This window comes from Myotis nattereri (assembly GCF_964212035.1).
Source record: "Myotis nattereri genome assembly, chromosome: 6".
NCBI classification, from domain to species: Eukaryota; Metazoa; Chordata; class Mammalia; order Chiroptera; family Vespertilionidae; genus Myotis; species Myotis nattereri.
Genome location: NC_138081.1, coordinates 14,819,393 through 14,891,481, shown reverse-complemented (window position 1 = coordinate 14,891,481; position 72,089 = coordinate 14,819,393).

Here is a 72,089-nt window from a genome sequence, read left to right as displayed (position 1 = left end):
TCTATGATGAACACTATATCAAATAAAATTTGAAATAAAGACAGCATTGGTAACGGCACTATGCTGAGTCATATTGAATTATACAGTAATTTTTATTTTAAAATATTATATTAAAATATAATTGATTACTGACTTTTTGTTTCTCTCTTAAATTTTGCACAGAGATGAGTGCCTCATGTGCCTCACACTATGTCTAAATTCTGGCTGCCACCTTACCCAGATGGCATGATGTCCATCTGGTGCTTCATTGACAAGGTGGCTCTCACGCTTGCCCTGAAAGGGAAGAGCCCCTCCAGGCATGGGGTCCTAGCACACCCATCCAGGGACAAGTGGGCTGATAGACATCACGGGCCTTTTCTTGTTGACCTTGGCCTTTCTTCCTTAAAGCCTATTCTTTGACCCACGCCTTGGGTGGCCTGTGGAATTTCTGTTGAATCCTGTCACACAACAAGAGTTATGTTCGCTGTTCTTCCTGGAACTCCTGTTATTTGGGTATTGGATTTCCTGGACCAGGCTTCTCCCTTTTTCTTTCCTATTTCCCATCTCCTTGTGCTCTACGCTCTGGGAGATGTTCTCAACACCATCTTCCAAACCCTCTGTAGGTTAAAAACAAGTCTCTGATGTCATTCCTTTAAATTGCAAGAGTGTGCACACTGTCTGTTCTCTGAATATTTTTTCTTTATAGGATTCTATTCTTATTTTATGGATGCAATATCACAGTATCTTTTTCTGTTTCTAAAGATAGCAATGATTGTTTCTTTTTTGTTTTCTTCTCGGCAGAACTGTTTAGTCCACTTCCTCCAGGTTCCCTTTTCTGTTGGCACATTTTGGTTTCTATGCTTCCTGTTAGAAGTTTTCCTCGGATGCCTGGGGATCTCGGGTCATCTGCTCCTGTTTAAGCTGATTGTGAGCTTTGACAGTGTAGGAAAGGGTTGTAGGGTATTCTGCCTGGATGGTATCAGTGGGGGAACCCAGATATCTTTATGTCTTTCCTTGGGAGCCGGCCAGATTCCCCAGATAAGTCTTTTCCAATCTCCTTGTGGAAGATGAAAGCCAGGCTGCCATCTTCCAGCGGAGAGGTAGGCATTTCAGCATCTAACACCGGTGTTTGTGTCTGGCTCCTCAGCCCTCAAGTGTGTGTAGTGTCCTCCAGACCACAGATGCCCTGGGTCTCCCTTTTTCAGAGAATAAACTGTGGTGGGGCAGAGAATAGGGAGGGTATTTAGGGCTCCAATTGCCTTATTATTAATTTTTAATTAAAAATTTAAGAGAGGGGGAGAGAGAGAGAGAGAAACATCAGTTTGTTGCTCCACCCGTGTATGCACCCATTGGTTGATTCTTGTACTGTATGTGCCCTGACCGGGGATGGAGTTCACAACCTCGGCATGTCAGGATGACACTCTAACAAACTGAACTACCCGGCCAGGGCTCCAACGGCCTTCTGAACAATATTGCAAGCAGTTCTTTTTGTTTATCCCTCTTTTATTTTCAAAGGTCACTGGTTCCACCAGTTCCTAGCATTGGATTTTGTAGTATAAATGGGGTTGATTCTTACCTTTCCCACTGCCGTCTTAGTCTGTTTTCTCAGGTCTGCGTCATTTACGTATAGGGCAGCTGTTCATTTTTGTATATTTATTTTGCAATTGTCTTATTAGGTTTTCAAAGTATACACTCATAACATCTGCAATCAATGAAAATTTTCTTTTCTTTACTAATTTTTATACTTCCCGTTTCCTTCCCCTCTGTAATTGCATTGGCTTATACCTTTAGTACAACAGAAAATAATAGTGGCAATGTGGGCATCTTTGTCTTTTTATTAGATTTTCTGGGTGTCTTTTTAGTGTTCCTTATGCGTGATGCTGCTTTTGGTTTGAATGTATACATTTATTATGTCAAGGAAATATTTATTTTTTTAATTAAGTAATTTTATCAGAAATTAATGTTGAGTCTTTCTGATTTTTAAAAGCTATTATTCGTGACTGAAATTGGCCTGTAGTTTTCTTTGGCTACTATATTTTTCAGGTTTTGGTATCAATACAGTAACGGTTTTGTAAAAAGGAGTCTGAAAGCTTGCTTTCTCTCTTATGCTTTTGCATAGTGTAATAATATTGGAACTAGCTGCTGACTAAATGTTAAAAATGATAGTGTCCAGTCCTTGGACAGATTACCCCCTACTGTCCTTTACATCAAATCGCAGCTGTGGGCCTGCCTCTAAGCAGACCTCCACTGTAATCTCAGCAGGCTGAGAAGGAATAGTGAATGAAAGATGAAAAATTTACTTTCTGAGGCTTAGGGGAGCCGGAAAAGGAGGAGAAGGAAAAGGAAAAGGAGGAGGAGGAAGTTAATTGTATTGTTTGGACAAGAATTTAGTTCAACAGACCGTGTTTCTCTTTAGCAGGCCTGATAAACCAGGACAAAGTAAAAGGACTTTCTACTGCTCCTTTCTCCACAGTCCTCAGACTTGGCCCCACAACCCTGTGGTTGCCCCAGTTGCCTTATAGAAGCTTCCCGAGGAAATAGGCGGCCTCTCTGTGCCACGGGAACAGGTTGGGGGTTGTCAATTGCCCTGTGTTGGTTCAGTGACTTGCTGATCCCTTTCTCTGTCGAGACAGGTGATCGATTCATCATACCCACTTTGATTTGCCTGTCTAATTCAAGACCTAATGGCTTTTCAAAGTTTCTCTACCACCTGGAGAAGCTGAGGGAGAAGATTGTAGAGAGAGTTTAATATGCTGTAAGTGAGAAACTTCTGGCTGTGTTTGCAAATGGTAGTTGTTGCCTCTGGAGGCTTGATTTCACCATCAGGGGCTGAACAGGAAGATTGGGTGACCCTTAATTTTCCAAGTCTACTGCTCTGTGAAACAGGGAGATTTTTGTTTTTGTTAAACTTTTTTTGCTTAATCCTGAGCATTTCCTCCCGATTTATTTATTTATTTATTTATTTATTTATTTATTTATTTATTTACTAGGGGCCCAGTGCACGAATCTGTGCACCTTGAAAGGAACTGTGGGCCGCAAGGCTGCAGTGGGCACAGGGACAGGTTTTGGCCCATCCTCCACCCTGGCCTGGCCCCTTCCACTGTGGCAACCCTCCTCCCCCCCCCCCCCCCCCCGGTCCCCTGTCTGCCAGCAGCCCCAGCACTGCTGCTCCCATGTGCTGACGGTGCCGGCCCCGCTCGCATCCACTGACGGCATGGAGCAATTGGGGCGGGCGCTAGCAGCAGGTGTGAGCAGGGCTGGCACCATCAGCGGGTGTGAGAGGTGGCTGCTGGCCCGATCGCCCCTCAGGAGCAGGGGGAAGTGGAGAAGCCCTCAGGGGCAATCGGGGCCCTCAGCAGCTGCCACTCACGTCCTCTGACGGCGCCAAGTGATCGGGACCAGCCCCAGGTGCCAGCAGCAGGTGCGAGCGCCGGGCGGGACCTCAGCGCACGGGAGCAAACTATTTTCAGTAACCACCAGGGGCTCGCCCCGATGACAGCAACTGGCGCCCCGCCTTGGTCTGGCGGCCCCGCTCACCTGCTTCACCATCCTGCCGCAACCAATGTCTGCCATGTTCCACACTCTGCTGCCTGCTGCCAATGCCCGCCATGTTCTGCGTGCGCTGCCTGGTGGTCAGCACATGTCATAGTGACTGGTTGTTCAGTTGTTCCGCTGTTTGGTCTATTTGCATATTAGCCTTTTATTATATAGGATTGTTAATCCTCACCTGAGGATATTTTTCCATGGATTGTTAGAGAGAGCGGAAGGGAGAGGAGAGACAGAGAGAAACATCGGTGTGAGAGAGATACATCGATTGGTTGCCTCCTGCACCCACCAGGGCCAAGGAACCTGCAACCAAGGTATGCGCCCTTGACTAGAATCGAACCTGGGACCCTTCAGTCTGTGACTGATGCTCTATCCACTGAGCCAAACTGGTGAGGATGAAACAGAGATTCTGAAGATGTTTTCATATTTTATTTTTTATTTATCTTTTGAAAATGTGTTTTTGGTTCATGGGTTGACGTTCAACCACTGAGCCACACTGGCCAGGCAGAAGGTGTCTTCATATTTTAGATGGGGCTTTGAATTGAGATAATCTCTACACTCCCTTATAACTGTCATAATTGATGAGAGAGGCAGTATAGCTCAAGTGACCAAAAGCATAGACTGTGGATTCATACTGACACAGTATGAATTCCATTTCTGCTCTAATTAGCTATATGACATTGGTCAAATTAATGAGCCTCTCTGGGGACAAGTATAGTACCTATGTCATAAGGCTGATATGAAAATGAAATGAGATTTTGGGTATAAGGCTTCTGACATGGCATTTGGGCCATATCAAAGACTTATTACATATTAGCTATTGTTATTGTTCTTTTTTTAAAAATATATTTTATTGATTTTTTACAGAGAGGAAGGGAGAGAGATAGAGAGTTAGAAACATCGATGAAAGAGAAACATCGATCAGCTGCCTCCTGCACATCTCCTACTGGGGATGTGCCCGCAACCCAGGTACATGCCGTTGACCGGAATCGAACCTGGGACCTTTCAGTCCGCAGGCTGACGCTCTATCCACTGAGCCAAACTGGTTTCGGCTGTTCTTACTATTTTTCAACAATACTAAGAATAATACTTATTTTTATTTTATAATAAGAAGTATAGTACCTCTCAGACTGATATTCATGTCATTAAATTGGAGCTTTTGGAAAGATACTGATAAAATCCAGTCCTATTTGGGAGTTAGATGGTAGTTGAGGACTTATATAAACCAGTGGGCCTTCTGGTCAACAGGAAGACACTGACCCCTGACTCTAGTTCTTGCTTTTGTGTTTCTTTCTTAGAGGAAATGGTGGAAACTTTTTGAAAGTAGGTCAGAATCTTTATTTTGGTTCTGGAGGGAGAGACTGGACTCCAGGTTGGCAAATTTGGTTGCTACTTCTGATTGGTCATCAACAGAGCTAAGGGCACCTCGGGGGAGGCACGCGCTCCCTGCACCATCTGAGCCTTCCCTGGTCATCACACCATCCTTCACAGGACCTTCTGGACAACACCGTGTGCCGGGAGCCGGTCCATCCTTGCTGTTTCAAGGAATCTGGCATATATGGCATACTGTTCTTAATATGTTTGCTCACCTTCTTGGCACTATGTGTTTTAACCAAGGTCACCTCTCTGAGAAAGGTTGTTTCCCCAGGTAGGGATTTTCCCCTGAAGTTAGGGAGGGAATGAAACCCCTTAACTAAGTGCCAGGCGGGTAATTAATCACTTTAACTACAAACAATCATGCTTAAGCTACATAATCTTTACTCCCTGGAATGGAGATAAGAAACGCCCTAACCTTTGGAATAGAGATTGATAGGATTGGAATCAACTGGTATAAATACAGATGTAACAAGACAACAGGACACAGAACCTAGACACAGAACCTAGACAGAACCGAGAGACAGAAGAACTTCGCTGGAGAGAACATGGCAAAAGATCCTGGACAGAAACTGGCCACAGAACCTAGAGACAGAACCTAGCGAGAGAACCTGGCTGAAGAACCTAGAGACAGAACCTGGCTACAGAACCTGGATAGAATATGGCAAGAGAACCTGACTAGAACCTGGTGACTGAACCTGGCTGAAGAACCTAGACAGAACATGGCAGGAGAACCTGGATAGAACCTGGCAGAAGAACCCGGCTACAGAACCTGGAGAACCTGGCTGGAGAACCTAGCAAGAGAACATGGACACAGAACCTGGCTGGAGATCCTAACCAGAACTTTGCTGGAGATCCTGACCAGAACTTGGCTAGAGATCCTGGCTAGGCTGCTGATCAACTGAATGCTGTCTCCGTGTCATTCCTTCTTCGCCGACTCCGTCCACACCTTTGGGGACCCCCGGACCTGCTGGAGTTGGACCCCAGCAACACTGCAGCTCAGCTTCCTCCCTCTGACTGCAGCCACCAGTTGGGTCCTCTTTCTGACTACTTAGTCCAGCTTCCCAGGAGTAGTCTAGAGTCGGACTAGGTACCAAATGAAGAAGTTTGCCCCCTTCTTGCCACACTCTACCCTCTCTCTTGCTTCGCCAGAGACTCACCAGTCTCTACCTCCACCAGTTACTCTGTTTCTATCCTTCTTCCCATTAAAGTCACTATTTTATATCTTTTATTCACACAATTAAATAAATTAATCAAATTACTCGGAGTGTGTGTTGGGTTCTGTTGCTTGTAGTAAACAGCCTTCCTCAGATCAGCACCGAGAGAGGCTTCCCAGCTGGGCTTCATTGGAACTAGAACCCGGCTCAGAAACCAGGAGGCGGCCAGGACCCTGAGCTCTAAGCACAATGACTTGTCCCCACCTTGGCAGATTGCCCACTCCACGCTTTCAGCTCCCCTCTGCCTCTGCTTCTCACACTTCTATTGCTGCCGGCCCACCTCTCACTTTTTCCCTCTACCTCATGGCTTTCCCTCTCTCCAAGCTTCTGCTTATCAAGAGTTCTGGGCCTTGCCCATTTGGCATGGCTGAGTTGGTTGAGCATCGTCCCATGCACCAAAAGGTCACTGGTTCAGGCACATGTCCAAGTTGTGGGTTTGGTTCCTAGTAGGGGGCATGCAGGAGGCAGCCAATGGTGTTTCTCTCATAGATGTTTCTATCTCTCCTCCCTTCCTCCCTTCCGCCTTTTCCTCTCTCTCAAATCAATAAAAACATTAAAAAAAAAAAAAAGAGGGAGTTCCAGGCCTCTATGGCTTCTACTGCCTCCATCTGATGAGCAGGTGTTTCTATAGCAGAGCCCCTCTTAGGCTGCTGCCTGGGCCACTCACGGGCTGACCTTGCATTGTTTTCCTACCCTTGGTCCCTTCACCTGTGGCCATGGGAGAAAGACAGGCAGCTCTTATGGAGCTTCGCCTCAGCACAAGGATACGGCAGGGCTGTGTGTGTGCCCAGAACGCTGAGCTTGGCTTTATCCAGGGATCTATCAGTCCTAACAGATCACAGATAACACTATTATCGCTCCCCAAAGCACAAAAGGGTTAAATTGGACTTTCAATGATTCCCAAGTCAGGTGAAGAGTAGAATCTCATGGACAAATTGTCATACATGCAGATTTCTAGGAGCCACTTAGCGATAAAATGGGGCAAGAATAGCACCTCATAAGGTTGCTGTGATCTTTTTTTTTTTTAGATTTATGTATTTATTTTGCTAAGCTTGCTATGTAAAGCATTGGAAACCTCATGACCCTGATTAGGAACTTGGTAAGTCAGTGGTTCTCAAGGTCTGGGAGGAGGAGAGAGGGACCACATATCTGAATTGCTTGGGGAATCCCATCCTATGTCAGCAGAATGAATGGAGGCAGAGGTTGAATTTCCCAGGTGATATGATATACCAGCTGCAACCCGACCCGCAGAAGCCCTGCACGGAGTGATCTACACTTGTATGTCCTGAAATTGGGATCTCGTGGGGCCAATCGAAATGATCTTGCAGAGTGTTTTTTTTTGACATGCAAAGGAGGTCATGATAAATCATTGAATAAAAAAGATTATCAACAGGACTATGGTAGGAATTTTTTAAATCCTCACCCAAGAATATATTTTTATTAATTTTAGAGAGAGAGAAAGGGAAAGAGAGAGAGACATTGATAGGTTGCTTCCTGTAGGTGCCCCAACTGGGGATCAAACCCACAATCGTTTGGTGTAGGGGACGATGTTCCAATCACCTGAGCAACCTGCCTAGGGATATGATAGAACTTTTTAGAGAAAAAATACATATAGCTGTCTATAAATAGCTAAGGCTCTGGAATATTGAAAGTATGGGTGGCAGACTTGCTACACCAGCTGCCTTGTGAGAGAAATGTAGAAACGGGGGGCCTTACTCCAGACTTAGAATCTGCCCTTGGACGAGATTGCCACGTGACCGGTGTGCACACTGACCCCTGAGACCCACTGCTCTGAAACACTGGTTCTTATCCTGGGTGTTCATTAGAATTCACACAGGGAGCATTAAAAAAATCTCGATGCCCAGGGGACACCCAGACCTATTAAATCACAGCCTCTCGGGGTGCAGCTGGGCATCGTATGGCGTCCAACTCCCAGGTGATCCTGATGAGCAGCCAGGGTTGGAAACAGCTGCTATTTGGCTTGTGGATCGTGGGAGCCTGGTGGTTCCGATCTACTTCTTTCTGCTTCACTATATTTTCTGACTTTTTAAAAAGGAAGCATGTGTTGTTTTTGTAATGATAAAGAGATTATTTTTCACTTGAAAACCCTAAATGGATGCCAGGCTCATGTGAAGTTTAGACAGCAACCTTGAAATGAGGAAGTTGTTCCAGGACAGGATTCACAACAGAAAGCGGGGTGGGGGGCACACGCGCCCAGGGTAGCGGAGGGAGAGTGAGAACAACACCACCTTTGTGCTATTTCTTTGGTTTTCAGTCATGGTATCACATTGTTATTGTATTTTGAAGTGAAAAGCATCACAGAAAGAAAGCATGAGCTTTTCAGGTTCAGCAAAAGGGAACATGGGTGAAACGTGCTGAAAAACCCTGTTTTAGAGGAAAAAGAAGAGTCATCCCACCCAGCACAGGACCTGGCACATCCCTCCTCCTTAAGACAAAAGAAACCAAACAGTGTTGAGAGCTCACTAATCACCCAGCATTGTAATGGGCATTTCATCGATCCTTGTAATAACGCCAAGGAGCAGCACTACTGCACCCCCTTTGTAGGGGAGACTGAGCCCTAATTACTTAATTTGCATTTCACCCCTCCTCCCGGGCTGTCCCAATGGTAGCCACAGACTAGCCTCATATGGCTACTGAGCGCTTAAACTGTGGCTGTCCTGAATTGATATGTGCTGTGAGTGTAAAATTCGCACCAGATTGCAAAGACCTACTGTGGGGGGAAACAGAATGCAGACTAGCTCGTTAATAATGTTGCATATTAATTACACATGGAAATGATATTGTTTTGGATATATCTGGGTTAAATAAAATGTATCATCAAAATTGTTTCACCTGTCTCTTTCCCCCTTTCTGAATGTGGCTACTAGAAAGTACCGATGCGGCTTGACTTGTGGCTCAGACTTTACTTCCAGCGGCGCAGTGGCACCAAGAGGTTAGATCCAGAGGGAGTATTCATATTTGCCGCTTATTCTCTTTGGAACCCTCCTCAGAACAGAGGAAGTGGTGAGAGAGGAAGCAGCGTCTCCCTGGCCTGTCTGATTGATGTTTGGACTGAAACGAGGTTAAAATGAGTTTGAAGGCATCCCTGCCTGCCTTCCTCAGCCGAGTGGTTCGCAGCCTCCGCTGAACATGGGAATTTCCTGGAGAGCTTTTTAAATCCTGTTGCTCAGCCACCCTGCTGTCTGATTAAATCAGAATCTGGAGAATCCTTATTTTTCCACTGACAACTTTTAGAAAGCGGAGACCGAAGATGATCTTAAGGGGTGTTACTTGGGTCATTTATAATATATATTTTTTGAATTGAGGTTGCTTTATTTCCCTTTTGTGAATTAACCTTGAAAGAATAGGGTTAGTCATCTTGAAAATTCTGTCTCTTGGCCACCAGGGGGACTGGATTAAAACTCTTGCCGAGGGATAAACTGTGTCATTGGGAAAACAGCTCCGAGTAGAGGTAAGTTGGCCCTGTCATCCTGGCGGGCTAAGGATCAGTGTACTATGCTACTTTTTAGCTTTTATTTGAGTCCTAACTCCCTAAAAGGACTTGACCTTTGTATGAATGACAATTAGTACAATCTTTTTGGAGATCACTTTAGCAATATAATTATAGAAAATGTTTATTGAGTGTTCAGCCTGTGTCAGCCTCCATGCTAAGTGCTTCACATCCTCTATCTCATTTAAATCCTCACAACAAGTCTATGAAGCAGGTGCAATTATTATGTTGATTTCAGTTGAAAAACTAGGCCTTGGCCGGGTGGCTCAGTAGGTTGGAGCATTGTTCTGTACACCAAAAGGCTGTGGGTTTGATTCCCCGTTAGGGCCCATACTAGGTGGCAGATCTGATTCTTGGTCGGGGCACATACTGGAGGCAACCGATCTCTCTCTCTAAAAAAACAAACAAACAAAAAACACACAAACAAATAAAAAATAAGGACTGGAGGGATTAAAGAACAGATCCATGGCCACAGAACTGGAAAATACGGGATTTGTATTTTCTGTTCCCAGAACCTGCCCCTTAACCTCCAAATGATCATATAGAGTAGACTTTGCTCAGTGACTTTAGTTCTAGGACTTTACTCAAAAAAGCAATCAGACAAGTGGATAATCCAGAACCAAATGATACCTAAAAAAATCTCAATGCTCCTATTCTTTAGGAGACTAGTTAAGTAAATTAGTCTATTACCATAAAATAAAGTAATATGTAACAGCTAAGAGTGCTGATGGAGAAGCCATTTATTGAAAAGGGAAAACCTTCATGAAGTATTATTAAGTTAAAGAAGCAAGTGAGAAAACATATTCAGTATAATATCCAGAAAGAAAAATCTGGGTGTGGGAGGGAACACTAAAAACATTCACAGTGACTATATTTAGAGGGAATAGCAGGAACTTTAACTTACATCTTTACATTTTCCTGTATAAGATACATGAAGTATCTTTCAAGCAGTATTTTTTTTTTAAAGCGATGCAAGCTAAGATATTTCAGGATATGAAAGAACAATGCCCGATTAAAGGAAGTGGAAGAAGCAAATGGGAACTGGTTCTTGAAGTTGTCCTGGGCACTAAATTTAGCACTAAAACTCTGGCAGCCGAAGGAAAAAGAGAAACATATTGGTTGTATAAATTTCATATTATTCATTTAGTGTTTTACTTATTTATTTTTTATTTCGACAGTATTACAGATGTCTCCCCATTCCCCCCTCCGCCAAACCTCTACCAATTCCCCCAGGTTTTCACCACCCTATTTCCCGTGTCCGTGGGCTATGCATAAAGTATATAAGTTCTTTGGCTTATCTCTCCTTGCCCCCCACCCCCACATGCCTCCATGCTTTTGATCTTATTCTTGTTGGTCAATTTATTTTGTTCATTAGATTCCATAAATAAATGAGATCATGTGATATTTGTCTTTCTCAGATTGGCTTATTTCACTTAGCAAAGAAGTCTCCAGATCCATCCATGCTGTCCCGAAGAGTAAGAGATCCCTCTTTTTTACTGCTGCATAGTATTCCATAGTGTAAATGTACCACAGCTTTTTAATCCACTCATCTACTGATGGGCACTTGGGCTGTTTCCAAATCTTAGCTATTGTAAATAATGCTGTATGAACATAGGGGTACATAATTCTCTCTGATTGGTGTTTCGGGGTTTTTAGGATATATTCTCAGAAGGGGAATTGCTGGGTCAAACAGCAGTTCCATTTTTAATTTTTTGAGGAAACTCCATACTGTTTTCCATAGTGGCTGCACCAGTCTGCATTCCTACCAGCAGTGAACTAGTGTTCCCTTTTCTCCACATCCTGGCCAGCACTTGTTGATTTATTGATGATAGCCATTCTGACAGGTGTGAGGTGATATCTCATTGTGGTTTTAATTTGCATTTCTCTGATGATTAGTGACTTTGACCATTTTCTCATATGTCTCTTGGCCATTTGTATGTCCTCTTTGGAGAAGTGACTATTCAGGTCCCCTGGATTGTTTGTCTTCCTTTTGGTGAGTTGTATGAGTACTTTATATATTTTGGAGAGTAACCCCTTCTCAGATGTATCATTGGCAAATATGTTCTCTCGGACAGTGGGTTTCCTTTTAATTTTGATGGTGGTTCATTTAATGTTTTAGGGGACAGCCTCTTAGGTGATTTTCTGCATTTCTGATTGTTTATTCTTGGGAACTTAGAGTGTACGACACAAAATAGATGCTCTATGCAAATCCCAGTTCTGTGTTACCAGGTGTGTTGAACTCCACTGCACCTGTGTTCATTGAGTACCTCCCTGGTGCCAGGCTGGGGGCCAACAACACTTGCAGCAACACTCTGACTCCTACCCCCTGCTCAGCCCCCATCTGGAAGCCCATCCTACTCAAATGCTTCTGGTTCCTAAGTCTAGTTCAAGTACCTCACAGGAGTCTGTGGTCCAAACCAATCTTCCCCTTTTGAGAGTTCGTACACATTCCTTCATCATTTCATAGGCATCCACTATGTCTCCACTGTTAGACTGGAACACCTTTCGAACATGGGTCTGTTTTCTCTTCTGTACAGAATCCTGAAGTTACAGCCTTTTTGAGTTTGAAGGGGGTGCCTGACAGCTAGGAGAGCCAATGCATCTCGGTTTGTCTGGGACTTCCTTGGTTTTAGCCCTGAAGGCACCACATCTGGAAAAACCACAGACTCCTGGCAAGACAGCTGGGAACTTTATGAGTTCTCACTAATTATTTCTTGATTGGTTAGATTGCTTTATATGGTAAAACTCCTACTGGGCACATTCCCATTTTTAGCTATATACTGACAAAAAACAACTCCTGTATTGGCATGGGTGCTTGTGTGATCCTCAGGCAAACTCTGAGAAAAGGAAAAGGCGGGGTTATTAGTCTAGTTGAGAAAATTGAGGCTGGGATGAGTTTTATGAACTTTTCTAGGTACTAAGTGATGAACCAAAATAGTGAGTTAGGTCTTTGATTCCTAATTGGGGTTCCCTGGAATTTGAAAATATCCACCATGGAACTTCAAGACATGTCTTCCGTGATTTAAAATAAATGCACAAGAGTTTTGTAAAGAAAAACATAAATTGTACTTTGAGATCCAAAGGGCTTACCTGTATGGAACATGGAATATAATAATCCTGAATGGAACAAGTCAATATTGCAAAGACGATTTCCCCCAAATTAGTTAATAAATTGAATGCAGTTTTAACAACAATCTCAACAAGATTTTTCTTGGATTGTGACAAATGAGTCTAAAGTTGATCTTCTAGAATACCTACTGAAGAAAAGTTAAAAATTTTTTTGAAAAAGAACAATTATGAACGTGGGGGGATTGTACTATGAGGTATTAAGAGTTATGAAACCACAGTACTTTAAACAGTGAGGTATTGGAACGGAATTGATTAATCAATGCAACCAAATAAAAAGCCCAGAAAGTGAACCCCAAGCATGTAAGACATCTGGTGTAGGATAAAGGTGGCTCAGGCCACCTGGGGAATAATGGTTTACAGAGTAAAGGATGTTGGGCAAGTAGCCTGGTTATTTGAATGCAAATAAAATTAGTCCCCAAGCTCTCCCAAAATACCAAAATAAATTTCAGATGGCTTACAACTTTTAAGGTTAAAAAGTAAAGATTTCAAAGAATCAGAAGAAGAACCAGTGAGTGTTTATGTAATCTTTGGGTGAAGAAAACCTTTCTAAATATAACATGAAGGGCAGTTACCAGAAAGGTAAAAACATATTAAATTTGACTACAGGGGAAATATGTTTTAAAAAGTAGACTAGAAATGACAACGTGGGAAAAACTTTTACTGCATATGTGATGATTTAAAAGAGTTCTTACAAAGCATTTAAAAAGACCAGCATACTACTAATACAAAAATGGCAAAGTACACAATTTACTATGGAAGTAAAATTGACAACAAAATTATTAAAAGTTCTGTCTTCTTAGTAAGCAAATGAAAGTAAATACAAACCAAAAAGATATCACCTTCCTTTTTTTTTTAGCATAAAATTAAACAATAATAACCTTTGCTGATGGGAGAAGAAGTCAGCAGTCATTCTATAAGGCCTATAGTAATAAGAATCAAAAACCTTATCAATGTGCATTCATTTTGATCCAGCAATTTCACATTTCCATATATTTTAAAGTAATAATCAGAAATATGTGCCAATATCCCCTGATAATTATGTGCATGGGAATTTTATTTATTGTAATTAAAAGAAAGGAACAACTTAAATGTCTAGTTCTCCAGAGTTGGTTGCATAACTGATAGTATATTTATTGCTTCAGTAAAATTTGAGGCAGTTATAGAAATACTAGAGGTCCAGTGCATGAAACTCATCTACTCAGTGGGTGGGGTCCCTCAGCCTGGATTGTGAAAGGGCGCAAGCTAGGCCGAGGGATTCCACCAGTGCACAATTGGGGTAGGGGAGGGACGCAGGAGGTTGGCCAGCTGGGGAGGGACCACAGGAGGGCTCCAGGGCTCAGTCCCAATTGGCCAGACCCCAGCAGCAAGCTAACCTATCGTTTGGAGCATCTGCCCCCTGGTGGTCAGTGCACATCATAGCAAGCAGTTGAGCGGCCTTGGCATAACATTAGCATATTACACTTTGATTGGTTGAATGGCCGACCTGATGACTGGACACTTAGCATATGAGGCTTTTATTATATAGGATACATACCATGCAGTTAATTTTGTGGAAAAATGTTTAATGACATGAAAAATATTCATGACCATGTATATTGCTAAATGAAGAAAGCATGTGTTACCAGGCTGTGTTCAGAGTATGATCCTATGTTTATACACACACACAGAGCATAACTTGTGCATTACAAATGATTTTTTATTTTTTAATTTTTACTTGTCTGCTTTTGTACAGTACATGTTAATTGGTTTTATAATAAGAAAAATAAATAATTACTATTAATTGTTATTAAAGAGCACTTAGATGCTGGTTTTTTGAAGGTATGGAATTACAGGGATGTTCATGTTTTATGATATATATTTCTGTAATGCTTGAATTTTATTTATTGAATCTGATCATGTTAATAGTCAAAAGGAAACAATTTTAAAATTAAAAAAAAAGGGTTAGGGGACAGAGAAGTTCATACTCTTTAATTCAACAATTTTATTTTTAGAAATGTTCTTAACCCTGAATATAAGCAAATATTTATCCAGAGACTGCCCATCACAACATTATTTATAATAGAAACAAAACAAACATCCTATAAATAATGTGTAAACACCATTTAAATGTTTAACTATTGGGAGCATTGTGAAGTCAGCATGAGTCCAGCCTGCCTGGATTCAAATCTCAGCTCTGCCACTTACTTACTGTGTGACCTCGTACAAATTATTTGACCTAAGTTTCAATTTCCTCATTAGTCAAACGGGGATAACAGTAGTACCTACATCAGAGAATGGTGATGAGAATTTTTAAGTTAGAGTCCATGCAGGAAACAGGCGACACACTCCAATTGGGTATTTTGAGGAGAGTTTAATAAAGGCGCCCCCCCCCCCTTTTTTTTTTTTTGCAAAGACAAATTTTATTTATTTAGTTTTTCAATTACAGTTTGCATTCAATATTATTTTGTATGCATTTCAGCTGTACAGCATGATGGCTAGACAATCATACTTCCAGTACCCACCTGGCACCATATCTATATATATAAAAGCCAAAGCGACCAAACAACTGGTTGACTGGTCGCTATGATGCACACTCACCACCAGGGGGCAGTCGCTCAACACAGGTTCTGCCCCCTGGTGGTGAGTGCACTTCCACAGTGGGAGCACTGCTCAGCTGACTAACCCATCCTGGTGGCCCACCAGCCTGATGGCAGCCATTCACTCCCTCAGTGGTCATGTAGGTCCAATCTCCGGAGAACAGGCCAGGCACCGATGGACCAGCACCACTTCTCCTCCCGAGATGCCCCACAAGGAAGAAATGATGTAAAAGCAGCTGCCAGGTGGCTTCCGACAACCGGCACAAATGTAAGTGGGGCAGGCCCGCCCGGAGGGCTGATAGCATCCCGCCCCACCCCCCTGGGGACCCCACCCATGCACAAATTCGTATTATTGACTCTATTCCCTATGCTGTACTTTACAGCCCCATGACTATTTTGTAACTCCTAATCTGTACTTCTCAATCCCTTCACCTTTTCACCTCCTCCTTCCCCCTCCCTGAAGGCACTTTTTTCAGGGTTGTGAGCAGGGTGTAGGGAAATCACCAAGGGGAGCGCAGCACTCTGGGCTAGTAGCAGCAGGAAGTCATAGGGAGAAGTTGAGCAGTTATTGGAAGCTGGAGAGGGGGACAGAGAGCCTAGAAGGAGCTGTGCCCTTTAGGAGAGCCCAGCGACCCTTCATAAACACCCTGATCTCACTCTCCAGGCCCCTTCTGAACACCTGTGATCAGCCTCCCACTGTTGCGACGATGGTGCAGAGAAGCCACCTCAAACCTCAGTAGCTACCACCTGTGAACATTTGGTTTTTCTCGCTCCCCATTTGACTGGGGTGGCTCTGCTTCAGGCTTTGCGTTGGTTGGGTTCAGGTCAGCTTCGTGGGCCTCTTATTTTGTTACCACCAGCCAAGAGGGCAAATCAAACAGGGAAGTCCATTTCAGGCCTCTGTTCATGCCAAGTCTGCAAACATTCCATTGGCCAGAACATGTCACGTGACTGAGCCGAAACTAAATGAAGTAGATATATTACATATACTCTCGTAAAAGGCAAACTCCCATGGCAAATCCTAAGACAGGGAGGGAGGGGAGCATGCAGTCAGGAACGATAGTCCAATCTACCACATCTTGTCACGGCCCAAACCCAGGAGAAGTGAGGGCACACAAGCTTATTGGAGGAGTCCATACAGGTGAGTGTTCTGGGGCACAGGGCAGGGTGGAGCAGGGCAGAGGTATCTGGAGAACAAACAGGAATATCTGTGCAGGATTACACGAGTTAATATTCTTAATGACTTTAGGATTGAGACTGGCACATAAAAAATACTACATAAGCGGCCTCTCTGGCTCAGTTATTGAGCTTGGGCACATGAACCAGGAGGTCACGGTTGGATGCCCAGTCAGGGCACATGTCTGGGTTGTGGGCTTGATCCCCAGGAGGGGGTAGGCAGGAAGCAGCCAATCAATCTTTCTCTCATTGATGTTTCTATCTTGCTATCCCTCTCTTTTCCTCTCTCTAAAATCAATAAAAAATATATTTAAAACATATTATATAAGAATTTGTTAAATGAATTATAAAATATATTGCCATTGAGAATGATGTTTTCAAGGATATTTTTAATGAAATATTTTAATTGTTCATAATTCATTATTAAGTAAAAGAGGTTTAAAGCAGGTGTACATTATAACATCACTTAAAAATACAATATACCTAGAAGGAAGACTGGAAGGAAACTTAGCGAAATGTGAATGTTGTTGCTGGGAGGCAGGATTATGGGGGATCTTTCCACCTCTTGCTCTGTGTCCAGAATAAGGTTGCCACATGCGGTCTCCGAGGCTGCGGACTGCACAGCTCCAGCAGGCTCACTTGTCTCCTTCACACCTTCCGCTCATGCAGACTCCTTTATGGCCCAGAGCTTCTAAGACGCATGTGTATTACTCTTGTGTAATCAAACAAATAAATGCAGTTTTTAAAACTGCAACCTTGCTGCTTCTTTCTAAAACATTTCAAATACATTTGAAGTTGATCTGGTTTGGCATTTTTATTAGAACGGGAGAGAAATTATCTCTGTACTCTAACACAGTTGTTTTACAGGCTCAATCGCCAACGCTGGAGACAATCAGGGTACACAGTCACCACTGCAGAGCCGGAAGGCATCACTTCATGCGTGTGGCATAAATAAAGGAAACATTTTTGGCCTGAGTGAGTTATTAAAATTAAAAACGTAATATATTTTATTCACTGGAGAAATCCAGAACTAATGGATCAGAAATGATGAATATAAAAGTGGGGCATCCTATATAATAAAAGTGTAGTATGCAAATTGTCCCCTCCACCAGGAGTTCGTCTGGGAGTTCGACCAGGGGGCGGGGCCAGCCGGGGGAAGGGAGGGAGGCCCCCGGCTGGCAGCTGGCAGCCACTAGGGACCCTACCAGTGCATGAAATTCATGCACTAGGCCTCTAGTTCATAATAAATCCACGACGGAGAAGACTTAAAGTAAAATGAAGGCTTCTCTCCCCATGTCAAGGATGAGAGGAGTCTGGTTCTTTTTTTTTTTTTAAATCCTACCCAAGGATATGTTTTTATTGATTTTTAGAGAGAGGGGAAGAGAGAGAGAAACATTGATGTGAGAAATATTGATCAGTTTGCCTCCTGTACATGTCCCGACTCCAGAGCAAACCCGCAACCAAGGTATGTGTCCTGACTCAGAGTCGGATCTGCACCCTCTGATCAACTGAGCCACCCAGCCTGGCAGGAGCCTCATTCTTAATGGCATCCAGACCAAACCTGTACTTCCTGCCTTCATACTTCTTGTTATATGAGATAATAAATATCTCTACTTCTTAGGCCACTGTAATTGCATATTCTATTACTTGCAGCCAAAGATTACATATGCTCTTTGAAGCCTTCCCTTCCCATTTCCTCATCTCCTGCCCACAGTCTCTGTAAGCACCGCTGTTCTAGCATATCGTGGGATAGTCATTGCCGTGACTTGTTTATGGGATCGTCCAAACAATTCATGGATTTTCTTTCATTTTGTAACCTCAGTATTCTTCTTGGTACTTAACACAGAAGCATTGGTTTCACAGTGGTCAAGACGTCATATATTCCCTGATCTGGGGGGTGTGGAGGGCACTCTTCCTTGAGAAAACTGGTGGACCCAGCCCGTATGTACACACACACACACACACACACACACACACACACACACACGATCTCAGAGCCCCGTGCGGCTGTCAGCAAAGGCTGAGTCAGAAACGAACTCTCCCTAAGCCCTGAGCCCTGGCAGTGCACTCCTAAGACCTGGTAAATGGAACCCAAAGTCACTCTAGATACAGGGTGGGGCAACCCAGAAGAGTATGTCTCTTCTCCCATTCGGATTCTTATTAGCTACTATTTTAATTTTATTTTTAAAAATTATTTTTGGAGCCGAAACCGGTTTGGCTCAGTGGATAGAGCGTTGGCCTGCGGACTGAAGGGTCCCGGGTTCGATTCCGGTCAAGGGCATGTGCCTGGGTTGCGGGCACATCCCCGGTGGGGGACGTGCAGGAGGCGGCTGATCAATGTTTCTCTCTCATCGATGTTTCTAGCTCTCTGTCTCTCTCCCTTCCTCTCTTTAAAAAATCAATAAAATATTTAAAAATAATTATTTTTGGAGATTAAAATGTTGGCTTTATGACAGCGCTAGATTGGAGGATGTGGTATGGTTGTGAAGTCAAATAGGCTTACTAATCCTCTCCTATTCAGAACTTACCCTCCAAAATGCCATGCTCCACCCCTGCTGGGCCAGAGCTGTCCTTTTTGACGTCCCCACGTGCTGGAGAAAGAGAACAGAACACACCTGCATCCCCAGACCAGGCTGCCAACCACTGACTCAAGCAAAAGTGTGTTCAGAAAACGAGGCCTCAAGTGAGTTCCGAAAGCCAGGCCCGCTATAGGGGGAGGGTGGGGAGTGAGTGTGAACTTCTACTGGATCATCCGCTACTTTGAACTTTTAAAAATCTTTCTCACTTTCCTCTCCTGGTTTGAATCACGGAGAGGTCACAGTATTTAAACATTTCCCCCCCCAATGTTGGTTTGGCTTTTGCTTTCTTACAATGTGAAGAATATAGCTTCTGAGCGGAAGAATGTGGGCTGTGAAGCGTGGACTATTTTTTGTTTCTCCTCATCTTATTTTGATGCTTTATACACAAAGTTTCAATGTGACGGCTGGAATTATCATTGGCAGAGTTATGCAGGAATCTGAATTTGACAATTTGGGCCCCAGGCTGCAGTAACAGTAACCAGTCCAGCCCTGGCTGGGTGGTTCAGTCGGTTGGCACATCGTCCCTTACATCAAAAGGTTGTGGGTTTGAGTCTCATCCAGGCCACATATTTAGGTTGTGGGTTTGATCCCCAGTCAGGGCTCGTTTGGGAGGCAACTGATCTAGGTTTCCCTTTCACATCAATGCTTCTCACTTTCTCTCCCTCTCCCTAAAGATCAATAAAACATATCCTCAGGTGAGGATTAAAAAAAAAAGTAGCCCTAGCCAGTTTGACTCGGTGGTTGGAATTCAGCCAGGGGACTGAAGGGTCCAGGTTCAATTCCAGTCGAGGGCACATATCTCGGTTGCAGGCTCCATCCCCGGCCCTGGTCAGAGTGTTTGCGGGAGGCAACCAATTGATGTGTCTGTCTCACACTGATGTTTCTCTCTGTCTGTCTCTCCCCCTCTCTTCTACTCTGTCTAAAAATCAATGGGAAAATTATCCTCAGGTGAGGATACACACACACACACACACACACACACACACACACACACACACACGTAAGCAGTAGTCCAGGGTGCTATTTTCAGAGTTCACCTGTCCCAGTGGTCAAATCTGATCAACCTACCTGATTAACGTGTTCATAGCAGAGGAGAGGTTTATATGTGAGGCCACCCAACCCTCATTTGCTTTGTCACAGCCCTTTTAATGCCTTGACTCAAAGGTGGGTGTCCTGTAGGAGTGTTAAGCCATGTGGCAGGCCTCCTCAGCGAGGGGTGCTTCATTTGGCACCCCCAAATCATGGCATATAGGGAGCTCCTGCTTTATTCTCCCACACACAGGCTGGCAATTGTAAGAATGTGGTGGGGAAGGGGTGGGGGGTGCTTATCCAGATTTGATTCTGAAGGAGCAAAGCACAGGTCCAACCAGAGCAGCCCCGCCCCGTCGAGATACACTTCACCAGCTTGGCAGAAACAGGAAGTAGGTGCAGGCAACCAGGAGCCCTGGGAACGTGACTAGGGCGCCATTCCTAGGGTCTGTAGAATAAGGTGATCTGATCAGGCTCCCTCCAACCACTCTGAGAGGCAGGCTGTCCTTGCAGCCTCCTCAGCCTGATACTGCCATGGGCCCCAAAGGCCAGCTGCCCCGGCCCCATCCACAGCCACAGGCCTCGTATTGCTAACACTGGTGATTCTCAAGTAAATGACTCTTCTGGGTCCTCAGGGGACTGGGCAAGAGGGTGGATGACTCAGTGGGGCCCATCCCCACTGTTAGAGAAACAGCTCAAAGCAAACAGCCTGTGACAGTGAGTGAGCACCGTCCGCTTTCCGGGAGAATACTTTATGGAAGGTGCAGCAGCGAAGAGCATTTGCAAACCTTTTAAGACTGATTTTTGTGCCATGAAAGGGGAAGTTAAATAGACTGAGACGGAGATGATTTATTTCTCAGTTTAGACTTGTGTGCTTCGTTCACTTCTGGGACGCTGCTTCTCGTCTCTCTGCCGTTGGGGACCAGCATTGAGAGAGGAGTGAGTCATCGTTTGGCCTCGTCTTATTTTCTGGTTTAATCCCTTAATGTAAAAGAGAATTAGGCAAGAGGATTAAAACAGATTAAACAAGATTCATTGCTGAATTATTAAAAAATTAAGCTCTGGCTTAAGACAACCTAAGAGGAAACATGTACAACAAGGTGAGGGACAATCCCCGCCCCCCACACACACACATACAAAAGAACTCCTTACTTAAGCATGAGAGATGTTATCCATTTGATTCTTGGTAAAAAGAAATAATAATTAATAATAATATGCTCAAAAGATGTCATAATGGTTCCTCATCCACAAAGAGACCCTCTGACCCACCCTAGACCTAGAGGGTAGCTCTAGTCCTGAGATGGGTTAACCTGGCTTCTCCTCGTCGTCCGGAGGACCAGCCTTCTCACCCAGGGCACTCAGCTTCAGCTGCTCCGCCGGCAGGCAGATAAATGCTCGTTGGATGAAGCTCTGCCCTGGAGACACCCCAAACAGGCAAAGCCCCCTTCCTCCTTGCCAGCGACAGACCTGGCTTTCAAGGTCAGCGTCTTCATTTATTTGTGCCCTCCAGGCTCTCTGTGGGAGAACAGAGAGTGACGATGGGGGAAAAATTCTGGGGAAAAAAATAAAATTAGGTTTTCCTCAGAGAACTGCAAAAACTAAAAATTTTCGGATATAGAAAGTGAATAAAATGTTTAAAAGATAAGAGGGTCATATGTTGCTTATTCAGTTTCGTTCCCCCGAAGGTATTTCTTCAAAACCACAAAATAAGGCAAGTTTCTGTAGATCCAGCTCACTCTCAGATTACACTTCCGGGCGTCAGAGATGGGCTGAGGATCTCCATACACAAAGGGTGTGTCTGCCTTCAGAGCTGCCAGGGTTTTTATGAGAGGGAGGTCCCTGCCTTTTCTTTGTGGGCTCGTTGCTGTTGTATTCAGTTTAGAGCCAAGGTTTGTAACCTCCTAGGAGGACCCTGGATGGGCAACTGGGGTCTGTGGACCCCATGAACTTGTAGCAACATTTTCATTATAGTCACATGGGTTGAGGAATGTGGAGGATCCAAATCTCTCATTAGATTCTCAGAGAAGTCCATGGTCCCTAGTTGAAGAATGCTGGTTTCAAGAATGGAGCATCTGCATGCTTTCTAGTTCAGCTGCAGAACCCATACTTTACATGAAGGTAATATATTGTTTTCCCCGTGGTACAGATGAGGAAACTGGCTGACAGAGTTTAAATAACCTGTCCAAGGTCATACAGCTGGTAAATGGGAAAGCCACGTTGTAACCCAAGTCTGTGCGACTTCAGAACCCAAGCAGCTCATTAGTAGGCAATGCTTTGTCTACATTTTACAGGTCTACAGTAATAAGACCTAGAATTGTTAGGGTTTTTCCAATTTACCCAGATCCTTATAGCGGCACCCCTTGACAGGTGACCCAGTTCTGCCTGAACCCCTCTGGAGGTGGGAGCTTCCTGCCTCCCCACAGGTTGGCTCTATTGTTCAGCTGAGTGAGTGCTTTAAAAACATCAAGCCCCAATTGACCTTAGGATTGGATGCTGGCGAGATGCGTTCATATGTTGTAAAATGCAGAACATCTTCAGGTGTGCTGTCCAGGGCTGAAGTTCTGCATCATGGACACCTCTACTGCTCTCCCTCTTCGGCATAGAGCAGATGGGGGAAAGCGGCCTGTGTTGGCAAATACAAGCAGGCACATAAAGAAATAATCTCACATGCGGAGTGGTGGATAAAGCCATCTTCCAGAAGCATTAGAAGGAGGTGAGCTTTGAAAATGAGAACGACCTGACAATTTCCATATATGGCAAAATCTTTATTTGCTGACATTGGTTTTTTGTTTGTTTGTTTGTTTGTTTTTAGTGTCTTTTGTAAGAATGATCCTTTTTGTATCTAGAGAATAAGAAATATGGGAGAGGGAGGATGTTTACTTACAGTATTGATGGCTTCTTGTGAGCTTAAGTTTTTTCTACTTCTCAAAAGTCCTGAATGATAGAAGCCTTAAAAATGGAAAGCACTTAACAGTAATGTTAGTAAATTAGAAAATTTATTATTATTGACTGAGTAAACTCTTCTCTTTTTAAAATCCTCACTAGAGGATATGTTTTTATTGATTTTAGAGAGAAGAAGGGGGGAGGAGAGAAGGGGGGATATGAGAGAGAAACCGATCAGTTGCCCCAACTAGGGATCAAACCTCAACCTGGGTATGTGCCCTGACTGGGAATTGAACCCACAACCTTTTGGTGTAAGGGACAATGCTCTAACCAACCATCTGGCCAGGGCTAAACTATTCCTTTTGTGTAGCTAGTCTCCAAATATGGTCCCCAAGGGTCCAGACCTCCCAGGATTCATGTCCTTGTGTATGATTCCTTCGTGCAGAATTTAGACAGGTCCAGAATGACTTTAACCAAAAGAATGTGGTAGAGGTGATATCATTCATGCCAGTTCCAGGCCTAAGCTTTATAAAAGGCTCAAAGCTTCCACTTTTACACTTTTGAGGGCTCTGTGCTCCATGTATGAAGTTCAACTACGCTGCTGGAAAGAGAGAAAGAGGCCACGAGACTATGGAGAGAGAGAGTCCCAGCTGCCCAAGCATCCCAGCCTTCCAGCCATCTCTGAGAAGGTGCCAGTCATGTAGGTGTTTCTGTACAGCTGAGCTCACAGGTGACTGCAGCCCCAGCTGATCTCATCACATAGAGCAGAAGAACCACCCCGCTGAGCCTAGTCCACCTACAGAATTGTGGGAGATAATAAAAATGGTTGTTATTTTAAGCCTCTAAGTTATGGGGTGGTTTGTTACATAATAATAGATAACCAAACACTTTTCATATATCAAACCTTACTATTTTTATGAGTAAACAAAGTTAGTAAAAATTAATATGATAGCAAAGTGATTAAAAACATTTATTTATCTTGCAGAGCACCCAATCAGAAATAAGCCTCAGTAAAGCAATATTTGGACCACAATCAAATAACAGTTTACACCTACTAGGATGGTTATAATAAAAAAGACAGACAATGACAAGTATTGGTAGGCAGGCAGTAGAATTGTGACCCTCATACAGTGCTGGTGGAATGTAAAATGGTGCGGCTATTTTGGAAAATGGTCTGGTAGTTCCTCATAGAGCTAGTATTCAGCCTAGCAATTCTACTACCAGGTATATACCCAAGAGGAATCCAAATCTATGTCCCCACAAAAACCTGTACAGGATTGTTCATAACATTATTTATAATAACTGAAAAGCAGAAGCAACACAAATGTCTATCATCTGATCGATGGATGAATAACATGTGGTACTATCTATACATTATCTATATATATAAAAGCCTAAGCGACCATTTGACCATTCAACTGGTAGCTATGATGCGCACTGACTAACGGGGCAAATGCTCAACGCACAGGCATGGAAACATGGAACAGACTGATGAATCTCAGAGGGAAGGGGGAGGGGGAGGGCGGGAAGAGATTAACCAAAGATCTTATATGCATATTAGAGGCCTGGTGCACAGATTTGTGCACCAGTGGGGTCCCTTGGCCTGGCCTGTAGTGATTGGGCCGAAACCGGTGGGGTCCCTCCACCTGGCCTGTGGGGATCAGGCTGAAACCAGCAGTCTGACATCCCCTGAGGGGTCCCAGATTGCTAGAGGATGCAGGCCAGGCCAAGGGACCCCACCGGTGCATGAATCCGTGCACTGGTCCTCTAGTTTGGCAATAAAAAGGAATGCAGTAAAGCCCTAGCTAGTTGCTCAGTGGTTACAGTCTTGGCCTGCGGACTGAGGGTCCCAGGTTTGATTCCAGTCAAGGGCACATGACTGGGTTGCAGTCTCGATCCCCAAGGGGGTGTGCAGGAGGCAGCCAATCAATGATTCTCTCTAATCATTGATGTTTTTCTTGCTCTCTTCCTCTCTCTTCCTCTCTGAAATCAATTTAAAAAAAGGAATGCAGTACTGATAATTATTTTGGGGGAAAAAAGGAATGAAGTACTGATACATGCTATAACATGAATGAACATTGAAAATGTTTTAAGTGAAAGAAGCCAGTCACAAGAAGCCACATACTGTATGATTCTATTTATATGAAATGTCCAGAATAAGAAAATCTACAGAGACAGAGAGTAGATTAGTGGTTGCCTAGGACTGGAGAGCAATGGCGAGTGACTGCTAATTATTACAGAATTTCTTTTGGGGGTAATGAAAATATTCTAAAATTGATTGTGTTCATATTTCAAATTGTGAATATATCAAAAACATTGAATTGTGCTTTTTTAAAAAGAATCCTCACCCGAGGACATGCTGAGTGGGAGGGAGGGAGAGAGAGAGAGGAAGAGAGAGAGAGAGAGAGAGAGAGAGAGAGAGATCTATGTGAGATTGCCTTCCATATGTGCCTCAACCAGAGATCGAACCCGCAACCAAGGTATGTGCCCTGACTGGGAATCGAACCGGCAGCCCTTCAGTGCACAGGATGAAACTCAACCAACTGAGCCACTCTGGCGGGGCTGAACTGTGAACTTTAAATGGGTGAATTGCATGGTATGTAAATTGTATCTTAATAAAGGTATTTTTAAAAAGGCAATCTATAATAATAAAACCATAATATGCTAATTAGACCAGACGTCCTTCCAGACGACCTTCCAGAAAAAGCCGGGGCTGCAAGGGAAGCCCGGGTCCCGAGTGCCAGAGGGAAGCCAGTGCCGGCAGTCAGGGGAAGGAAGGCCTACTCTTGCACAAATTTTGTGCATTGGTCCTCTAGTCTATATATGTAAAACCCTAATATGCAAATAGACCAAACGGCAGAACAACCGAACAACCGGTCGCTATGATGTGTGCTGACCACCAGGGTGTGCGCGCAGAACATGGTGAGCGTCAGCAGCAGATGGCAAAGTGCGGAACATGGCAGGAGTTGGCCATGGAGGGATGGTGGAGCAGGCGAGTGGGGGCGCTAGACCAAGGCAGGGCTCCGGTCGCTGTCATCAGGGCAAGCCTCTGGTGGTTACTGAAAATTCTTTGCTCCCACATGCTGCAGTCCTTCCTGGCACTCGCACCTGCTGCTGGTGCCAGAGCTGCCACTCACACCCACTGCCGGCGCCCAGTGCCAGCCCCAATTGCTTGGTGCCGTCAGCGGGTGCAAGGGTGGCTGCCAGCCCCAATTGCTCCTGAGGACTTCTCTGCTTACTCCTGCTTCTGAGGGGTGATCGGGGCAGCAGCTGCCACTCATACCCACTGACAGCGCCAGCCCCACTTGCACCCGCTGCTGGTGCAGGCTCCAATCGCTCCACGCTGTCAGCGGGTGCGAGCAGGGCTGGTGCCATCAGCATGTGGGAGCAGCGGCGCCAGCGAGAGCAGGGCTGCTGGCACTGGAGGCCATGGTGGGAGGGGCTGGGCAGGGGCACAGAGGATGGGTCGAGACCTGCCCCTGTGCTCACCACAGCCTCACGGCCCACAGTTCCTTTAAAGGTGCACGAATTTGTGCACTGGTTATCCTATATAATAAAAGGCTAATAAGCAAGTCGACTGAACGGCGGAACGACTAGTCGCTATGACGTACACTGACCACCAGGGTGCAGACACTCAACCGGGAGCGCTAAGGATGTCTGACTGCGAGAGGGCGCACTGGGCCTCAGATAAGGTCACTCAACCCAGATAGCTAACTATAACAACACTTGGATGGGCTTTTTGGTGGGGGAGTTAATGGAAACAACATATAAAATGAGAATTGAGTGTCAGTTTATTATGCAGTTAAGATAGTGTAATATTACAGTTAATCTTCTTATCTTCCTCTTACCAACAAGGTGAAGATCAGTCCAGAGATTTGGTCTGAGTCCTTACATTCTCTGACTGTGAGGTTTGTTACACCACCCTTGGGACCTGCTGTGTTCTGATTGTGATATTAGCATGTCAGCATGAAGGAAAGGAAGAGGGAAGTATTGCCCCCCTCCTCCACTTCTCAGAAAACAAAACAATGCTCATAACACTTGCAAGAACCATGAAAAGTCTCTTGCATAGCAAGGAAACCTAAGTTACAGTTCACTGTCCTACAGCAGCCTGGTAGCATGATTCTCATTGTCTAATGGTAACTACATGGCTGACTTTTAGAGGTATTTTATATGTGTTTAAATTAAATATGTTTGCTCTGTTTATAGTGAGGTACAGTTCTATGCATACCCCTTTAAAGCAAGCTTATTAATTGTGCATTTATGTCCTCAGTTGCCTTATTAATATTTAGCAACTTTGTTTAAAATTAAAATAATAAATACTTTTTTTAATAAACTAGGATGTGTCAGGGTTCTGATGATTCAATCCTGATAGGACACAATTCCTGCCCCCAGGGAGCTCACAATAGATGACAAGAGCCTCAATAATGTCTCAATCCATGAGGATGTAAGACCTGCAACACCAGTTTGTCTTTACTTTGAATTTATATTATGCATAACAATGTCCCACTATGGTCATGAAGTCACCAAACCTCGCCAAATTCTCCGTTAGGCCTGCCAAGTTTTGCAGTATATTAATATACTTTGAGGCTCCAGTGTTAGGTGCACAGTGGTTCAGGATTGTTATAACTTTCTGGTGAACTTTCTTTTTAAAAAATACATTTCAGAGAGGAAGAGAAAGATAGAAACATCAATGATGAGAGAGACTCATTGATCGGCTGCCTCCTGCATGCTCCACCCTGGGGATGGAGCCCTCAACCTGGGCATGTGCTCTGACTGGGAGTCAAACCGTGACCTCCTGGCTCATAGGTCTATGCTCAACCACTGAGCCATGCGGGCCAGACGTGAATCTTCTTTTATTTCCTGAGGTGTCTAATCTGCTGTTCACGCCATCTGGTGAAATTTTATCCCAGACATTGTGGCTTTCATCTGTAGAGTTGCAATTTAAGTCTTTTTGATCTCATCTATGTTTCCACGTAACATGCTCAATCTTTCCACATTCTTCTTTTTTGTTGTTGTTAATCCTCACCTGATGATATTTTTCCATTGATTTTTAGAGAGGGTAGAAGGTGTGAAGGGAGGGAGGAAAGGTGAGAAAGAGAGAGATCAACATGAAAGAGACACATCGATTGGTTGTCTCTATACGCTGGGGATTGAGCCTGCAACCCAGGTATGTGCCCTTAACTGGGAATCGAACCTATGGCCCTTCAGTGCATGGGTCGAAGTTCTAACCATGGAGAAACACCAGCCAGGGCATCCTCTCTACATTCTTAAAGTGATGGAATATACAGACAATAACTTTTAATGTTCTTGTCCACTAATTCTTTTGTCTGTGCTGTTTCTGGCTGTATTTTTATGGATTGATTTTCCTCTTTTCCTATGGGTCATAGTTTCCTGCTTCTTTGCCTGGTAAGTTTTGATGGGTTGCTAGACATTGTATATTTTACCCTGTTCAATGCTGACTGTTAAGTATGCCTGTAAATATTCTCGGGCTTTGTTCTGGGACACAGTTAAATGACATGGAAACAGTTTGATCCCTTTAAGGCGTTTGTTATTTTCAAACTTTGTGCGGTGGGACCCGAGTAGTCTTCAGCCTATGGCTGATTTTTCCCTACTACAGAGGCAATAGCCTTGTGATGACTCAACGTACCACAAATTACAAGGTTTTCTACTTTGTCTGATTGGAGTCCAGCTACTCCCAGCCGGCGTCATCTCCTTGGATGGCTCTGAGCTCCTTTTGGGTCAGCCCTTCTCTGGCTTCTGTAGGCTCCTCACACTCACGTGCCAATGGGCACTGAAGACAGGCGGGGAGCCTGTGGCGCTCTCTGGAGCTGTCTGTCTCTGAGCACCTCCCTCCTCTCCTGCACTGTGCCTGCCATCTAGCAGCGGTGGCCCTCAGACCCCCACCTCTATCTCTTCAACTCGGAGACCACAGGCTAGCCTGGGCTCCTCCGCTGTTGCTAGGACTCTCCAGGTGCTAAGCTGGAACAACTACAGGGTTTGTATTTATTCTGCTCAAGACTCACTTGCTACTTCAATTAAAGAGACTCATATGGCCCTGGCCGGTGTGGTTCAGTGTTGGGCATCCTCCTGTGCACCAGAGGTTGCTGGTTCAGTTCCCAGTCAGGGCACATTCCTAGTTTGGGGCTCAATCCCCAGTCGGGGGCCTATAGAACATTCTGAGATATTTTCTCTCTAAATATTAGCTTTCACATGCTCCATTATTTTCTTCAGGAACAGGTATGAAACGCATGTTGAATCTCTTCCTTCTATCCTCCACTTCTTTTATCAATCTCCCCTCCCCCGCCCCCCATCTTTGTCTCTCTCTCTTTGAATGTGCTAATTTCAGCTCCATGTGGCTCTAATTTGCAGTTTATCCTATCTATTGGCTTTTACATTTTAATAACTTCCTTCATTTGGCTTTGAAGACACACAGTCATCTGGTTTTCTTCCTGTATTTCTGCTTGCTTTGTTCCGGCCTCGTTAGCTGGCTCCTCTTCACCATCCCTGCTTCTAAGTGATGGAGTCCTAGGACCCGGCTCTCGGGCCTCTTCTCTTGTTCACAATCTAAACCACTTTCCAGATGAAGTCAGCAATCTTGGGACTTCAAATGCCACAGACAGGCTGAGATCCCCCAAACTTCCATCTCCAGGTCAGATGTCTCCTCTGAACGCCGGACCCACGTATCCAGCTGGCTCTGAGACATGCCCACCTGAAGCTTTAAAACTGAGCTGCTGGCCCTCATTCCCAAACGCTGCGGTTTTCCCGTCTCAGTTAGTGGTGACTAATATTATAGATGTTCAGGCTAAAATCCTTGGAGTCATCTCTCTTTTTTTTTTTTTAAATTAAAAAAATATTTGTTTATTGATTTCAGAGAGGAAGGGAGAGAGAGAAACATCAATGATGAGGGAATCATTTCCCACAACGCGGGCATGAGCCCTTGACCGGAACTGAACCTGGGACCCTTTAGTCCGCAGGCCACAGCTCTGTATCCACTGAGCCAAACCGGCTAGGGCTGGAGTCTTGTTGTTCTCCTCTCTTTGTCTCACATGGCAAATACAGCAAATCTTTTGGGTTTTACCTAAAGAATGGATTGAACTTGACCACTTCTTACAGTCCTCACTGCTGCCTCCCCTGGTCCAAGTCACTATCATTTCTTGACTGGATTACCGTGATGGCCTCCTGACGGGTCGGCCTGTAGTCTATTCTCAGCACAACAGCCAGAGTGATCCTGGTAAAATGCTAGCTGAAATCCTCACTACCCTCTGCTCAGAACGCACCAGTGACTCCTTCGTCACATGGAGTAAAACCAAAGTCATTGCTGTGACTCCCAAGTCCCTGCATGATCCAGCTCCCTCTTACCGACTGGACTCATCTCCCACTGCCTGCTTTCTCGTTCTCTCTCTCTCCCTCTCTCTCTCTCTCTCTCTCTCTCTCTCTCTCTCTCCTTCCACCCACCCACACTGGGGTCCCTGTGTTACTGAAAAACACCAGGCATGCCCCCACTCAGGGCCTTTGCTCTGGCCGTTTCCCTGCCCAGAAAGCCCTAACCCACCCTGCCCTGTGGTTTGTTCTCCCACCTCTTCAGGTGCTAAATACAAAGCACTGTTAGTTTGGTTTTGCCAGAGGCCTTATCTAAAATTTCAGCTACTCCCTCTTGATGTGTCATACCCCTCTCTCCGCTTTATGTTTTCTCCTTAGCACTTACCCCCACCGCATATGCTATAGATTGTATTTATTATCCATCGTCATCATTAAAATGTGAACTCTATTAGTACAAGCTTTTTTTTTTTTTGTCTATTTTATTCACTGCAGCATCTCCAGAGCATTGAACTATGTCTGACACATAATATGATCTCGATAAATATTTGGTGAATGAATGAACGGGTGACTCTATTTTTCATTTCTAGAAATTTGATTTCATTCTTTCTTCAGATCTGCCTGTTTTTATTCAATAGTATCCTGTTGCTTTTAATTTATAGTGATGAATAGCATGTGCTCAGAACTCAACGGCTTGGGGTCAAATCCCAGCTCTGCTACTCTGATAGCTGTGTGACCATGGACAAATTTCCTGACATCTCATCGTAAAATGGAGAAAGTAATATTTGTACCTACTTCACAAGGATATAGTGATGATTGAATGAGTTAATATCCCTTAGAACAATGTTATGTGTTTGCTATCTTCATTATTTTTATCATATTTAAAATCTACTTCTTATTTGTAACTAGAGGCCTGGTGCATGACTTTTGTGCACGGGAGGGGGGGGGGGACGGCGTCCCTCAGCCTGGCCTGTGCCCTCTCGCAGTCTGGCACTCCTCGGGGGATGTCTGACTGCCAGCTTAGGCCTGCTCCACCCCCGCTGTGTTCCCCAGCCGTGAGCCTGGCTTCTGTCTGAGCAGCACTCCCCTTGTGGGAGCACAATGACCACTAGGGGGCAGCTCCTCATTGAGTGTCTGCCCCCTGGTGGTCAGCGTGTGTCATAGCGACCGGTCGTTCCACTGGTCGATTTGGATGTTAGTGTTTTATTATATAGGATATCTTTCCGATTTTATATTAGTCTGACTTTTGAGGAGGAGCTAATTTTTCTCTTACTTGCATATGCAAACTCTACTGATAAAGCCTTGTCAGCCACCGACAACTAAAAGCAAGTGTCTAGCCTGACCAGTCACAGTTACTGACTCAGGGAACTGTGGCTCCACAGAGGGAGGAGGCCACCACCTTGGTAAGGTTCGGGTCCTGCTGAAGGGTTCTGAGGGCTCTAAGGGAAGTGGACATCAATTCTGGATTACTGAAGGGGATTAGGCAAAGTGGGGATTAACCAGAGATTGGGTCATGAACCGAAGGTGGCTTAGCAGCAATTGGGTACCCCAGAAATAGAAAGGTATGGCAAAGCGGTCTGGGGATTTGGTAGGAAAACAGTAGTCACGGAAAGAGGGCTCATTATGGCATTCTTCATCTGCTGCCTGACCTTGGGAGGAACAAATGTTCCTTATTAACTTTAACGTTGCAGCTGGCTTTACTGGTGCCTGTCCTCCCAGCTTCATTTGGCAAGGCTGCCTTTTTTTTTTTTTTTTTTGTCTAAGCTGATTTTTACTCTTTAAATCCCAGGTAGGATTTTACTCTTTCGCCAGCACAGCAGGATATCTGTAATTTTTTATTGTGAACTTATCTTCAGCAGGAGTTGTTTCTTCCTGTGAGAGGCCCTGAAGTTCTGGACACTGACATATCTTCATGGGGCAGATGCACATTTGCTTCGACTAGAATGCTAAGTGTCTCAATGGCCCTAAGCCATTTTTTTTTAATGTCAAATTTTCATCTTGGAATTTGCGCCCCGTCGGCAGCTTAATTAAGATCCCCACCCCCTCCCACGCCTGCACATGGCATAGGCCTAGGGTTTAAATTTCTCATGGGTGACATTTTCCCTCCACATCTAAGAACCTAGATCAGTGATGGCGAACCTATGACACGTGTCAGAGGTGACACACGAACTCATATTTTTGGTTGATTTTTCTTTGTTAAATGGCATTTAAATATATAAAATAAATATCAGAAATATAAGTCTTTGTTTTACTATGGTTTCAAAAATAAAAAAAATTTCTATATGTGACACGGCACCAGAGTTAAGTTAGGGTTTTTCAAAATGCTGACACGCCATGCTCAAAAGGTTCGCATCACTGACCTAGATAAATGGTGAACTTCCTGACCAATTCCTAGGGCCTATGTGCAGTTTTTCTGCCCCCATTTCAGAGGGGAGAGTTCTTCAAGGCCTCGGGTTTTATGTAGAGAATGTAACCACAGCTCAGTGCCTCCCTCCTGTCTCCTCATGAACTTTACCTTCTGACCCTAAGTCCAGATCCAAATTCTGTGGGCTGCTGTGACATCAGCTCACCTACTGCTCTGTCTGCTATGATTCCCTCCATTCACAGTATTTGGAGATGTCCCTTTACTTTTTTCAAGCTTAGTTGTTCCTTAAACATATTATGGGTTGTACTTTATTCAGCATCTTCTCGGTATTTGTGATGGAATTGGGCTTCCATCCACAGCAGCTCAGGTCACTGAGTCTTGATGCTTGGACTTTAATGGTTATTAAAGGATTAGGCTCTGAGGTCAGATTTGGCTTTAAATCCCAGAGTCTATTCTTAATTTTTTGTATGACTTGGGTAAACTCTTTAAGCCTCCATCTCCATCTATAAAATGGGAATAATAAGACTTAATTAAATGAGGTAAGGGACACAAAAATCCTATATAATAAAAGGCTAATATGCAAATAGACTGAAAGGCAGAGCAACTGGAAAAACCTAACAACCAGTCGCTATGATGTGCACTGACCACCAGGGGGCATGTGCAAAATGGTGGGTGCTGGCCATAGTGGGATGGTGGAGCAGGTGAGTGGGGGCACCAGACCAAGGCAGGGTGCTGGTCGCTGTCATTGGGGTGAGCCTCTGGTGGTTACTGAAAATCTGTTGCTCCTGCACGCTGTGGTCCTGCCCGGTGCTTACACCCGCTGTCAGTGCCAGAGCTGCCACTTGCACTTGCTGCCAGCTCTGATCGCTTGGCACCATCAGCGGGTGCGAGCAGTGGCTGCCAGCCCTGATGGTCACTGAGGGCTTCTCTACCTCCCCCTGCTCCTGAGGGGTGATCAGGGCAGCAGCTGCAGCTTGCACCCACTGCTGGCACCAGCCCTAATTGCTCCGCACCATCAGTGGGTGCAAGTGCGGCCAGCACTGTCAGCACATGGGAATGGTGATGGTGGGAGTGGGGCTGCTGGCAGACCAGGAACTGGGGGGCCATGGTGGGAGGGCCTGGGTGGGGGCATGGAGGATGGGCCAAGACCCACCCCTGTGCCTACTGCAGCCTCTTGGCCCACAGTTCCTTTCAAGGTGCATGAATTCGTGCACTGGGCCCCTAGTACATATATACGAACTCAATAGACACAACTATTAGTATTATTATCAACTAGAGGCCTGATGCATGAAATTCGTGCAAGAGTAGGCTTTCCTTCCTCTGGCTGCCTGCACCGGCTTCCCTCTGGCACCAGCTTCGTCTGGAATGACGTCCAGAAGGACGTCCGCTCTAATTATCACATTACCCTTTTATTATTATAGATGTAGAAAGTGAAAGAAGTAGAAAAGAGCAAGAAAGAAAATGATGTGTTCCTTTTGGTAGCAAGAACTCCCTCCTAAAACCAAGAAGCCCTCTATTCACTTCAGACATATTCTGCTTGTGAACATAGAACCCTTACCTATCTTATTGCCAAAAAGTCTTTGATTTCCTCAAGGGGGTTCTGAAAAACCTTTTGATTATGCTACCCAAGCCATCCATGGATTATGTCTTTGGTGATAGGTGGTGGCAGATTTGTTTTTTAACATGAGACTTCTGACCAGCTATCTCTGTTATCTGTGTTTTGTGACTTGTTGTGCCCACGGTTTAGCAATTTTCTGTTTCCTCTTCAGTGAAAGAAAAATTTTCTCTTTGGTGTCCTCTGAAATAGAACCCTTCCACTTCCAACACACACACAGACACACACACAGACACACACACAGACACACACAGACACACACAGACACACACACAGACAGACACACACAGACATACACACACTCACAGATACACACACAGACACACACAGAGACACACACTCACAGACATACACACACTCACAGATACACACACAGACACACACAGACACACACACAGACAGACACACACAGACATACACAGACACACACTCACAGATACACACACAGACACACACAGACACACACACAGACACAGACACACACACAGACACACACTCACAGACATACACACACTCACAGATACACACACAGATACACACTCATAGACACACACACACATACAGACAGACACACACAGACATACACAGACACACACACAGATACACACTCATAGACACACACACACTCACAGGTACACACATATAGACACACACACAGACACACACACATACATACACACACAGATACACACTCATAGACACACACACACTCACAGGTACACACATATAGACACACACACAGACAGACACACACATATAGACACACACACAGACAGACACACACACACAGACAGACACACACACACAGACACACACAGACAGACACACACAGACACACACACAGATACACACTCATAGACACACACACACTCACAGGTACACACATATAGACACACACACAGACACACACACACATACACAGACACACACAGACATACACAGACACACACACAGATACACACTCATAGACACACACACACTCACAGGTACACACATATAGACACACACACAGACACACACACACACACATACACAGACAGACACACACAGACATACACAGACACACACACAGATACACACTCATAGACACACACACACTCACAGACACACACATATAGACACACACACAGACAGACAGACACACACACACACTCACAGACACACACAGACAGACAGACAGACACACACACACAGATACACAGAACACACATAGACACACACAGAGACACACACTCACAGACACACACACACACACACACTGCCCAGCTAGGCCTTTCATTCCCCGGCTGCCTGCACCGGCGTCCCTCTGGCACCTGGGACCCGGTCAGAGCACCTCTTTTGCAGCACCATGAAAATACAGTGAAGGCGGCCTCAGCAGTCCCATGCCATGCAGCAGTAGATGTATATTTAAATTTCCTCACATGTTCTGATTTTGGAAATCTGACATCTTTTCTAAACACTTGTACCTCTCTTTCAACTCTCACTTTCTCCAGTAAAGATAAATGAGTCACCACACATACCAAATTTCTGCCCTACCTTGCCCCCTCAGGGAAGTCCAAACACACACACACACACACACACACACACACACACACACACAGCTACATATATAGTCTCATACCCCAGGACTTCTGAGTTCATATGTTATGAAGATTAAATGAGGAGGCACATATGAAAGCATTCCTTGGTATTCTGTAGGCTCATAACAAATAGATATGGTGAACTGGACACAACTCTAGTCTCTACATACTGATGGCATCTAAGGTAGATGTTTTTAATTTTAATTTTTCATCCTCACCTGAGGATATGTTTTATTTATCTTAGAGAGAGAGGATGGGAGAGACATAGATTGGTTGCCTCCTGTAGACGCCCCAGCTGGGGATGGAACCAGAAACCTAGGGGTGTGCCCTGATGGGTTATTGAACCTGCCACCTTTTGGAGTACTGGCTGATGCTCCAACCACCGAGACACCCGGCCAGGGCTAAGGTAGGTTTTTTTAAAAGAGTAACTTTATTGGTTTTAGAGAAAGGAAGAGAGGAAAAGAGGAAGAGGAGGAAGAGGAGGAGGAGAAGGAGGAGGAGGGGGAGGAAGAGGAGGAGGGGGGGAGGAGGGGAAGGAGGAAGAGGAGAGAAACCTGGATAGGCCACATGCCCCTGCATACCCCTGCAGGCCCCCTACCAGGGATGAGCCGGAAATCCAGGCATGCGCCCCAACCAGGAATCCAACTGCCAACCTTTTGGTGCAGGAATGCTCAATCAACTGAGCCACATGGGTCAGGGCTAAGTGGAAGGGAGGGAGAGATGGAAGGAGAGAGAGAGAGAGAGAGAGAGAGAGAGAGAAACATTGATGTGAAAGAGACACATAGACTGGTTGCCTCCTGTACACGCTCCAGCCGGGGTCAGGGAGCAAGCCCCAAACCCAGGTAGGTGCCCTTGACTGGGAATGGAACCTAAGACCCTTTGGTTCCTGGGCCAACATTCTAACTACTGAGCAACACCAGCCAGGGCTAAGGTAGATTTTTAAAAATATGTACTTTTATTGGTTTCAGAGAGGAAGGGAGATGGAAAGAGAGATAGAAACATCAATGATGAGAGAGAATTGTGCTCATTTTTTTTTAATGTCAAAAGCCACACAGCCAGGAAAGATCTGGGTAAAATAATGCATTTGTTTACGAAGTTTGTCATATATGTAGTATTGGCCTGCCAGTCTGTGAGTCTGTGCTTCTAGTTCTCAGATGAGACAGTGTAAGCTTCCTAGAGCTTTATACTCACTCTGAGTCTACCCCACCAGATGGCCTTGTGGGCTGCATGACTTCTCCTTGTATGTAGGATACTCATGGCTGGCCTTGGTGGATGAGCGTGAACCTCCAAATGCCTCTTTACCTTTCTTCCTTCCATGTCAAACATTGCAAATAGGCTCACTCAGCTCCCTTCCAACTCCCTGGTAATTTGCCTTGCTAAATGCTTCAGATAAAAACACATTTCCCGCACTCCTTGACAGCTTAAGTTCTCAGTCCATCGAGGAAACACACTTGGGGATTTGGGAAGCAGGAGTCAGGAGGAGGCCGTGCTTCTGCTGTTTTCTGTCATTTCCGCTGACAGGCGCTCAAGTAGAGATAGGAGTCATGCGGTCCTAGAGCGTCCGATTCCTCAATTTACCGGAGTGGACAGAGTGGTGGTTCCCTTGGGGGGCACTTCTACCATCTTGTGCTGGGGAGTCATCCTTGGACAGGCGCATCCCAGGGCTCTTCCGACAGCCCTTCAATCAGTTCTCTCATGAAAGGGCTGTTTAACCCAGCCAGCGTGGTTTCTGATTCCCTGCAGGCCGACCCTGAGAGATGGAACGTACCAAGGCCCCTTCCGCTCACACCCACACATCCCCTCCAAGGCCGGTGACTGTAATTCTAGTGTAAAAATACACTCCATTTGCTTGAGACTTTGAATCCTATAAAAGCTTACCAACCCGGGGAATACATGACCCACTGTGGGATATTCTCAACCAATTACAGCTCATAATACAATTAGATTTCTCTGGGTAAAAGATTTTTAATGTGTAGAGAAAAAGGAATGAAAGAAGGAAGGGAGGAGGGAAGACTGGCTACAGGTAACAAGGCATCTTTGGAGAGGAGTTGCCACTGATGGGGAGAACCAGATGCTGAGCCAGGAGGTAAATACTGCTACCCTCAAACTTTTACCCCACAGCTTCCCCTGATGATGATGAGTTTGGTTTTAGGTCAGAGTCCAAGTAACTGAGAAAGTGGCTGTAAGGCATAGTTGGTTTGGTTCAGTGGATAGAGCATTGGCCTGTGGAACAAAGGGTCCCAGGTTCAATTCCGGTCAAGGGCACTTAACTTGTTTGCAGGCTCCTCCCTGGCCCTGGCCCTGATTGGGGCACGTGCAGGAGGCAACCAATCAATGTGTTTCTCTCACATTGATATTTCTCTCTGTGTTTCCCTCTCTCTAAAACTCCATGGAAAAGTATCCTCTGGTGAGGATACAAAAAAAAGCCCTAGCCAGTTTGGCTCAGTGGACAGAGCGTCGGCCTGCAGACCAAAGGGACCCGGGTTCAACTGTGGTCAAGGGCACATACCTAGGTTGCAGGCTCCTCCCTGGCCCAAGTCCTCCCCAGGGTAAGGAAAGAAGAAGAAGAAGAAGAAGAAGAAGAAGAAGAAGAAGGAGGAGGAGGAGGAGGAGGAGGAGGAGGAGGAGGAGGAGGAGGAGGAAAGAGAGAAAGTGGCTGTAGAAGTCTCAACTGTCCTCCTTGCCTGGGTCTGCATTCATGATGCAAATCTTCCAAAATGCTGTCTAGCAAATAAAGAGTTGGCGATGGGATTAAGAAAAATCCCTGACACTCTGTACCCACCCCGAGTACTCTTTCAGGAGGAAAAAAAATTTAAATTTAAAAGTAAAATGTAGTTATTTTTAAAGACTGTTCCCCATCTTGAACACATTTACATATTTTTCTTCCCTCATTTACAGCCTATTTCCTGAAAAACGCTGAGAGGATTTAAGTGCCTAATATTTTCCACGGCCATCTCATGATTCATCAGTTTTTTGTTTGTTAATGTCAGCCTCAAGAAACTGGCTGAAGTGGGTATGTCCATCTGGGTTTTCTCTTCTGATTTACTTCATGGCTGACATGAGAATGAATTAAAAGATTAAGAAGTCAACATTGTGCTGTGTCCCTTGAATAACAGAGGCCCTGTGAGAACCGAGTGAAGCTTCATCAGGCACCCCTCTTCTACCATACAGAATCGCATATTAATAGGATTTGTAACCGGAAGGAGCCTTAGACCTGTCACCTCAATTCACAGAGGAAGGAGCTGGGCCCTGCAGAAGGGAAATGACTAACTCAGGATCACACCCGTAGCCAGGAGCAGAGCGAGGCCTAGAATTCAGGTCTCCTGAGATTCACCCTCCAGTGCTCTCCCCTGTCTTGTTATTCTCGAGTGTACCCATTTTGATTACTCTCCTTTCCTGCTCTCCAGCTGTTTCCACTTTGGTAGGAGTCAGACATCTTTCTGAGTATTTCAGCTTATGAGGAATCAGAGGTCCTTTAAGAATTTTCTTCTCACTTAGAGCGCCATAAAAGTCAGGACTGCCACCCTCCCACCCCCTTGTGCAGATGAAGACGATGAAGTTCAGAGACAGAGTTGGACTTGCCCAAAGCCACACAGCCAGGAAGGCTCAAACTCAGGCCTCCTGACACCCAAGCCAATGTCTTTCCCAGCACATTACAATAGGTGGCCTGGTACTTCACATGAATGACTGTGCTTTTGTTTTAGGAAGTATACAGTAAGCGGAATTTGGTCTCATTAAAGGCCATTCAGGGGGGAGTAATGAAGTACAAAAAGGACCTCATTAAAAGGAGCCGTCCTCTAAAAAGCAAGCCAGTGGACATTAGTGGACATTAGAAAGGAGTTTCTATGTAATTTCCTAATTAACTCCAAGATTTTTATACAGAGAGTACCCATAGGTCTGAATGTCCTTTTATTATCAGAGAGTTGCTAAGGTCAATGATCATGAGCTAGTACCTCTCTTCATGTATAATTACTTAAATTATGAAAGTAGTCCGGCTGGTGTGGCTCAGTGGTTGAGTGTTGACCCAGGAACCAAGAGGTCATTGGTTTCATTCCTGATCAAGCACATGCCCGGGTTGCAGGCTTGACCCCCAGTAGGGGACGTGCAGAAGGCAGCCGATCAATGATGTTTCACTCTCATCAATGTTTCTGTCTCTCTATTCCTCTCCCTTCGTCTCTCCCTCAAAATCAATAAAGAAGAAAATTTTTAAAAAATTATGAAAGTAATATAAGCAACATTACAGATCTTTGGAAAATTTAGGAAAGGAAAAATATACCCATAAGTCTGTCATCCATCATGTTATTGCTATTATTTTGTATATTTCCTTTCTGTCTTTTTTTCTAGAAGTGTTTTTGCATAGTTTTAAGTGGTCTTCCTCTCACTTCTGTAACATACTTACCACCTTGTATCTTACTTTCCCCTGTGGCATTATGTTATAAGTATTTTTCATGTAATATGTTGTCTTCATGAACATTGACTTCAATACCTGCAAAACATCCCACTTCATGAGGTCCTATGAAGTGTCTGTAACCCTCTGCAAGATCCATGAACATTATTCCAGAAAATTCCAAGGAATATAGAACATTATTCCACATTCAGAGACAGCAATGGCATTTAGTTGAGTTTCGAAAAGTAAAGGGTAGTTCAATTAGTCATTCAAATATTTCCGCTTCAAAGCAGAGCAGTGAGAGAGCCTCTGGGTGTGTGTGCTGAGGGAACATGCAAAACAGGATTAGTGGAGATCACAAACCAGTCCCTCAGGCTTTACTCCTCCTTTTTATTTATTTTTTAATCCTCACCAGAGGATAGGTTTTTATTGAGTTTCAAGAGAGAAGAAGGGGGCAAGAGAGAGAGAAACATGGGTATGAGAGAAAAACCTCTATTGGTTGCCTCCCATACTCGCCCCTACCAGGGATGGAACCTGCAACCTAGGTATGTGTCTCAACCAGGAATTGAACCCACAACCCTTTGGTGTACGGGAGGATGCTCCAACCAACTGAGCCACCCAGCCAGGGCAAGCTTCACCCCTCTTAACACAACAGCATGGGAATACATAACCAACCCTGAGAGAATGTTACATTGTCTTTATTCCTTATTACATTATTCAGTCTATACTCATAATGGATTATAAGTTAATGAGAAGAATTAAAATTATAATTCTGAACAGATACACACCAACATGGAGGAACCTTGAAAATATTATACTAAATAAAAGAGGCCAGGCTCGCCGAAACCGGTTTGGCTCAGTGGATAGAGCGTCGGCCTGCGGACTGAAAGGTCCCAGGTTCGATTCCGGTCAAGGGCATGTACCTGGGTTGCGGGCACATCCCCGGTGGGGGATGTGCAGGAGGCGGCTGGTCGATGTTTCTCTCTCATCGATGTTTCTAACTCTCTATCTCTCTCTCTTCCTCTCTGTAAAAAATCAATAAAATATATTAAAAAAAAAAAAAAAAAAAAAAAGAGGCCAGGCTCAGAAGGCCACCGATTGTATGACTCCATTTATATGAATGTCCAGAACAGGCAAATCCGTAGAGACAGAAGGCGGATTAGTGGTTGCCAGGGGCTGGGGGTGGGGTGGGGCGGAAATGGGGAGTGACTGCTTAATGGTTATGAGCTTTCTTTTTTGGGTGATGAAAATGTTCTGGAACTAGAAAAGTGGTGATAGTTGCACAACATTGAGAATGTACTAAATGTCATTAGTGATAATTTTTATATTATGTGTATTTTACCACAATAAAAAATTACAATTCTGAAATTTTTCCTTCAGGTAGTCCTTACCAGATATGTAAGTTGTATTTATAATTCAAAAAACAAATTCAAACATCAAAACATATTTGAAACTTTAAAATCTGTTTTTGAAAGAAGCAATTCACTGACTAGGAATAATGATTATATCCACACCCAAATTCCGTTCCCAAATGTATTTGTAGAGAAGTATTTATTTGCAAAAAACAGTCTGAAATCTCTCTCATCTCTTTATATTTAAACAAAATAGGAAAATTATAAAAATAAAACAGCTGATAGTTTACATTAAAATGCAAGAATTCTAAACACTAGGCATTGAAAATAATGTTTGCCCATTTTAAAGTCATCACATAGTTTCTTAAATTAAAGATAGATTTTTGTCCCTAAACTAAACACAATAAATGACTCCATTTCAAAATGTATGTCACAAATTATGCTTTTTCTTTTTCTTTTCTTTTCTTTTTAATCTTTATTGTTGAGATTATTACAGATGTACCTCTTTTCCCCCCATAGCTCCCCTCCACCCGGTTCTGCCTCACCCCAGGCCTTCACCACCCTATTGTCTGTGTCCATAGGTAATGCATATATGCATATAAGATCTTTGTTTAATCTCTTCCTGCCCCCGCAAATCCCCTTCCTTCTGATAATGGTCAGTCTGTTCCATTTTCATACCTCTGATTCTGTTTTATTCACCAGTTTATTATGTTCATTAGATTTTTTTATTTGTTTGATATTTATTTATTTATTTATTTATTTATTTATTTATTTATAAATATATTTTTATTGACTTCAGAGAGGAAGGGAGAAGAAGAGACAGAAACATCAATGATGAGAGAGAACCATTGATTGACTGCTTCCTGCACGCCCCCTACTGGGGATTGAGCCTGCAACCCGGGCATGTGCCCCTGATGGGAATCAAACCCTGGACCCTTCAGTAAGCATGCTGACACTCAATCCACTGAGGCAAACCGGCCAGGGCCATTTGATTTTTAGATTCAATTGTTGATCGATATGTATTTGTTGCCATTTCGTTGTTCATATTTTTTATCTTTTTCTTTTTCTTTTTTCTTTTCTTAAAGAATACCCTTCAGCGTTTTATATGATACTGGTTTGGTGGTGATGAACTCCTTTAGCTTTTTCTTGTCTGAAGCTTTTTATCTGACCTTCAATTCTAAATGATAGCTATGCTGGGTAGAGTAATCTTTGTTGTAGGTCCTTGCTATTCATTTGAATATTTCTTGCCACTCCCTTCTGGCCTGCATGGTTTCTGTTGAGAAATCAGCTGACAGTCATATGGGCACTCCCTTGCAGGTAACTAACTGTTTTCTCTTGCTGCTTTTAAGATTCTCTCTTTGTCTTTAGCCCTTGGCTTTTTAATTATGATGTGTCTTGGTGTGGTCCTCTTTGGGTTCCTTTTGTTTGGGGTTCTCTGTGATTCCTGGACTTGTAAGTTTATTTCTTTCACCAGGTAGGGGAAGTTTTCTGTCATTATTTTTAAAAATATATATATTTTTATTGATTTCAGAGAGGAAAAGAGAGATAGAAACATCAATGATGAGAAGGGATCATTGATTGGCTGTCTCCTGCATGTTGAACTGAGCACCTCCTGCATGTTGAACTGAGCCCACAACCCAGTTATGCGCTCTTGACCGAAATCAAATCTGGGACCCTTTGGTCTGCAGGCCGATGCTCTATTCACTGAGCCAAACTGACCAGGGCTCATTTTCTTCAAATAAGTTTTCAGTAGCTTGCTCTCTCCCATCTCCTTCTGGCACCCCCATAATTCGGAGGTTGATGTGCTTGAAGTTGTCCCAGAGGCTCCTTACACTATATTCACATTTTTAGATTTGTTTTTCTTTTTTCTCTTCTGGTTGGGTGTTTTTTGCTTCTTCATATTTCAAATCATTGATTTGATTTTCAAAATCCTCTACTTTACTGTTGAATCCCTGTATATTATTCTTTATTTCAGTCAGTGTATGCTTAATTTCTGTCTGGTCCTTTTCCTTTCCTTTTTTTGGCATTCTCACTAAGATCCTTGAAAGTCTCACTAAGTCCCTTGGAGGTTTCTAGAAGATCCTTGAATAACCTTATAACCATGATTTTGAACTCTGGAGATAGTAGTTTGCTTTATTCCATTTCTTTCATTTGTGACATGTTTCTTTGTCTCCACATTTTGGCTGCTTCCCTGTGTTTGTTTCTATGTATTGGGTAGAGCTGCTAAGTCTCCTTGAGTGGCTTTGTGTGCTAGGTGTCCTAAAGGGCCCAGTGGCTCAGCCTGCCCAGTCACCTGAGGTGGACACTCTAGTTGCACCCCTTTGTGGGCTGTGTGCAGAGTCTTGTCATAGTCAAGCCTTGATTGCTGTTAGTGTCACTGAGAGGAATTGACCTCCAGGCCAATTGGCTGTGGGGACCAGCCGCAACTAGAGTGGGAGAGCTGTGGAGAAGGACTTGCTTCAGTGGAGCTTTGGTGCTCACTGAGTCTGCCCCTTGAGTGTGTTGCTTATGGATGTATAAAGTTGTAATGTGGTACGGTTTAACACTGACCACTGGGTAGACTGGCTCTTGGGTCTCCAGGGAGGTATAAAGTTAGCCACTGCCTAGGGCCATCTAGCAGGAGCTATAGAGAGATCTGCAGATTCCCCTCTTTATATCGGGTTTGGAAGTGCTCAGATGAGGCCCAGCTGTGAAGCAAGGCAGGCTGGTGCTGGTGCTGGTGCTGGGTCTTGGCCTTTTTATTGATAGGTTTGGGGCTCCCTGACCCAGCTGCAGCTTATTTGACAGGTTTTAGCCTGAGCAAGGACAGATCATTCATATGCAAAAGCTGCTGCACACAGCTTGGGTGGGGTTGTAAATTGGATGGGGTGGGGTCTCAGGGAATCACCAGGGCTGAGCAAACAGAAATGGCTGCCAGTCAGCCCTGCAACTGGGAAGGTCCCGGCATGGGTACAATGACTGTTCCGAGCACCTCTGTCGGGGTGAAAGCTGCCCCCGAGTTCCTGCCCCAATGCCAGACAGTCCAGTTTCTCTTCCTGTGTGTCTGGGTCCCCTAGAGCCTCACCTGACACTGGAACTCAGAGGAAGCAGGAGCTTGTAAGTTCAGTTTGTGTGCTGGCCTTTTAAGAGGAGCAGCTTGGTCTCCAGCAGCCTCTGTGTCACTGAGCCCAAATCTGTACTGGTTTTTACAGCCCGCGCAGTTCTTCCTGCCCATAGGGACTTCTTTTCCCAGCTCTGGGACCCTGGGCTGGGTGTCTGGTGTGGGGCTGGGACCCCTTGCTCCTCCAGGTGGCCTACATAGAGACGATCTCCCTCTTGATTAAAAACGTGGCACACGTCGGTGTCAGACCAGCCCATTCAGTGTCTTGGCACCTCCTACCAGGCTCAGTGTGCTTTCTTCTTTACTTCTCTAGTTGTAGGACTTCCATTCAGCCAGCTTCCCGGTGGTTCTGGATGATAGTTGTTCTGCATTTTAGTTGTAATTTTGATGTGGTTGTGGGAGGCAGCGAGTATGCCTATGCCACCATCTTGGTTTTCTTAAATTATGCTTTTTCTTTATGTAATTATTTTAAAGTATGTGTCATGTTAATAGGAAGTTAAATTATGTATTAATAACATGGATATTAATGAAGGTTGTACTAAAATAATCTATCATACAATTTTATTTTTTATTTTATTTTATTTTTTTATATATATTTTATTGATTTTTTACAGAGAGGAAGGGAGAGAGATAGAGAGTCAGAAACATCGATGAGAGAGAAACATCGATCAGCTGCCTCCTGCACATCTCCTCATGGGGATATGCCCGCAACCAAGGTAAATGCCCTTGACCGGAATCGAACCTGGGACCCTTGAGTCCGCAGGCCGGTGCTCTATCCACTGAGCCAAACCGGTTAGGGCAACATTTTAAATATTTTGAGTGCTTAGAACAATGCCAGGCACATATTAAGCATTATATATGTTGGTTAAAAATAATGTAAAAATTAGCCCTGGCTGGCCCAAAAGGTCTCAAGTTTGATTCCCCATCAAAGGCCGGTACCTGGGTTGAAGGTTTAGGGCTGTGTGTGGGAGGCAACCAATTGATGTGTCTCTCTCACATCAATGTTTCTCTTTCTCCCTCCTTGCTTTCCATTCTCTCTAAAACTCAATGGAAAAAAATATCCTTGGGTAAGAATTTAAAAAAATGTAAAAGTTATAAAATGATTTTTTAAAATACTATGAATTTTATTAGGTTATATATGAGTTGACAAAGGAGACTTGCATAGTAAAAATTTTTTTAAATCTATATCTATATCTGCATACATAGGGAAAGATTTATGTAATGATTTCTCCATTGTTTGCCAATGTCTTATTTTTGTAAGGGTTACTATGATAAACATTTTTCAAACATAAAGATGGTCCTGTACTTTATTTTTTTGGGGCATAGTCACAGAATTAGGTTTATTAGTCCAAATGTTAGCATGATGTGTTACTTTTAATATGTCATCATTGCTAATCTTATCTGCTTATCTAAGTATAGGGGAAAATATAATGTTCCCACTCATATAGCCTCTATACTAGCCTTATCTTTTTGAATCTTTATAATAAATTTGTAGGATAGGAGGTATTATATTCCTATTTTCTAGATAGGTAAACTGAGACTTGAAGAACTGATTCATTGTACCTGATATCTAGAAGGGCATATTGCATTTCAACTGCAGGGACACCAAGCAGGAAAGAGTATCTTGTATGGTAAATTTCTTTCTCTTGGCTGAAGGGATGGGGTGGGGTGCAGTCAACCTATTGCCATCTACAAGAGAGATGGAAAAGGTTTATGTCATGGAACTGACAATCTTCCAGTTAAAGATTGGAAAGATGGAAAGTAGGTCGGAGAGGGAATCCAGGGTGATTGGTAGGGTTAGGTTGTGTATTAGTTTCCTAGGGCTGCTGTAACAAATTACCACAAACGAGGTGGCTTAAGACAACAGAAATTTATTCTCTCACAGTTGTGGAGGCTAAACGCCTAAATCAAGGTGTCAGCAGGACCATGGTCCTCTGCAGGATCGAGTGGAGGGATCCCTCCTTGCCTCTTCTAGTTTCTGGTGGCTGCTGGCCCTCTTCACATTCCTTAGATTATAGACACTCACTCTCATCTTGGCCTGTGTCTTCACGTGGCCTTCTCCCTGTGTTTGAGTCTTTGTGTCCGAATTTCCCTCTTCTTTTAAGAAAATCAGTCATATTGTATTTAGGGCTTACCTTAATTCAGTATGACCACATCTTATCTTTACTACATCTGCAAAGACGCTATTTCCAAATATGGTCATATTCACAGGTTCTGAGTGAACATGACTTTTGTATGGGCACTATTCAACCCAGTACACTTGAGTAGCAGGAGGCCCAATGCCAGACAGACCCTCACTACTCCCACTTTGTGCCATGCAGTGGTTAGCAGGGGTATCTGCCCCGGGGGCACAACAGGCAAGGCGACATTTAGGAAGCTGATGATACCCAGGGACAGAGAGCCTCCCCACGCTGAGAAGGCCAGGTATGGGCCCATCCCCAGCTTCCTCCCCAGCTGTTGCTGATAGCAGGTTTTAATGAATAGCTACCATAGCTCAGTCAGGCCATCTGAGAATCTCAGGAAAAGATGTGCACAGAGACAAAAATCACTAGTACATCATAAAAGAGAAACACAAAATGCAATACATGACTAATATCTACAAACAGTTAATAGAACTCGCAGAAGGTGATTTTAAGGGAAATATAATTAAAATTATATTCACAGGGATAAAAGAGACAATTGAATCCATGAAGCAAAAAGGAAGTTATTAAAAAAAAAAAATCAAGTAGAGGCCTTGGAAATGAAAAGTATCCAGAAGAAGGAGAAATAGCAGAATGAATACAGATGAAGACCTACTTAGTGAGCTGGAAACAATAGCTGAGGATTCTCCCAGAATGCTGTACAAGAGGACAGGAAGTATGAAAGAGATGTGTAGAAACATGGAGAACAGAACCAGAGGCTCCCAGGCCTATTTATTCATGTTCCAGAAGAAAAATTTAAAAAGCAGAGAAGTTGAAAGGGAGGGAAAATTTGAAATATAAATTTGAGATCTTACTTCCTGGCATATGTCATCAGTTTGGCTCAAATAAACTCTTATAAAAATTAACATACTTATAAGAAAAGAAAAATTTCCATCATTGAAGAAAGACACAAGTCTTTAGCTTGGGAACTATGAGGGAGACATCTACAGTTAAATACACAAAGCAAAATTTTAGAACAATAGGCATTGGGAGAATTATTAAAAGCATCAAAACTTTAAAAAAAATTTCTACAAAATTGATATCAGAATTCTTTGTTATTGTTGTTGTTGACACTATTACAGATGTCCCAGTATCAAAATTCTTAACGGAGACACATTGGAGACAAGAAAACAATAGAAATATTCTTTCAATTTTTGTGAGAAAAATGGTTACAAATCTAGAATTCTATATGCAGCTATTATTCAAGTGTGAATATAAAGTAAATACATTTATAGATACTCAAGGACTCAGAAAATTTACCACACACGAAAAGTTAATAGAGGATATAGGTACCTAGAAAAATGAAAAAGAAAGAAATTCTGGATAGATCCATGAAGGAGTATCTTGTTAAAGAAACCAGTGAAATTATTGTAAAACCATATAAGTTAAGGTAACTTCTGGAAGAAAAGCGGATACAAGTTCTAAATTTTAAGAAGCATAAATAGCCGGCCAGTGTTGCTCAGTGGTTGAGCATCGACACATGAACCAAGACATCACCGGTTCAATTCCCCTGTCAGGATACATGCCGGGTTGCAGGCTTGATCCCCAGGATGGGGTGTGCAGGAGGTGGCTGATCGATGATGTTTCTCTCTCATCCATGTTTCTATCTCTCTATCACTCTCCCTTCCTCTCTTTCTAAAAATCAGTAAAACATATTTTAAAAAAAGGATAAACTAGGACAAAGAAAGCCCAATCAACCTTACAAAAGACAAAAGAAGACAACAAAATACAGAATAAACAGAAAAGGCAAATTAGATGGGAGTTCAGAGGTATCAGTATCACATTGAATGTGATTGGTTTAAGTTCATGGATGACAAAGGAATTTTTAAAAATCTAGCTAGTATAAGAGACATACGTAAAATAAAATCACCTACAAAGGTTGGAAATCAAGTGATGAAGAAAGATACTCAAAGAAAAAGTAAATAAAAGTAAACTACATGTGATTATATTGAAAGTAAATTAAATAGAATTCAAGGGAGGCCTAGAAAATAAATGTACCCAGTTGTAGTGACATTCCAGGTACCTACACCGCGGTCCCTAAATGTCATTTCCCACTAAAAGGAATCAGTGTCCGCTTGGGAAGAGGCTGGTTCCAAGTCTGGGGCAGGAAAGGTACACGTTGTCATATTAGAGGCAAGAAAGCTAAGGAACACACAGAATGCCAAAACCATATAGGAATCAACTCAGAGAGGCTCCTACTGGCTAAAGAGGTGACTATTTTGCATTAATAAAAATAATAATTTGCCCTGGCTGGTTTGGCTCAATGAATAGAGCGTCAGCCTGTGGACTGAAAGGTCCCAGGTTTGAATCTGATCAAGGGCACGTGCCTGGGTTGAGGGCTCGATCCCCAGTAGGGGGTGTGCAGGAGGCAGCCATTCAATGATTCTCTCTCATCATTGATGTTTCTATCTCTCCCTCTCCCTTCCTCTCTGAAATCAATAAAAATATTTTTTAAAAAATAATAATTGTACTGAATTTAAAACACTTTAAATATATTTAAGTTTAGAAGTATGGGATAATTTTTGGCCGCTTTCTGCAAGAAACAAGGGAAAGAAAAACACATTAAACAACACCATGGGCGGGGGTGGGGGAGGTGAGGGGAGAGCAAAACCCAGACTGTAGGAGAATCTGCAGAACAAATGGTCCAGTCCTTTCAACAAATAAGTTCCAAGGAGAAAAGAAAGGTGTGGGAGTGGGGTGGGGGTGGGGGCTGGTGATCTATAGATTAAAAGAGACTGAAAAGATGGACCACTCAATTGCAGATATGGAGCTTAATGGCTATCAATACAAACAAATACACTGATAAAATATTTATGAAAGGTACAGGGAAATCTGAGCACTGACTGGATATTTAATGATATTGTGGTAATGTTTAAAAAAGCGTTCTTATCTTTTAGAGACATCCTGAAATATAGATGAAATGTGATGTCAGGGATTTGCTTCAGAATGACATTTGCTACGAGTGGGTCATTTGTGGCTATGAGTTAGTACATGGGGATTTAGCACATTATTTTCTGCATTTTCATAATTTTTTTAAAGTTGAAAAAGGACAATAAGCCTAAGAAGTTTTATGGGTGAGTACTCCTAAGCTTTCCCAAATGCGAATTTCTCTGTTATGTACATTATTCTGGTGTTGGAAAGCAATGCAGCTCGTTCTGTGAGACCGGCTAAGCAGCGATGCCTCGTTGACTGAATGTCAACCTCACTCGGAACATAGATGCAAAAGTCCTATTTAAATTTCAGTAAATCAAATACAAGAGTACATCAAGGGAATATATCAGGACAAAGGGCGGTTAATTATAGAAGTCCAAGCATTTAATTTTAACTTGGAAAGTTTATATAATTCACTACAATTACAGGGTAAAGCATCTGATTATATCAATAAATGCTAAAAAAATAATTGATAAAGCTTAACATCTGTTAACGATTTTCGAAAAACTCTACGCAACTACCTATAAAAGGGAAATTTCTTCTGTTAATAAAAGGACATACCAAAAACCTTCAGCTAGCATAATACTTAGAGATGATTTTAGATGTAATCCTATTAAATCAAGGAGACATGCTTGCTTTCAGGCTACTATACAACATTACACTGGGAGATCTAGTCAAAGCAATAAAACGAGAAAAACAAAAAAGAAACCTATAAATGAGGATGTTTTCACCCCCAGTAAGAATGTCTGGTTTGAAGTAGCTACACAATAAATAAATTTTATTATCTCACATAATAAGAAACCCTGAGGTAGGGCTTCTCCAGAGTTGGTTAATTCAGTGGTTTACTGACATTAAGGACCCAGCTTTTTTTCTGTTTTCAGCTCTAAACGTATCCAGGAAGTCAGGTTTGCTCATCTCTCAAGCTTGCCCCTCCCAAGGCAACGAGATGACTCCCATGTTCCCACGCATCCCATGCAAACCTGTGCCACAGACGGGATGCTTATTCCCTTCACAACTGAGGAGGTGTCTCCCGGAAGTGGTGCAGGGTGTTTCATTACATCTTAGCGGCCAGAACGAGGTCATTTGTTCATCCCCAATTTATGGAACGGAGCTCCCAGTCTGCTCATGATGGACATTTCGTGGGAGAAAGCAAGGCAATGGTGATCAAACTATTGAGATTTTGTATTTGTTACTGCAACATAACCAAGCCTGTCTTGATTCAATGAACAAAACCTGAAGTTAACATCTTTATCCTCCTCCTGAATCCAGTCACCCCCTTGCCTACTGGTATGCACCACGCTCCTTCCTTCCCTCTGAAGGGAAATGCTTTTATTAGTTTCTTTTGAATACTTCCAATATTTCTTTATGCAGGTACAAGCAAGAAGAATATATATCATTTTATCCCTTTCTTGCATAAAAGCAAAACATTATTACAATTTGCACCTTTATTTTGTTTCTTAAAATAGACCCTGAAGATCTTTTCATATCAATACATAAAAAGCTTCCTTTTTTTATTTTTTATTTTTACAGTTGTACTGTGTTCTATTGTGTGAATAGAGAACAGTTTATTTGACCAGTTCCTTATCGATGGGCACGTGATGGTTTCCGATCTTTTTCTATTGTGGATAGTGATGCCATGATGAATTACCCTCTATTGTATATACATCATTTTGTCAATGTGCAGGGAAACATATAAAATTTCCACAAGTGAGAATGTCAGGTCAAAGGGTAAATGCATTGTAAACTGGGGGGCTATTGTCAGCTGCCTTCTGTTATGGTTGTGTCTTTTTTCACTCTCTCTGGCCTTGCTAATAGAAACTGCTGTTCAACTTTTGGGTTTTTCCTAATTTAATCATTTTCTCAGCTTAATTTTATGTTGCATTTTAAAATTATGAGTTAAAGGTAACCTACTTTCTTTTTATATGCATACGGGCCATTGGCATATCTTTTCTATGTGAACTTTTTGTTCTTGTACTTTGCTCATTTTTCTTTAAAAGTATTGATCTTCATTGGTCTTTTTGTATTGATTCCTTATAATTCTTTATGTGTTTGGAGAATTAGTGCTTTATCTATGACGTAAGTTGCAGATATATTTCCCCAGTTTGTCTTCTGTCTTTCGGCATCCTATGGCATATTTTTTCCACACACTTAGTTTGTTTTTACTTAGTCAAAATTACTAATCTTTTTGTGTGTCTTTTGTATTTTGAGTTATAGTTAGCTCATTAAGAACTTCCCTTAGGATTTCTTCGGAGAGATTTATGGTTTTATTTTTTAATTGAGGTTTTAAAGATATTTGCCTTTTTCCTAGTATATGATGAGAGGAATCGATTTGCCTTTATTGTCACCTTGACTTTGGGTTGCCACCTTTTCATATATTAAATTTTTTGATGTATTTGGTTTTATTTCTGCACTTTACACTCTCCTTTAGTCTGTCTAGTCATTATCATACTGCTTTAATTATTGGGACCTATGAGTATATTTTAATATCTGTCTGGGATAGCTCCATTACACTGTTCTTCCTTTTCAGAATTTTTATGGTTATTCATGCTTTTTTAAAAATTGATTTTAGACACAACTTATCTAGTTCCTTAAAGCAAAATATATTGGTAATTTTAAGATACAAATAAGGTTATAAATTGATTCAGAGAGAATGCACTTTTGTGTCATGTTGAATTTTTCTTCCAAAGAACATGGTATATATTTCCATTGTTCAGTTATGTTTCTGTGTCCACAATAGTGTTTAAATTTTTCCTCATAAAGATGTATATTTCTTGTTACATTTATTCTTAAGTAGTTTATCTATTTGTTGTTGTTTGCTATTGCAGATGTGGTCTTTATTTCCACTGTATTTTTTTGCTGGTATTGTTTAATATGGGGAAGTTATTCATTGCTGTATATTAATTTTATATCCTGCAATTCACTGGATTATATTACTATTTGTAGTAATTTTTCAGTTGATTCTCTTAAATATAAATATTTATCATTTGAAAATAGTGACAATTTTTTACCATCTCTTTTTAAAATCCTTCCCTGGCTGGTATAGCTCGGTGGTTGAGCGTTGTCCCATGGACCAAGAAGTCCTGGGTTTGATTCCCGGTCAGGGCACATGCCCGGGTTGCGGGCTCGATCCCCAGTGTGGTGTATGCAGGAGGTAGCCGATCAATGATTCTCTCTCATCATTGATGTTTCTCTCTCTCCCTCTTCCTTCCTCTCTGAAGTCAATAAAAATATATTTTAAAAAATCCTCATCTGAGGACATTTTTCATTGACTTTTAGAGAGAGGAGAAGGGAGGAAGGGAGAGAGAGAGAGAGAGAGAGAGAGAGAGAGAGAGAGAGAGACTTGTTGTTTCTCTTATTTATGCATTCACTGGTTGATTCTTGTATGTGCCTGACTGGAGTTCAAACCCGCAACCTTGGCATATCAGGAGACGCTCTAACTAACTGAGCTACCTGGCCAGGGCCTCTCATTTACAATTCTTATACTTTCTCTTGCTTAATTGTATTTGTTAATACCTTTAGGACAATATTAAATAGATCCCCTAAATCAAACACACACATACACACACACACACACAATCATGCAGGAAAATATAAGCAAATATTTGTCACCCGTGGGGTAGAAAAAATTCTCTAATGCAGGACATACTCACAAAAGGCTTTACTGAAAAGATTGATAAATTTGATCCTCAAAATAACACCTTACTTATTCTTATAAAGTTTACCAAAACCAAAGTGAAAGACAAAACAAGAGGCTAGAAGAGAAGATTTGCATCATATATACAGTAACCAAAAAGTAATAGTACAAATATGTTAGGCAATCAACAAGAAAAAAAACAATTCAATAAAACATCAGAGGTGATAAAGACAGAAAACAAAAAGCCAATAAAGATGTTAACAGATATCTTTTATAGTTAATCAGGGATATGCAAATCTTAACAACAATAAGATACTATTTCTTAACTGTGATGTAGACTAGAATTTTATGTTGATTATATCACGTGCAGTCAAAGACAGAAAATTGTTATTTTATATTCAGTTGTTGGGAGTTTAAATTCATATAATCTTTTGGAGAGATAATATAGTGATATCAAAATTCTAAAACTGTATACACTTTTATGTAAGAATGCTTACACAGCATGCACTAGAAGTATATATGCTCATAGGACAAAAAGATCTATAATAATAAAAGTTTAAAACAAACCAATTATCAATGGTAAAGTGGTGAAATAATCTGTAGATTGTACATGTACATAAGGATATATGTACAATCATGTTCATTGCATCACTGTTTATAGTAGCAAATAGTCAAACCTAAATGACAACCATGGGGGAATGGACAGATAAACTGTGGTCTAATCATATAACAGATCACTATGCAACAGTTAAAATGAATACACTCTGTATACATGAATATATGTGTCTGTTAATTTCCACAAGTATTTTGTCATTTATTATTTTATTTGTTAATCCTCAGCTGAGGATATTTTTCCCACTGATTTTGGGAGAGTGAAGGGAGGGAGAGATGGGGAAGAAGAGAGAGAAACATCGATGAGAGAGGGATACATCGATTGGTTGCCTTCCGTAGGTGTTCCAAGCAGTGATGGCGAACCTTTTGAACTCGGTGTGTCAGCATTTTGAAAAACCCTAACTTAACTCTGGTGCTGTGTCACATATAGAAATTTTTTAATATTTGCAACCATAGTAAAACAAAGATTTATATTTTTGATATTTATTTTATATATTTAAATGCCATTTAATAAAGACAAATCAACTAAGAAAATGAGGTCGCATGTCACCTCTGACACGCGTGTCATAGGTTCGCCATCACTGAACTAGGGCATGGATGGGACATGCAACCCAGGTACATGCCCTTGACCGGGAATCAAACTGTGACTTCTTGGTTCATGGGTTGACGCTCACCACTGAGCAACACCAGCTGGGCTGAATGACCTAATTTTATACAACGGTTTCAAATAGATTGGATATCACCCAATTTCTCATCAACTCATTACTTTTGGAAAATATTTTCCCACCAAAAAAATTGCTCTTTTATTCAACAGAAACATAACTGCATGCTATAAATGAGTTTTCAGGACAGAATTCATGACCTGGCCAATGGAGGAAGGCTCCCTACTTAAGACATGAATAGCTCCTTGTCCACCTCACTATTTATTTTAAATGTTGTTATTGATCTTTACAGGGAGAGGTACAAGGAGAGGGGAGAGAGAGATAGACACACTGATGAGAGAGAAACATCATGAATCAGCTGCCTCCTGCACAGGGATTGAATTCAAAACCCAGGTATGTGCCCTGGCCAGGAACGGAACCAGTGACCTCTAGTGCATGGGTCCGTGGTCAACCACTAAGCCACACCAGGTAGTCAAGGTAATGGAAAGCAAGGATCTGAGACCAAGATTACTATATCCAGCAAGGCTATTGTTCAAAATGGACAGTCAAATAAAGAGCTTCCCAGACAAAAATAGGCTAAAGGAGTTCATCACCACCAAGCCAGCATTACAAGAAATGCTAAAGGGATTGCTGTAAGGGATTGCTGAAACAGAGAGAGAGAAACCTAGCCATACAGAATTAAAATGGCTATAAATAGGTACCTCTCAATAATAACCCTAAATGTAAATGGATTAAATGCTCCAATCAAAAGGTGTAGGGTAGCTGAATGGATACAAAAACATGACTCAACTATATGCTGTCTACAAGAGACCCACCTCAAAACAAAAGACACACACGAGATGAAAGTGAAGAGATGGAAAAAAATTTTCCCTGAAAATGGAAAAGAAAAGAAAGCTGGAATAGCAATACTCATATCCGACAAAATAGACTCTAAAAGCGAATTAAGACAGTCGGAGAAAGATAAATATCATATGACCTCACTCATTTGTGGAATATAATGAACAACATAAACTGATGAACAAAAATAGAGTCAGAGGGAAAAAATATTCTAGCATATAATAGAAGTAATCCTGTTATTTGCAGATTTTTAATATTTCCTACAACTTTTGTGATATCATACTATGTTAGTACAGTTTTGGTAATATTATTATACTTAAAATCCTTTTGTTCTTAAAATATTAGTGTTTATTGCAGGTAACATTATCATATTTAAAATCATTTTTCTTGGGATAAAAAAATTATAACCAAGTCAGAGACTGGACATGCAGAATCCGCCTTCCACAATGACTGCCATTTCACTGCGTAATTGGGCTTCTAATAAAAGACTCCAGGTATTGGGGATGTTCTTCTAGAACTATCTTTCTAGGGCAGTTGTGAGGCTGGAGATGTAGATACTGTGGTCAAATATAAAACAATTTAAAAGTATTGGGCTGAACCGGTTTGGCTCAATGGATAGAGCCAAACTCAATGGATAGAGCCTGCGGACTGAAGGGTCCCGGGTTCAATTCTGGTCAAGGGCATGTACCTTGGTTGCAGGCACATCCCCAGCGGGGGTCGTGCAGGAGGCAGCTGATCGATCTCTCTCATTGATGTTTCTAGCTCTCTATCCCTCTCCCTTCTTCTCTGTAAAAAATCAATAAAATATATATTTTTTAAAAAAGTATTGGACAATATCTGAGAAAGGGATGGATTTCCCGATCCCTAGAGACCTTTGTGAATGGGATGGACTGAAACTTGTCCTTGAGAGTTGAGCTGTTCATCTATCTGAAGGAAGAGTGCAAAATTAGATATCCTCTCAAGGTCCTTTCCTAGTGCTGGGTTTTTACGTATTTAAAATTTAATAGCACAAATAGAATTTAAACTTCCCATTTTGTTTTGCCTCCAAGGTACATAAGTTTGACATAGCACATGAAAATGGTGAGCGGGGAGAACAAACAAATTTGAATTTAAACTTGCTTTTCCTAAACATGACAAAGCTGTGATTTCCCACAGCTTCTACACATTTTTGAAATGGAATTCTTCCTCCATTTATTCCTAATTATATTCATGAGGAGGGCCTAGGGAAAGAGTGTTTCCTTCTAAATAAGATTTTATTCAAGGTTGGCAGCCATGGATGATGTAGGAAATAGTAACAGGGCAATAATCATTTGTCTGCCTGCAAAGTCCTTTTCCATGGAAGGAGCTTGAAGAGCATTTGGAAATGGTGACCTCAGCAATCCCAGCCACATTTGTTGGGGAGAATGGCCACAGGTGTGTGACAATGTCATAGACGGACAAAGGGCCGCACAGGAAAGTTAAATGATCAGTTAAAGGTTTACCTACAGATCCCGAGGGAGAGTTTGGTGATCATTTTCTTATATTTTAATCACTGACAGTGCTTAATAGGTTCCTCCCCCAGAGTATGGAAACACCTTAAGTTTTTGGATAAGTGTTTTTTTAAAAAAATATAATTTATTTTACTTCCTCAGATTATGAAAGTAGTGCATGATTGTTGTGGAAAATTTGGAAAATGTAAGAAAGTAGGAAGATGGAAAAAGTCACTACAACCCCACACTCTCAAAAACAATATCCTTTCTTTCTTGAAATATCTGGAACGGCTTCCGATTTCTTCATCAAGCTCTGACTGATAGATTGGGTCATGTGGTTCAAACTCCACTGTGGGACTTCTTCGTGCTAGGTGACTGGCCTCCACACTATAGATCACAGATGCCGATTCAGGAGGCCAGTATTAGAAGGTCGAGAAAGTGAAAGAACATGTGGCTGCAGAGAACTGTACAGACATACAAATACCTTGTTTCTCCTTTGCCTAAAACAGAGCAAAATTAACCAGATGAAAATAACCCCACCCAGACACCTTTCATCCTGAGAGCTACTCTGGGTCTTGGGGTAAACTTTAAAGCGATTCTCATTCTGTGACCTAATAATGGCCTTCCCCAACCCCCGCTTTTTTCCTGTTCTTTTGTCTTTTTCTTTCTTTTCCCTGCCCCTCCCCCCTTTCTTTGCATCTTACAGAAACATTGACTCATGCCAGGAAGACAATGGCACATCTACAGTAGACAGCGGTGTTGCCTGCCTGCGGAAGTTTGCAGCCAGACCGACACCCCTCTGATGTGCACTCCCGGTAAAGCTGGTTCCATGATGACCATGAGCAGGTGCAGGACTTGAAGCTTTCAAGCCTTTACTTCTTTTGTGAGAACTCCAGATTTTATAAATGATGAAGTCCATCAACCCCATCCCTACCCAGATCTGGTAAACATGGGTGTAGTTGTTACAGGAGACTGGAGAAGAACCAAGCAACGCTTAGAGTGATGGAGTTACATTTACTATTATTATGTGCGGGCCCAGAGAAAAATGTCTCTAGAATTCTGGGTGAAGTCACACAGGAAGTTTTCTATATTTATACCTTTTTACCTCTTTGTCTCCTAAATATGGGGTTTTCTGGTCCCCTTTGCAAATTCTTAAAGAGCCCTATGTGCTGGGGCTTTGAGACCTCAACCAAAGGCTTGGCCTGGTGCCAGCGCTGATAACTTCGTCTGGGGAAGGTTTATGGCCTCTCTGAAATGGGAGTAGTCTTATTTTCCTTATTATTTAAGCAAGCAAGCATTTACAGAAGCCAAAGTAGCGGGGTTAAAATTTCAAACAGCAGTTTTTATATAAGATGGATCTTCATAGTAAAGTTTCATGGGGACCTGAACATTTAAATAAGGCTTTGAAGCATCTAGGTTCAGGATTGACACGTCACTCAGGCTGCCCGCAACCCACACGACTGACTCAGGAAGGCACTGCTTAGGTAATGACTTCGCCTGTAAGGATAAAAACTCTGCAGTGGAAACAATAGTAACTTTCAAAATCAGGGGAAAAGATCAATGGGCATGATTTTAAAGACAGCAATTCTAATGTTAACGAGAATGAGAACTGTTATGAATCAGAAGGAAATATTTTCAAATTCTAACACAGAGTTCTTCAGAATGACCATGTGCTGTGTCAGGCACTGATGGCCATGCAATGGTTAAAAGCTGGTCTGCCCTTCAGAAGCTGGACAAAACAAGAAGTGGGTTTGAGCCCTGACCAGTTTGGCTCAGTGGATAGAGCGTCAGCCTGTGGACTGAGAGGTCCCAGGTTCGATTCCGGTCAAGGGCATGTACCTTGGTTGCGGGCACATCCCCAGTGGGGAGTGTGGAGGAGGCAGCTGATCGATGTTTCTCTCTCATCGATGTTTCTAACTCTCTATCCCTCTCCCTTCCTCTCTGTAAAAAAAATCAGTAAAACATATTTAAAAAAAAAGAGGTGGGTTTGACTGTATGACCAACAAAGGCTTAAACATGAAAGGGCTTATTCTTTTCCAGAAAAGAAGTCTAGAGGAGGTAACCCAGGAATGGAACAGAGGTTTCCCAAAGCCCCTGGACACTGGGCTCCTTCTGCCTTTCTACTGCACTAGCCTTAGCCAGTGGCTTCCATCCTGAAGGTCACCTCATGATTCAAGGTGGCTTTCTTTCGCTCTAGTCGTCCCCTCTTCACCTTAGGCAGCAGGAAGGTAGGAGGAGGAAAGAACAAGAGATCCAACCTTCCACCTGATTTGTCCTTGAATAGTCTTCCTGTAAGTTCCGGAAACATGTTTCCTTATGCAGTATCTCCTTGATCAGAATGTAGGCCCATGATCATACTTGACAAGGGAGGCCGGAGAAGGTAATTTCTATGAATAATTGGGGGTCTGCTACTAAAAAGTGGGAGAGAAGGGATATTGGTGGCCTCTTCTGCCGAAGGAGGCTAAAATCTACCCGGGGAAATAGGAAAATGTAGGCTTGAAGAGACAACTCATGGTCTATTGGGAGGGCCACGTGATGGGTTGCTGCAGTTGGGAGGAGAGAGGGAAGGTGTCAGGCATCTGGGGAAGCTTTTTGGAAGGACTAGCATTTGAATTGCCCTTTAAAGGTGAGAAGGACTCAATAGGCACCGAAGGCTGAGGAGGGCATCCTGGCAGGAGGCGCCGGCCCGAGTGGAAGCCCAGAAGCTGGATGATGCCGATCAGCCTTGGGCAGGAGCAACAGTGACCAGATGTTAAGCTGGGATGTGATGGAGTGTTTGGCTGGAACAGAAGGAGTACTGACTGACTTTTAAAAATTACCCAAGGAGCCCTAGCTAGTTTGGCTCAGTGAATAGAGCGTCGACCTGTGCACTGAACGGTCCTGGGTTCAATTCTGGTCAAGGGCACATGCCTGGGTTGCGAGCTCAGTCCTCACTAGGGGGCGTACAGGAGGCAGCCAATCAATGATTCTCTCTCATCATTGATGTTTCTATCTTTCTCTCCCTCCCCCTTCCTCTCTGAAATCAATAATCCTATCTAATAATAGACAAACCTGGTAATTGACCATACCTTCGCTATGCCTCTCATCAGCTAATCAGTGTAATATGCAAATTAACCGCCAACAAAGATGGCGGCTAATTTGCATACTGAAGGCAGGGCGGGACAGCGCGAGCTGCCAGCAGGCCACCATCCAGGGCAGGTCCGGCCCCGCCTTGCCGCCCGGGACCCTGTCGGTGGGTCCCAGGCAGTAAGGCAGGCTGAACCCAGAAGCCCCAGAAGCCAAGACAGATTATGAGGGTGAATCAAAAACAAAACCCACTTTAAATATAAAGACATATATAGATTAAAAGCAGATGAATTAAGCTGCAGCCTCTTTTGCTCAGTGGATAGAGCATTAGCCCATGGACTGAAGGGTCCCAGGTTTGATTCCAGTCAAGGGCATATACCTCAGTTGCTGGCTTGATCCCCGGTCCCTATCAAAGCATGTGCAGGAGGCAACCAATCAATGTGTCTCTCCCTTTCCCTTCACTCTCTCTAAAATTCAATGGAAAAATATCCTTGGGTGAAGATGAACAAAAACAAAGTAAATGGATTAAGTAAAATTAAAGAGATTATAAGAAAAATATATTCCAAATTTTGTTAGTTGTATAATGGTTATGTTTAAATTATTAACACCTAAGAAATTGGGTGAAGGGTACATATAATATGCTGTAGTATTTTATAGTTTTTTTTACATGTATGAGATTATTTCAAATTAAAAAATTAAAAATTAATAAAATATCAATTAAAATGTATCTGCATTACATGAAAAATCTCCTAATTGCTTCTAGCATAATTTATTAAATTGTGCAAAAATTTACAAGGGTCCAATTAAAAAATATCTTAATTCTAAATGATATAATAGAAAATATATAATAGTGCAGTTATAAGCACTTATCTGAAAATAAAAATTTAAAGACATGAATTTAAAGAAGGGATTAGCCAAAGAAAATATATGCACAACCCATGGACACAGACAACAGTATGGTGATGGCCAGAGAGAAGTGGGGGGCAAGAGCTGGGTAGAGGGAGAAAAAGGGGGGAAATAGGGACATCCTATATAATAATAATAAAAGGCTAATATGCACATTGACTGAACAGCAGAATGACCGGTTGCTATGATGCACACTGGCCACCAGGGGGTAGATGCTCAATGCAGGAGCTGCCCCCTGGTGGTCAGTGCACTTCCATATGGGGAGTGCCACTCAGCCATAGGCTGGCTCTTGGCTGGCCAGCACAGTGGTGGTGGCGGCAGGAGCCTCTCCCACCTCCGTGGCAGCACTAAGAATGTCCAACTAACAGTTTAGACCCGATCCCTTGGGGCCTAAGCCTTTAGTGGGATATCCCCTGAGGGCTCCCTGGCTGCCAGAAGGATGTCTGACTGCAAGCTTAGGCCTGATCCCCAGGGGAGTGGGCCTAAGTCGACAGGTGGACATTCCCCAAGGGGTCCTGGACTGTGAATGGGCGCAGGCTGGGCTGAGGGACTCCCCCCGAGTGCACAAATTTTTGTGCACCAGGCCTCTAGTGCATATATATATATATATATATATATATATATTAAAAATAATAAAAACAAAAATTACCCATCAAAAAGGTGGTTAGGATAAAAGATGAATACTTGTATTTGCTTCCTGTTGCTGGAATTGACACTCCTTATTCCATACATGACTTGCGCCAGCAGAAATGATCACATTATTTACTTCCATGTCTTCCCCTAATTTTGGACTGTCCGAAATAGCACAAAGAGTGTAATAAGTGAATGCATGACAACAGAAATTAAAATAAATACATGGAATGCCTGAGACCACAGCCCAAGGCTGCTCTTCATTAAACCAGGGAGAAAAAGCCCACAACTAGAGAGTCCTGGGCTTCTTTCCTAAATATTAATTGTTTATTTCATGATTCTTCCCTGCTCTAAACAGACCGTAAGCTGCCCCTTCCTAATATGCTCCCGTAAAGGATTATAAACTAGAGAGGATGTTGGTTTAAACAAAGTAATCAGAAAGTAAGCAATCTTCTTTGCTTTCTCTCTGGCTCGAAGCTTGTTTTGTCTGTTAGGGAACTTTTCTCTTCAGTGCACAGACCTCAAGGTCAAACAGAGGTCACTCTTCTGCTCTCTGAGGGATGGGCGCTTTCACGTTATTTGCTCATTTTTATTGCTGAGAATAACCAGCCATTTGCCCACATAACCGGGGCCTCCCCAGCACAAAGACCTGAGAGTGGACACTGGCAGGGGTGTTAATCCCATTCCGCACACAGCAAACAAGTTCAAATCTCATTCAGTATCGGACTTTGCTGTAAGAATACAAACATTTCCAGTTTAACAAAGGAAGATAGAAAGGTGACATGGACGTATTCTCATCATTTAGTGGAATAAATCGTACCAACATGATACTAAAACTGTCAAGTTGGTGGGGAAAAAAGAGGATAAAACTCCGTTAATAATACAACAGCAGCGCTTAGCTTTTCACACGAGGAAAATTCCATTACAGCAAACAGCCCAGGGCTCTCCCATCGCTTTTGCTCTAGATCGGTGGACTATTGTTATAAAGAATACATCTCTAGCAGCGATAGTTTGGATGTGAAGATGAGGCCTGGATGATTGTTCAGAGTGAACCAGCAGGCGGTGGTTGCGCACCGGGCCATGTGTGCGGAACCTCCTTTGCTGCATCCTTTAAAAGGGAGACCCCCCCCAAAAAATAAATAAATAAAATAAAAAAATTAAATAAATTAAATAAAAGGGAGACCCGCACGTGGGCACACCGCTGGTCGAGTGGAATACAGGCCAGAATTCGGGTCCTTGCCCCCTCAGCCAGGGCACAACGGCACAACCTTGTGTAGAGGCCCTGGCTGCTCCCGCTTGCTCTTGGAAGGCCTGCTTATAAGCTGACCCTGCAGGCCAGGCCTCACTACGTGCACCCTTTTTAGTGAGAAGATCCTCTGTGATGGAATTTCCCACTTAAGAATTTGAACAAATGCTTTTCCCCCAGTTTTGGAAGCACTTTGGATTCATCCTACAAGGGTCGTGTGGGTCTCCTTCCCCCAAAAAAGCAATGCCATGCTCACGGTGCATCTGGCAAAATATGGGCCAAGGTCAGTCAGAGGCCTTGCCTGTACAACAGGAATTCTCAACGGACACGTGACCTCCAAGGGTACTGCCTTGGCGTGGCTTCCCCTAAAAGCAGATATTTAGACAAGAATTTGGATATAAATGGTGTGTTTTGGAGGTGGTCCCAGGAAGCACAGTTAGGGCTTGAGGAATTGAGACAAGGAAAGGGGAAATGTCTAAACGGAATTCATCCACGGGCAGGCTGCTCCTGGGGGCAGCTGCGGCCCAATCCTACTGGGGACCCTCTGAAAGACTGTAAACCACACCTTCAAATTGTCCCACTGAAGGCAGGACACTGAAGTATTTGTTCACAAACTACCACCTGATTGATTAAGGACTGTTCCTGGGAGTGTGGCTGATGTGGTACTGGGGCCAGAGAGGCTCAGAGCCAGAAGGAGCAGGTGCTTGGGTCACGAAGTGGTGGGCGAGCCCAGGAACTTCCACCAAAGCTGTAGGTGGCCTCCCGGGTGGGCAGAGCATCGAGGGGCACTGACAGCACCTCCCCCAGGAGCCCTTACTCACAGCAGATCCCGAGATGGCCGCTGGCCGTTGCTGCCCACCTTAGGTATGTTGAGGCAGAGAAAGTTTGAGAGTCATTTGTACACCGAGAGGCCCCTTAGACCTCACTCATGTCTTTCGCCCCCTTCGTTCTCTACACCAAGCATGTCAAACTCAAAGGCTGACACGGGCCAAATAAACAAGGTTTAAGTTTATGTGGGCCACAAGAAAACAAAAGCTTCCATTTTCATAGAAACGTAGGTTTATTCGATGAGACATGCTGAATACAAAGGGCTGAAATAAATGAGTAACTGTTAACATAAAATAATAGAACATTTTAATAATAATTAATATTTTTTCTTGAACATCAACTTACCAGACACTGAATAACTGCACAAATTAATAAGCGTAATGCAAATAAACCTATTTTTCTTGTTCTCTGAAAGCAAAATATTTCCTGTTGCGCACACCAAACAAGTCAGTCCGAGACTAACGATGTGGCAATCGGCTGCTAAAATATTCGCTGCTGGTATTAGTGGAGAGAAATGGTGCGCCTGCGCGTAAGGCACATAAGGGAAATGAATGCAACACGATTATAGCAATCAGTCATTAGCAAACGTTGTAGTTTGTTATTAATAATTATGTATAACAAGATATTGTAAAAATTAAGCTACGAAATTTTAATTAAAATGTTTCTTACATACCGTTATATTGGCTGGGCCGCAAAAATATTCATTGTGGGCCACATGCCACCTGTGGGCCGCGAGTTTGACATGCTTGCTCTACACCAGTGCGTTCTGATCTTTTGCAGGCAATTGAACACAGAGAGAGGATCCTATTTGAACAGCATATTGATTTCCTCAAGGTGTGCTTTTAGGGGAACAGAAATTCAGAGTCTGCTCCTACATGGAGATGCCAACAAGAGTGAAGAAGTTGGGGCACCTTGAGGGCAAAGGGACTTTCCACCCCTGTCCCTGCACACCAGTGTTGGACTGGGTAGTGCGGTACCTGCTTCCTCCTGCTCATCAAGGCCTGCTGGCATTCCTTTAAGCAGCAGGTATAACTTTTCTGTGCTCAGGGGCCTTTGAGAATCAAATGAGAACCGTAGATTTGCTTCCTAGAGAAATGCACACACGGGGATACAGAACTTGCATATAGTTTCAGGGATCCACATAACCCCTGAAGCTCATCCTGGGACAGTCTACTCATTGAGAAATGGCACTGCTTGGGTGTGTTCATTTCACTCCATTTCTACAGGCCTAATGCTCTGCTGGGTTTGCCTGGCTTCCTGACCCTGTCTTTGACATGGTACAGTGAAGTGATAAAGAGCCGGACATCTGAGCTGTGCTGCATGTGGGCTGTGTGCCTTTGGGCAGATCTCTTAACCTCTCTATGCATGGTTTCCTCATATATTCAATGAGGATCATAATAGCCCCTCTCTCAGAGGGTTGTTGTGAGGGTCAGAGAGTTAGTGAATGTAAACACGTAGGGACAGTGTCTGGCACACAGCATGTGCCATGTTAGTGTAAGCGATTATTATCGTTATTTGATGGAGGCCATTGCTTTGGAAGGTACAGTGACTTATTGAAAAGAGTCCAGGTTTGATATGAGTCATCAATGAGCGTAAACTTTTCCTCTCTCAATTACCAACTGTGTCATCTTGGGGTAAATGTGCGTCATCTTGGAGATTTGTTTTGTTTTTTTCACTCTCTTATCCTAAATTTTCTTTGTTCAAGTTTTTCTTTAATTTTTTAATTTATTGATTTGAGAGAGGGAGGGGAACATCAATTTGTTGTTCCGTCTATTTATAGTCAAAACTCTCCAATCTTCCAAAGCACTCATTGGTTGATTCTTATGTGTGCCCTGAAGGGGGATTGGTCCCACAACCTTGGTGTATAGGGATGAAGTTCTAACCAACTGAGCTACCTGGCCAGGGCATCTTATCTTAAATTTTATTATCAAGAAAGTATTAGTTCACCCTGGCCAGTGTGGCTCCATGTGTTGAAGCATTGTCCCATACACTGAAAGGTTGTGGGTTTGGTTTCAGCCAGGGCACATGCCTAGGTTGCGGGTTCAATCCCCAGACAGGGTATGTATGGGATACAACTGATTGATGTTTCTCTCACATCCATGCTTCTCTCTCTCTCTCTCTCTCTCTCTCTCTCTCTCTCTCTCTCTCTCTCCCTTCCTCCCTCTCTCCCTCTCCCTTCCCCTCTCTAAAATCAATAAGCATGTCCTCAGGTGAGGGTTAAAAAAAGAAAGTAACTATTAGTTCACTGGTTCTCAATAAATATTTTGTAATGTCCTTTTTCTGTACTAGAATGAAATTCATAGGTAATATGATCATTTCTACACAGAAAATTAAAAAATAATTATAATACCCAAATGTAAAGGAGAAATAAAACAAGATCAGTTTACCATAATAAAACTACATAAAACGCACAGACCTACTGTATTAGAAAACAGTGAATTTGTTAGATGCCTCACCTACCTGTAGAATCACTGTGAAGGTGAGAACTTCAGCTACAGACCAGTGAGTGGCTTGTATTGGTGACTTAAATACCAAGATCAGTGAGAGTAAGATGTTTTAAAACATGTTGGTAAAGCTCTGACCAAAATGAAGTTAGAATCTTCTCTCTGTTAAACAGCGGTTTACATCCCTGGGATAATGCGTGTGAGCCCATGACAAAGCCCTTTGTGATGACAGGAAAACAGAGCTAGGTGTTCGGCTTGGACTTTATGAATGGGCTTTCCCCTCAGTGAATGTCCAGCAGGACTCTGACAGTTGAGTGGAGCAGCCATGGACATTCCTTGTTGAGTAGGACTGTCCCATGCACAGAAGGAGGTGCAGTACCCGGTCCCAGCCCACTCATGCCAGTAATGCCAGTCCCCTACTCATTGTGATGATTGAAACTTCCCCGCAGATTCCCAACGCACACCCTAGGAGGGATGCACGTCTCTCAGGGACCACCCTGGTTAACTGGCCTTAAGTCAAAAAAGCCGGAAGAACTGGAGACCAGATAAGGCCTTCCTCAGTGAAGATTTTACTGCCACTTGCACTTTCGCTCAGCCTCTCCCGGGGCTCAGACTCCAGCTCTGAGGGAGGGAACAGGGCTCCCTGACAGGTGTCCAGTCCTGGAAAGGACTTTGAAGAAGGTAGACAGTACCTCTAGCATCTCACTTCGTCTCTTCCCTTCTCGGCAGGACTTTTTCCGCTTTCTCCTCCCTCTCGGGCTTTCTGTCTATGAAAACCCTCTCTTAGAAGTGGAGGCGATCGCAGGCATTTATATCTTGGTGTGAATATGTGTTCATTGTATATCTCTCAAACCCAAATGGCCTATGAGCCTGGAAAAAGATGCTCAGCCTCACTAGAGATTAAGCTGGTGAAAATTGTCTAACAGCAATGAGATACCATTTCATACTCATCAAGTGGGCAAAAATCTAAAAGTTCACCGATACTAAATGTTGGGAACAAGGAGGAGAAATTGGTATAACCACTCTGGGGAGTAGTTTGTTTTTTCACTGTGCAGGTTGGAAATGCTCATATTCCTACATTCTAGGAAACCTACTCCTAGGTCTGTACCTTCGTGAATCTCTATTTGGCTGCCCTGGAAGTTGTATATGTTTGTGGCAGCATTACTTTTAATAGTGAAAAATGAAATCACGTGGGACCATTTAAATATCATTAATAGACGATCAGATTCATACATCATCATGCATTCCTGCAAGGGAATATGATGCAGCCATTACAATGATGAGTCACAGCTCTGTGTCTGCACAATGATAGATCTTAAACACAATACAGAAGAGCTAATTGCAGGGGATGTAGAGTGTGACACCATTTAACTAGTTTAAAAACCTGCAAAACCGTACCATATATTGTTTATAGATACATGAATATGTAGCAAAAGCATAAAACATGTACAAGTATGATTAATGCCAACTTTATGATTGTGGCTATTTCTGGAGAAAGAGAAAGAAGAGTGAGATTTGGAAAGGGATACACAGAAAGACCTCGTTGTATAGGCACCGTTTTTGTTCTCTAAAGAAAATCTGAAGGAAATGTGACAAATAGCTAATTTTCTCCAGATAGTGCTGGATATACTAGGCATTCATTATGTCTTTTACTTATTTCTGTGAGAAAAGTACCATAATAAAAATAATTTTAAAAATTGATGCATCTCACCCTAGCCGGTGTGGCTCAGTCGATAGAGCGTCGGCCTGTGGACCAAAGGGTCCTGGGTTCGATTGCAGGTTGCAGGCTCCTCCCCTGCCCTGGTCCTGGTGGGGGATTATGTAGGAGGCCACCAATTGATGTCTTTCCCTCTCTCTTCCACTCTCCATAAAAATCAATGGAAAAATATCCTCGGGTGAGGATTAACAACAACAACAAAAATGATGCATCTCTAAAGGGTATTTGTATTTTTGATTTAACGAATTCTTTCCAACCTTCTAGGCACCAGGTGCTGAGACAGAGAACTCAACAGTGAACAAGATATAATCCGAGTTTTAGACAGCGATTCTTAAACGTTACTGCACCTGGAGGGCTTCTTAAAGCACAGACTGCTGGGCCCGCCCCCAGAGTCTCTGATTCGGTGGGTCTAGGATTGGGCTTGAGCCTTTGCAATTCCCAGGTGATGCTGAGGCTGCTGGTTCAGGGACCACACTTCTCCTCAAGTCTTTAAACACAACTGTGGAAGGACAGTCGTTATTCCTGCTGTAAGGATTCAAGAACTGATGGGAGAACTATTCTTCTGGATGCCATGCTTGGCCCAGTCTCTGAAAACACACTTATACTGCATACCCTGGGCCACAAAGAGCACATCGTCTTCCTGACTTCTCAAGAAATTTAACGTCATCCTTTCACCCCTTCTTTCTTGAAGTTGTGTATATTTCAATTCATTCCATTAAAATTTTAGCTCCCTTGGAGCAAACACAAATCCTGTTTGGCGTATACCCTATACAAAATGTTAAAAGTAGTTACTTTAGAATAGTGAAATTATGACTGATTTAAAAATCTTTTAGCTTGTCTGCATTATGTAACATTTCCATATGAAACATTTCCCTTATGAACAAGTATTAATGATATAGTAAGGGCATTATAGTAAAACTAGAGGCCCGGTGCACGAAAATTGTGCAAGAGTAGGCCTTCCTTCCCCTGGCTGCTGGCACCAGCTTCCCTCCTGCACCCAGAACCCAGGCTTCCCTCCTCCGGCTGCTGGCAGGCACCCGGGACCTGGGCTGACTTGCCTCACACCCCGGCTTTGTCAGGAAGGACATCCGGAATGAGGTCCAGAAGTCGTCCGGTCTAATTAGCATATTACCCTTTTATTATTATAGATAAACTAGGGACGCAGGGCACGAATTCATGCACCTTGAAAGGAACTGTGGGCTGTGAGGCTGTGGTGGGCATAGGGCCGGGTCTCAAACTGTCCTCCACCACCCCTGCCCGGCCCCTCCCACTGTAGCCCCCTGGTGTCTGCTGGCAGCCCTGCTCCTGCCGCTGCTGCTCCCATGTGCTGATGGTGCCAGCCTCGCTTGCACCCACAGATGGTGTGGAGCAATTGGGGCCAGTGCCGTCAGTGGGTGCGAGCAGTGGCTGCTGCCCTGATTGCCCCTCAGGAGCAGGGGGAGGTGGAGAAGCCCTCAGGGGCAACTGGGGTCGGCACCCGCTGCTCGCACCCACTGATGGTGCTGAGTGATTGGGACCAGCACTGGCAGCGGGTGCGAGCGCTGGGCAGGGCCATGGTGCACGGGAGAAAAGAATTTTCAGTAACCACCAGAGGCTTGCCCCAATGACAGCAACCAGTGCTCTGCCTTGGTCTGGCGCCCCTGCTCACCTGCTCCACCACCCCACTGTGGCCAATGCCCGCCATGTTCTTCACACGCCCCCTGGTGGTCAGCGCACATCATAGCAACCAGTTGTTTGGTTGTTCCGGTTGTTCCACCGTTCGGTCTATTTGCACATTATCCTTTTATTATATAGGATATCTATCACCCTGGCTGGTGTTGCTCAGTGGTTAGGGTGTTGTGATTAGCGTGGTTAGAGGGTTGTGGGTTAGAGTCCCAATCAAGGGCATGTACCTGGTTTGCAGGTTTGATCCCTGGCCCTGGTCAGGGCCCATGGGGCAGGAGGCAACCAATTAATGTATCTCTCTTACATATTTCTCTCTCTTTCTCTATTTCTCTCCCTCTCCTCCCTCTCTCCCTCCCACTCTCTCTAAAAATTAATAGGAAAAATATCCTTGGGTAAGGATTAACAACAACTATATACATATCAAGTTATGTTATATTCTGTGATGAGGGCGGGGATGCTAAGAAGTAATACAAATACATACTTGCCTTTAAGAAGCTAATGATCTTGTTCATAAGAGAGAACATACATGGGGAAAATATTCGGTAATAAGACACAGTATTCAGAAAATGGTGTTCATTGAGACATAACTGTACAGTGGACAACTACTTTGGAAAGACAGAATGGCTGGGCTGAGTGGCCCTGGGAGGGGCACATGGGCCCGGCCCTGGATGATAAACCAGCTTGGCATCTGCAGTGCCCAGGCAGGGGGAGGGAGGGAGGATGCAAGCGTCTCTGCACATCCCCACGGGGCCTCCTAGCACAGCAGCTGGTGAAGCGCAGTGAAACACTGGACAGTTATTTAATTCACGGAGAAACTTCACTTGGGCCCAAGTACACATTCAGCATAATAGTGGCTCGTACCCTTCTCAGACTGCACACAAGACAGCAGGATAGAAACCAAACTTAATTCCATTGTGGGTCTATGACAAGTCACGTATGGGAGGCAAAGCTGCCATTTTCCTCTTTTACATGATCTCTGCATTGCTGACCTCATCCCCAAGGGCATCACGACGTATCAAGAAAGTCCTCGGACTGCACACACTTCCTAGGTGTGCTCTCCACTTTCGCCCTTAACACTGGGGTGTTCTTGGCAGATTATCAGTCTCCTAGCTTCTCAGTTCAAAAACATCCTTACCCTGAGAGAGCATCTCCTCACTTCTTCACATTTGGATTGTTAATGTTTTTCTCCATTTTAAAAGTACTGGGGAGGAAAAAGGAAACTAGCCTGGAAGCACAGGTAAACATTTGAAAACAATACTCCCAGGCTAGAAATGGGATGAGCTCTCTTTCTGTTAGCAGATTAAAAAATTACTGTGCAGCAGAGGTGAGTGTGCAGTGAAAAATGCGTCCATGCTATTCAACTGAATCATGCCCTCTCCTTGCAGCAGACTTGTTATTATTGTTCAGCACAGGCCTGAGAGGCTAATGAAGTCAAAGCTTCCTGACCCTTACTGCTAGAGTTCTTTCCAAAGTCCTAATTTTTGATTTGTAATTGTGTTTTCTTTTTTAAAAAGAGGATCCAGTTGTATGGTTATAGGTGCTGGAGCCTCCTTCGGCTCTTCCAACAGTAGGGTTGTGTCCAGTTGTTGGGCTCCACAAAACATGGACACGCCTGCCTGGTGTGGCTCAGTGGTTGAGCATCGACCTATGAACCAGGAGGTCATGATTCGATTCCCGGTCAGGACACATGGCCCAGGTTGTGGGCTCGATCCCCCGTGAGGGGTGTGCAGGAGGCCGCCAATCAATGATTCTCTCTCATCATTGATGTTCCTACCTCTCTCTCCTTCTCCCTTCCTCTCTGAAGTCAATAAAATAATATTTTTAAAAAAGCAAAAACCAAACTAACATGGACACAACCCTACTGTTGGAAGGGGCCAAGGAGTGTTATGTGAGCAAATTGTTCCCATTGCCCCTGCACACAGGACTCAGGCACCCAAAGAACTTTAGGGCTGTGGTTGCCATGCTTAGACTTAGAGCATCGTTCTCTCCTGGATAAGCCTTTGTGGACTTGGCAGGAGCGGCTCAGTAGCTGTGAATAATATTTAAGACTTTTTCACTTTCTCACCAACTGCTCTTTTCTGGAGAAAAACGGCCCGATGAGTACAATTCATTTCCAGCAGCTCATCAATGTTCATTTCCTGCTTCCTTCACCAACAATCCAGAACTGAGCAAACAATATTGTATAAAGCCAAAACCGGTTTGGCTCAGTGGATAGAGCGTCGGCCTGCGGACTGAAAGGTCCCAGGTTCGATTCCGGTCAAGGGCATGTACCTGGGTTGCGGGCACATCCCCAGTAGGAGATGTGCAGGAGGCAGCTGATCGATGTTTCTCTCTCATCGATGTTTCTAACTATCTCTCTCCCTCTCCCTTCCTCTCTGTAAAAAATCAATAAAATATATTAAAAAAAATTGTATAAGAGAGGTCTGTCTCAGGTGCTCTCTGTGACTGACCTTGAGGAATTTCAGTTCCAACACATACAGAGAAGGGATCTTAAAATGATCGCCTCGCTCTTCGTCTCTGTCTTCCAGAGCCCATCAGTCCCTCCGC